Consider the following 72,089-nt stretch of genomic DNA (forward strand, 5'->3'; position numbering starts at 1 on the left):
TCGTTCCCTCTGGACCGTGGGCACCACCAACATGATCAGTGGCAGTCCGGATAATTCTCTTGCTAATTTTCTCCCGCACATCCCGGATCAGAAAACAAACCAGCCGACGAACGCTGACTAGTCAAAATTACCCGAGAACGCACTCCTCCTCCCAAATTCGGACGAGCCAATGCCGAGAAACCGGCCGGATCTAGCGACGGCGGGATCTACCAATCTACGGAGACAGCAGGCCAACGACTCAGTCCCGACGGCAAGCTAAGTAAGTAAGTTGCTCGGACTGTGAGCCGAAGAGGAGGAGGAGATCACTTACAGTTACGGTCACAGAGACGTCGGCGGCGAGGGAAGCGTCGGCTCGGCTGCTCCGAGGTGGAGAAATGGGGAACCGAGGGAGGGACGACGAGCAGCAGCGCAGCGGCTCTCCAATGAGTGGAGGTATGTTTGTTTGTTGGCTGCTGCTGCTGCGATCGGATCGGTCTCGAATTCTGAGATGCACGGAAGAAATAGACTACACGTAGCTCCGTGTGGGGGCCCGGTCGCCCTGGATTTCGGCCATTGCTATCGTAGGCTGCCGGGCCGGCCGTGCAAGTTGCTACTCGGCCGGTCACCGGAGAAAAGGACATTTTTCTTCCTGTGGATTCTTTTCTTTCGAATCTCCTGTAGTTATTTTTCTTTCCTTGTTACTTCTCTGCTGAAAATATCATTTTTTTCTGTTCAAATGATAAGTGTAACACGTGTGGCATGAAGCACTCCAGTCCTGGCGTTATTAGGGCACCATACACTTCATTCCTGACGTTTTTGTCATCGTGACTCCTGGCACTTCAATAGATGATGTAAAACCGGAGGCCAATTCTTTTTTTACCTTCTTCTCTTGCTCTATAATCGCATACAATCCATGATCAAACAAAACATATAATGAAACAATATATCAACTTCAAGTTCAAATTCACTAATCAACTTCAAATTCAAACCACAAGCATACTGCATCACAACTACAAACAAAAGTGCATATATGAATACATAGCACTCTCAAATATCATTGCCTCCATCGCTTGATTTCTCTTCGTCATCGTTTGCTTCCACTCCAGTGCCATCATTGGCCCATTGTTTTCATTCTCATCCATGGCACCATTCACACACGGCTAATGGACAAGACTCGGCGGCCTCCGCTTAAGCGGTGGAATTTTTGGGGATCATCCACTCTTCTATGGATCATATGGTTTGGAAGGATTGGGCTCCTCCAAAGGTCAAGATTTTTTGCTGCCTCTCGAAATAGGCTTTCGCCCCTCTATATTAATATAGCAACCACCCGATACAACTGTTCGATCATCGCTGGGGCAAATAGTACAATCACGCCCAAAAGAAAAACAAGAGAAAAAAATGCCAACAACATCCTATCGATGAAAGCGACGGTATTCCGCAACCGCGGCGTGCTCCGAAGAATGCCACCACGCTCCTATGCTTCTGAATTGCTGCTTACCAAGCAATACCTTCAAGAAGGACTGCGACGACGACGCTGCCGCCCGAACGGATCCTAGGATTTCTCCTGGTACACACACGGAGGGGAGTGGGGGAGAGGTACACCCGACGCCCTTCAAGAAGGATGGCGGCGCCCCAGTCGTCATCGCGTCGGTGCCGGCAAAACCCGACAAAGATTTCTCCCGGCCCCTCACACCCACCACCCAGGACCAACCGTCGGCTCCACCATGCTTGCCGCCCACCAACATGCGCCAGTATAGTCTTGAGGACACCACCGATGCCTCACCATGGCAAACGCTGGGAGGCCGACCGGACCTAAACGAAGCAACCGTAGACAGGGGCCGACAGTACCGCAGTCGCGTGGGAGGGAACAACCTCCACGGGCTCAGGCGATAGCAGACCAAATGTAGCAGCAGGAGCACACCAGGCCAACTACCCCGCCAGGCCCAGATCGGGCCCGTGAAGCTCCCGCCGCCGCGGTGCAGCCGACACATCACAGTAGCCGCCCCCCCCTCGCAAGGAGCTCGCCAGGCTAGCCGGAAGCGACCCGGTGGAATCCAAACCGGCCCGCACTAACCCAGATTGGGCCCAAAGGGTCCAGATGTGAGCCTGTAGGGGGCCGCCGGCCAGCTCCCGCATTCAGCCGCCAAGGGGCCACACCACCGCTTCGCCGCCACCCGACCAGGACTGGAACGCCGTCGCCGAGCCGCACCGTCGTCGGAGCAGATCCACCCAAGCCGGGCGTCCGCGACAGGGAAAGGAAAAGGCCGCCACCGCCGGCCACGCAAGGGGGAGGCGCGGGGAGCTTTGGACGGAGCGGGGAGAGGAGGCCGCCCCGGTCGCCTCGCTCGGGGAGGCGACGCGGGGGGGTACGGGGCAGGTCTTGCTGAAGGTTTGGGGAATGTTTCCTGTTTTTGCTGGCTAGCCATTCAAGATAGGATTTGGATCAATGGATTGACCAAGCGTGGGTGATCAAATTGTGATCTTTGCCCTCTATGCAAGAGGGGAAAGGAATCTGGGATGCACTTTTTCTTGAAGTGCCGCTTCACTATTAGGCTATGGAATTTGGCAAATGAGTGGTTTCACCTTGGGTCCATTGGTACCGCCTCTTGGCATTTGGAGCGATCCCTCATGGAGTGGTGGGTCAATTTGTCTGCCAAGTGCATCCCCAATAGAAAGGCTAGCTATGGCCTCCCTCACAATGTTTATTTCCCGGACCGTTTGGAATGAACGGAATGCCCATGTCTTCTGACATAAAAGCGCCCCTCCAATCCTTCTCAACAACATCAAACATGATGCGGAACTTTGGGTCACCGCGGGAGCCAAGAAACTAGGGAACATAATACCAGGAGAATGATGATTTTTGTACTAAGGGGCATATGTCGTCATGTGCATGTTTAAACCAAATTCTATTCCTTTCTTAATTAATGGACGAGGCAAATCTTATGCATCTGTTTTGAAAAGAAAATCATTTACATGTGGCTATTATCTGAGAAAGACAAATTTAGATTGCCAAAATGTCATAAGCTGAATTGGCTATGGCACATACGTAGTTACCCTCTTTCGACTGCCATAAAATTAACTTCCATGTACATGCTCGATATGAACTCTGTACCGACTACCTGTGTATGGTAAGTGGTTCAAAAAAACTTTTCAACTAATGGGGTGACCTTTACAGTGATTCATAATGATTTAATTTACTTTTGAGGAGATAACTTTAAGCCTTGACCGTTAAAAAAGATTAGCATGTGCACCTGTCATTTCTTGAACGCTAGCTCAATTTAATCAATACATGTCCAGCTGATCAATGCAAAATTTACCAAGCATCTCTAAAAGGGACATCAACATTTTTTAAGACAGACTCATCCACGGAAAGGATCAGCCCTCATATCAGAACATTCCCATGTTTGAGGAAATTATGCATTATGTTATGCTTCCTACATAAACTCTCCTTGAACTCATTTTGGGTCATAGGTAGATTTCACCTGATCCCAAATTTAACCGTCATCGGTGTGTAGGAAGCTGTTTACCAAGAAGGAATGTGTCGATCAGCGCTATCCCTTCTGTGGGCTTGTTGAGGGGTACCAAGTGGCCAGCCCCTCTTATTGTCACCATGGTCATACCATGGTACTCCACAAATCTTCCAGCAACCTACAGTGCAAATGTCTCTCTCGTCAGGGCCAGTGGAGTCTAGATTCCGTTCATAAACTAACTTAACTAGCAGTATCATTGTAGCCCCAGAGAATGTTCACTTGATTGTTCAGAATTTCTGACCTGTTTGTTCAGGTACCATGGTTGCCACTGTGACTTGATAGGCAAGCCAAGTGCTTCCACACAATATCGTGACCCGATCACTGGGACCCTGCCATCCGCATCTCCACTGCATCCACAAAATTATATAGGTCACTGCCGATTCCGAAACACCAACATAGCACCTATTCTAACATGCCAATGAAAAGAACATCTATTGTAAGATTTTTAAGCCATCAGAGAACAGCAAAATTGTGTTTTAAGGTCACCGTCTTACCGAAAGTAATTTGGGAGGATAATATCAGTATATGGAAGTAACAAATAATGTCTACTTTGAATGCATATGAGAACTGACACATGGTGGTAGGGTACAAGGTGCAGAAATACACCTGTAGAGCCAGACTCTCAGTCCTGCTTTGATGAGCTTGGAGTATATTGGTAGAATGGAAAGTACCGAAAAGTTGTACGACTTCAGAATGGAGTCACTGCATGGTAAATGAAAATGTAAATAAGTCAAATTCATATTAACATGCTCAATTTCTTCTCCACGTGTAAAATGATCTCTTTTGAGCATTTCCCGAATTTGAGTCGGTAGTGTCCATTTGACATTTGTTTGGAGTCCCTGGATAGAATGTTAATGACACAAAGTAGAATCACATCAAAACTATATAACCATTGCAACGCTTATTTTAAACTATGTCCCATGATATAATTCAACTCAGAGTTGTAACTACTAGATTAAAACTTCATAGATAAAAAAAGAAAAGGTCTGCAGAAATCACCTGCAAACTTGCCATTTCCCAGGCAACATCCCATTGACATTTGCATGAAGTGCCCTTTGCACATCTGCCTTATTGAAGTACTCTTGAGCATAAGATGAGTAGCACTCATCATATCCCGAGAACAACCTAATTCTCCTCCTGAAAGGTTCCTACCATGCCAAAGAAATTAACATACTTAGAAATTCAGAAGCAGAAGTTCTAATTTAAACTGTCTGTCCCTTACATGGTCACTATATTCGAGTGCTTTATCAACAACGGATGCTGCTGATGTTTGTCCAAGATTGCACTTGGGCGCATAAATGTTGTATATGTCGATCAACTGGTACTGTCCATAGATGGTGTTCATGGCTTTGTTGCAATCATCGGTCCAGTTTGAGGCTCTAAAATCACAATCCTTTTTTATGCGATCGTAAACTTCATCTGATACAACTGCATGGCTCCAAGCATATTCGGCCAGTCCCTTCGAGTCATAGTAATCATCAGTTAATGGATTGCCAACCTACATTGGGCCAATATAAATGTTATGATGTTATAAAATTTCAAACTATCCACAGGAAACCTAGGCAATATATACATTTATAAAAAAAAAGGGAAGTTCATCAGAAGGTTAACAAATCCCAGGATTGTTTTAATTTTCACAGAAATAAGTATGCAATGTTTTTCATGTAAATCATCCCAGGAAATACATGAATTATTTCAAAGTTATCAACTCTAAAAAAGAATAAACTATGTCATCCCATTTTCAAACAAGAATGAACAAGGCCACTGGCCAAACCAGCAATATAAACAACTGAAGCTATCAAATTATATACTCACAATGAACCCTTTAAAGTTGATGTATGTGTTGGCCTTCTTATCTTTGTTCCTCTCATAGACAAGGTCAGCTAGTTGTGGCACATAATGACCTGTATAAAATTTAAAATTCTTCGTCAGTGGTATACAAAAAGGAATTGCAGAAATATCACAAAGGTCTGATATGACCATTTGATATGTCAGGAATACCAGAACCAATCTAAAGGGCCATGCCACCAAAATATTATTCACTTTGCTTTGTTTCCATGGTATGGTACTTCCAACAAAACCTCTGTTTTTCCCAGGTTACAAGACACATAGGGCCCAATCTGAGGTTGCTGAACCGTGTTGTGCTGTGTGCTTATTTGATAATATGTTGTTGAAAATGAGTCACAAAATTAGACAAAAGCGGGTCAAACGAACACTAAAATGGCCAAAAAGAAGGTAGGCAGGAATTGGTGGGGAAAATGAGATGATCATAGTATCCACCATTAAGTTTCCTCTGAACTACAGAAGCATCATGACTTGCCAGGATTAATATTTTAAAATGTTCTCACCAACATTTCCCATCTACTCCCTCCGTCCCAAAATATAAGAGCGTTTTTAACACTAGTGTAGTGTCAAAAACGCTCAAAAAGTGTCAAAACCGCTATTATAGTTGGGACGGAGGGAGTATGCTTTAACATCAGTTATTGCCCAATTAATTTAAATTTAATGATTTATGGATTACACAAAAATAAATAGGAATTGGTAAAGAACCTAATTTGAAAGGCCAGGTCGACTTATTAATTTTTATGACTTTGTCAGATATGTAGGACAACTATATTGAAAATTTAAGTTTGCAGGTTACTAAGATCAACTCTGGAAATCAAGGCCTGAAGAAAAGTGTCTTGTTGATGTAAACATTTACCTGCATAGCTCTCTCCTGAGATATAGAACTCCTGGTCCTTGTACTGCGGAAACCTCTTGAACCAATTAATCAGGAAATTATATGTATCCTCAGCTATACAAAAGAGAAAATAGAAATTGATGAACATTTCAAAACGCCTCAAACAGTTATGAAAAGCAAGCACACTTCCCGAAAAGAATACTCAGTTACCTACAAAATCATCATTGAGGTTGGTGAGGTCAGAGGATGTGTTGGTGTAGGAGAAGCCAACCCCAACAGGAGACTCCACGAAGAGCAAGTTGGCTTCTGGCAAGAGTCAATCGAGAACAATACCAATATTCAGATTTTTTTTTACGTAGGTAGTACCGTTGGGATAATCATAAATTCATAATAAGTTAGCACAAGTGCAATGCTTGCAAGCTGCAACACCTTTGTTCCATGCAAACTTGTTGAACTCGAGCCCTGCTGCAAATCTGCTCACCGTGAGAGGTCCTAGCTCAGAAGCAGCTCCGTATCCAACTGATGAGCAGCCTGGTCCTGCATGCATGTGCAGGGAACAAAAAAGTTGTTTATTTTTCACCCCAAGTAGCAACCGAATTATTACTGAACCGCGAGGAACACAAGATAATCTCTACAAAACATTTCCTGAAAGTGAGGTAAAATAAAAGAGAGAGAACAGACAAGTGAATAAGTGCAAAGTAAGAAACCTCCATTGAGCCAGAGCAGGAGAGGCTTGTGCGAGGGCTGTGACTGAGCCTGGAAGAACCAGTAGAAGAGCGCCCTCCCATTCCGCTTGTTCACGGTGACATGCCCGGCGAACTGAGAGACCTGCGGGCTCCTTGGCTGACCGGGGAGGAAGACCACCCTATCAGCTTCCTGCCCACTACCGTAACCTGCAGAGCAGCAGCGCCAACTCTGGGAGGCCAAGACGAGGAGAAAGATAGCAAGGATGAGCTGCCGCCGCTGCTTGTCTTGGTTCGCCGCTGCCGCCATGAGAATGTGCAAATGTGAGAGTGAGTGGCTTGGCTGGGACAGCAAGAGCAGAGAGGCAGGGGCTGGGCGCAACTCAATGTGTGTGAGAGTGAGATCACACTAGAAGATCATGTGAAGTTGGAGGGAGCTCAGAGCTGGGGGTGGGGGTGGGGGTGAGAGTGAGAGGAGGCCATTGGCCGGCTTGGCTGCATGTGAACCAGGGATAACGAATTCTATTTGCTGCGCGGCACCGGCACCGGCACCGCAGCCTTGCCGAGGGCATCTCCGACTCGTGTCTGTTCGTTGTTGGCGTATGCGTCTGATGCTTTTGGCGGCTTGCCTTGTGACTGACTAAACGCTGACACGGTCACACGTACCGATTCATCAAGTTGGACGAGCATACAGTAGAAACCTTCGTGCATGAGACAAGTGAGATTGGCGTTTGCAGTTTCTGTTTTCTCTCTTTCTTTTTCATTTTTACCGAAAACAGTCCCCACCAGTTCAAACTCTGAGGTTTGGGTCCTTTGGGACGCCGAACTCCGCACCGCCTCCACTGTGGAGTGATCGTGTCGATAGTGATGATGCTGCTGAGCACGATTTGCCACCCATTCCGACGGAGCCACTTGTCTTGTCGCCGAAGTGTGGACCGGCCTTGCCAGGAGTGGCGCGTGCCTCGACTCCGACTAGCAAGACAGCAGCTGGGCAGGAACACATGGCGGCGTCACTACCGGTGACGGATCAGCAGGTGGACGGCTGTGCGTCGGGGGCCCGTGCTTGCTTGACTCCAACGCGGGTTGCTGACGAGTCGCCCCGCGCGCGTGGACTTGTGGCACAGGCGTGTCCCGAGCCCTAGTTTGCGCCCGCATACCGCAGGGGGGGGGGTGCCTGAGGGGTCTTCGCTGTTGGCAGTTCCAGGGCAGGTGGCTCTGGACTCGGCCGCGAGATCACCTCAGGTGCGATCTTCACCGGCCTCGTCAGGAGGGCGCCGGCCGACCATGGGTCCTGCCGGGGGGGAGGGGGTCCTGGAGGCGTCAGGTCACCGACTCCCCATTCGTGTGGTCACGGCACGGCGGACGGCCCTGCGGAGGCGCTGCAGGGCTCGCGGTCCACCGAGGAGGTGTTGCAGGGCTCGCGGTCCACCGAGGAGGTGACCGCGTTGGCGGCCACCCGGACCCGGCACTTTCTGGCAGGCGTGTCAGTGCTCGGGTTCAGGGTCAGCCGGACGCCGATGACTTTCAGCTTGGGCGCGTGATGAGAGCCGCCAAGCTTAGGGACGTCGAGGCCCAGACAGGTATGTCGGTTAATAAGCATTGCTCTATTCTGCATTTTTCTGAACATGAGATTATGAGTAGAGCCCATGACATAGGAATCTCGCTAGGGGCAAATGGGGTCGAAATTGTTAATTCAGTTAATGACATCTTAGACCTAGAGGCTGAGAGAGCCTCTGAGTTGATACATCAGTTAGCAGCAGTTAAACCCATGTATGATGCCGATATTCATAACTTGAGTGTCCCCACACTTGTGAATTTTTGTGATGAGATGATGCCTGCATCGGAGGTCGATGAGGAGGCAGGAGAGGTAGAGACTACGCTGTCAAGCGAGGCATTATCTAGTGTGGAGGGGTCACCGGAAGTAATGGCTCCTGATGCGGACATGCCGGTATTGAACAAACCTAAACGACCCTGGAAGAGGAAGGTCTATCCAGCGTCGGCGGTCCGTAGGAGTGCGAGAGTGAAACTCAAGAAAAAATTCTATGATGAAATATGAAAGGGATCTTTTGGAATAGCAGAGGTCTGGCAGACTTGGCTAAGCAACGGTTCCTTGCAGAAATAACTTTAGAGGATAAATTAGAGTTTATCGCTCTTCTGGAGACGGGTAGAGATAACTTCACGCCACAATTCTTAGGCTCACTTACAGCAGGAGTTGCCTTTGATTGGCACTGCCTTCCGCCAAGAGGGCGATCCGGTGGGATTCTCTTGGGAGTGAAGTGTGAAACCCTTGAGGTTATAAATATAGTAAGAGGAGAATATACGGTGAAGTTCAGGGTTAGGTCCAAATTGGATGGGTTCCGTTGGGCCTTAGTGGCAGTATATGGGGCTGCTCAACCAGAGTTTAAGCCGGAGTTCTTAGCAGATCTGGTACGGATTTGTGGAGATGAAAGATTGCCAATTTTGGCAGGAGGTGATTTTAATATCATTAGGAGGAAGGAAGAAAAGAACAATGATCATTTTGATGGACGATGGTCTTTTATGTTCAATATGATCATTGAGAGTCTTAACCTTAGGGAGATTGAACTCTCAGGAAGACAATTTACCTGGGCAAATTCTCTTCCTACTCCTACGTACGAGAAGCTCGATAGGGTTCTGGTGAGTGTGGAATGGGAACAGAACTACCCCTTAGTATCGGTGCACGCGATGCAACGGGCGATCTCGGACCACACACCCCTGTTAGTTGATTCAGGGAGCGCCACGCATATTGGTAATAAAAATATTTTCTCGTTTGAATTAAGTTGGTTCGAAAAAGAGAATTTCATCGAGATGGTGGCAAGAGAGTGGGCTAAACCAGTGCATGGCACATCTAGCGTGGAACGTTGGCAGAACAAAATCAGACACCTGAGACAATTCCTGAGGGGTTGGGCTAAAAATGAGAGTGGGATCTATAAAAAGAGAAGGAGAGGCTGCTCCAGTTAATTCAGACGCTAGATATACGGGTGGAAACGAATTTGCTGGACCCGACTGAGCAAGCTTGCAAGTCGGAAGCCGAGGCCAAATTACGTTCGTTACTTAGAGAAGAAGAAATGAAGTGGGCATTGCGTGCCAAAGTTCTTAAGGTGGTAAAAGGGGATGACAATACACAATTTTTCCATATGATTGCAAATGGCAAGCATAGGAGGAAAAAAATCATTCAGCTAGAACAGGATGAGGAAACAGTTGTTGGACACGAGAATTTGAAGCTTTATATCTCCAACTATTACAAGCAGTTGTTTGGTCCTCCGAAAGATAACACCGTGACTCTAGATGAGAGTGTACGGGCAGATATCCCTCAGCTGCAGCAGAGGAGAATGAGATCCTGTCTGCTCCTTTTACTGAGAAGGAGGTGTTCGAGGCGATAGATCAAATGAAACCAAACAAGGCACCGGGACCAGATGGGTTCCCGGCAGAATTTTATAAGAAATGTTGGCATATTGTGAAAGATGATCTTATGCCTATGTTTCATGATCTTTTTTAATGGGCATCTTCAACTGTTTCATTTGAATTTTGGCACGATCACTCTTCTACCTAAAAAGGAGGAGGCTATCCGCATCGAACAATTCAGACCCATATGCTTATTGAATGTCAGTTTCAAAATCTTTACGAAAGTGGCCACCAACAGGCTGACAAAGGTGGCACACTCGGTGGTGCAACCAAGTCAAACTGCCTTTATGCCTGGAAGACACATACTAGAAGGGTAGTTGTCTTACATGAAACCTTACATGAAATCCACTCGAAGAAACTCGATGGAGTGATATTCAAAGTGGATTTTGAGAAGGCGTACGATAAGGTCAAGTGGCCTTTTTTACAGCAAGCTATGCGCATGAAAGGTTTCAATGAGTCCTGGACGAATCAGGTGGATTCTTTTGTCCAGAAAGGCAGTGTTGGAATAAAGGTTAATGATGATATTGGCCATTATTTTCAAACACATAAAGGCCTGAGGCAGGGTGACCCAATGTCCCCAATACTGTTTAATATTGTGGCGGACATGTTGACAGTACTCATAGGCCGGGCCAAGGAAAAGGGGCTGATTGGTGGAATTGCCCCCCATCTCGTGGACGGGGGGGGGGGGGGTATCCATCTTACGATATGCGGATGACACAATATTATTTATGGAACATGACCTTGCTCAAGCTCGTAACATGAAACTCATCCTATGTCTCTTCGAGCAATTATCGGGGTTGAAGATCAATTTCCACAAAAGTGAGCTTTTCTGTTTTGGAAGGGCCAAAGAGGACCAAGAAGAATACAAGCAACTGTTCGGTTGTGAACTGGGATTGCTGCCCTTTAGTTATCTTGGCATTCCAATACATCATAGGAAATTGACTAATAAAGAATGGAAATGTATCGAGGATCGATTCGGAAGAAACTTAGCTGCTGGAAGGGTAAGCTTATGTCATATGGAGGACGGCTAGTATTAATTAATTCGGTACTAACGAGTATGCCGATGTTCCTCTTGTCTTTTTTCGAAGTACCCAAAGGGGTACGCAAGAGATTAGACTTCTATCGATCTTGATTCTTTTGGCAATCAGACGAGGTTAAGACAAAATATCGTCTGGCAAGATGGGATATTATTTGTCGACCAAAGGAACAGGGGGGTCTTGGGATTGAAAACCTCGAGGTGAAAAATAAATGCTTGTTGAGTAAGTGGTTATACCGATTATCGCTGCATTCCGAAGGAATGTGGGCCCAGATTCTACGCAACAAGTATTTACACTCCAAAACTCTAGCCTAGGTTACTGTAAGACCTAATGATTCACCCTTTTGGAAGGGACTCATGCGAGTGAAGGATACTTTCTTCCATAGGGTGAAGTTTAGTGTTGGGGACGGCTCAACAATAAGGTTCTGGGAGGATACGTGGTTAGGTGATAGGCCGCTAGCTCTCCAGTATCCTTCTCTGTATCATATTGCTCAACGTAAGGAAGAGTACGTGGCAACGGTGATGCAGACAGTACCCTTGAATATCCAGTTCAGGAGATCTCTAGTTGGGGAACGCTGGACTTCTTGGCTGCACTTAGTGAGGAGGCTAATGGAGGTGCACCTTTCCGATGGGGAGGATTCTTTTAGATGGAAGCTCACGAATAATGGCTTGTTCACAGTCAAGTCTATGTACTTAGATCTCATCAACTCTGGCCCAATCCCGCGATCGCTTCATATTTGGCGAGTTAAAGTACCCCTACGAATTAAGATATTTATGTGGTTTGTCCAAGAACAAGTGATCCTAACCAAAGATAACTTACTCAGGCGGAGATGGGTAGGTAGTTCGAGGTGTTGCTATTGTGATCAGGATGAAACAATACAACACCTATTTCTTGATTGCCCGCTTGCGAAGTTATTTTGGAGATCGGTGCATGTAGCCTTTAATATTTCACCTCCTAATAGCATAGAGATGTTGTTTGGGACATGGCTTGATGGAGTGAATGTACATCTCGCGCGTAATATTCGGATTGGAATATGCGCACTTATTTGGGCTATATGGAACTGTAGGAATGATAAAAAATTTAACAGAAAACCTATGACTAATTCGTTACAGGTTATATTCCAGGCTACGGCATGGATCCGTACTTGGTCATTACTCACTCCTACGGCCTCCAGGGAGCAGTTGGCTACTGGGTGCAACCGATGGGAGATGGCAGCTCGGGTTTTCTTCAACCGGTTTGGATGGCGATCACTGCATAGGATTGGTCCTTAGTGGATCCTCGTTAAGCCGGATGCGGCTTTGAGACTTGTAATTTTTATTTTTACTTGGCTCCTTTTGTGAGCAGTACTTTGCACTCCAGACTTTGTTTTATCGGCTTTTTAATAAAGTGGCTGCATGCATCTATCCGATGCAGAGGCCGGGGGATGACCTTCTTTTCTAAAAAAGTACAATTGTACTACATGTTCTTTTTCTCTAAAGCCTCGATGCATGTAGCCATATATTATTAAAAATGAAAAATCAGCAGCCGAACACCAGACTCGGAAAAAGGCAAAAATAAAATTCGAGGCCGAATGCCTCGCGACAGTAGCTCCACCCGATAGACATTAACCCTAGAGGCGGAGCTAGCTTCCGGCAACCCAGGCGACTGCCGGGCTGCTCCGACCAGTCTCTATTAAATAATACTATGAGAACATGGTTAGTAATGCTAATTGCTGATGCTCTGATGCAAATACTGGGCAACGTCACCATGCATGCATAGACTTTGCCCGAGCTCTTTGAAAGGTTGGTTCCGCCATTGACTAACCCTATGATATAAGACAAAATTAAAATAAAAAATACACAACTTCTAGGCTACGCCTTCAAGAAGAAATCGCCACACGTGCGTCGATGTTTGTCGGATCACGGGTTCCGGCAAAATCCTTGAGGTTCGAACTCTGGGGTGCGCACGAAGATCTCTCTCCACCTAGCTTGCACTCTCACCGCGATCTCGAAGCCTAGCTCGCCGAACCCGAGGAACAAGGGACACAAGAGTTTATACTGGTTTGGGCCACCGATGTGGGTGTAATACCCTACTCCAGTGTGGTGTGGTGGATTGCCTTGTAGGCTGAGGATGGACAAGTACAAGGGAAGAACAACCTCCTGAGGAGAGGTGTTCTTGAGCTTGGTGAGCTGGTGCGTGTGAGGATGGAATGGATCCGATCCAAGATGAGTTACCTCCTATGGTGGTGGCTAGTCCTATTTATAGAGGCCCTGGTCCTCTTTCCAAATGTTTAGGCAGGAAGGGATCCCACAACGGCCAATTTGAAGGAGGACAGTTAGTACAAGCTATCCTGACAAAAGGTGGTCTTCGCCTGCCAAAGGCTCTGGTGGTGACGACATTGTGGGCTCCGCGATGACCTCCGTCCTGTCGTCCTCCTGGTCTTGGTCTCGTTGCACCGATATGGAAACCTTTGCCTGATGCCTCGGGAATCCTCGCCTGCACCTGCTCCTTTAGCACCAAAGAGGAAACCAATACTCTGCGCCTGCTGGCGCCCGCCTGGCCTTGGTCGTCACGGCTCACGTCACGGAAACCTCACGAGGTGCCCCTCACCTTGATCTCTCCACTCCTCACGAGCTAGCCTAGTGAGGCTGCCCCTAAGGAGGTCTTGTGTCGTCTGCCTCGCGAGGCTTGGCCCCTCGCGAGGGTCTTGAGTGTTTGTTGATGAAGATGGGCCATACCAGGCCGTTAGTGGAGCCACGCCGTGGGCCGCAGGCAGGCAAGTCTGGGGACCCCCATTCCCAGGACGCCGACAGTAGCCCCCGGGCCCAAGGCGCGCTCGGACTTGGCTTCGTGGCGAAGCCAAGGGGCAAGTGCGGAGCGCCGCGGGCCCCAACCGCCTGCGGCCTTGATTGACATGTGGCGACTGACGGGACGTGGGCGTCTCCGCTTCCCCACGCTGCCTCGGCAACTACCCGACTTGATGAGTCCCTGATGCATGCAGAAAAGCCATCATTACCTGCGATCGTGGGGGTCGTCGGTTGGCCTCCTCCTGCTATAAATGGGGAGGGGGGCGGAGCCCCCGTCGCCCATCTCTTCCCCCGTTCCTCTTGCTTCTTCCTCCTTGCTTCACTACTTGCAGCGACACCCATGGCGCCAACGAAGAGGTTCTCGGCCGCGGAGAAAGGGAAGGCTTGCCAAGAGGGGCCCGGCTCTTCCCCGCCCAAGAGGGGGCGGGGTCGCCCTCGCAAGCACGCCGCGACCCCCGCTGTGGTTCCTCATGGGCGAGGACGAGTCTCTTCGGGGTCCCGTGCCGCTCCGGGCGTCCGAGGCGGCGCTTCTCTGCCTGGTGGAAGCCGCTTGAGGCGTGGCGGCCCCGTCAACGAGGGGAGGCGCGCCGTGGTCGCTAGGCCTCCCCGGCCATGCTTCCACTCGGCGGAGGTGCTGCCGGAGTTCGTTGTGTGGTCGGAGAACCCAACCGGCACCTGGCTCCAGCTTCCGGGCTCCTTGGCCGGTGAGCTGGCGACTTCGGGTCCCGGCGGCCTCTGGCTGCTGGCGGATGGCTGCTGCAGCAAGGCCTCTTGGGTCGCGGTGGAGATCTTCGTCGCGGGCAACATAGCCCTGGCTCGCGGCTGGCAGACGTTTGCCCGCGCGCGCGGTCTGGGCAGGCGGTGCACCCTCCACTTCAAGTACGACAGTGCCGCGACCCTCTTCGTGAGGGTGTTCGGGGAAGATGGTCGCCGTGCTGGGTGCTGCACTGAAGACAACGACGGTGACAAAGTGCTCGGCCTTGGCGACGGCCGGGACGAGGACGAGGGCGAGCTCGCCCTTGGTGATGGCCGCGACTCGTCCAGCAGCGGCGGCTCCTCCTCTGGCGAAAGCTCTAGCAGCGACGGCTACGACCAACCGCCCCGTCGCCGCGCTCGCTTCGAGGATGGTGGTGGGTCGTCCCGTTGTCGCACTCCAGTGAAGCACGAGGAAGGCTCTGGCTGAGTTTGGGGGAGCGCCGGGAGCTGATTCTCGGGAGTAGCCGCGGGCGTAGGAGTCGCTTTTGCCTGTTTTTCTTTCTTTTCTTCCTGCATCGCAAGAAACAAGTATGGGGCCCCGCGGGGGCGTATGATGAACCGTAACGCTTTTTTGCCTTATGCTATGTTTATCGCCTCTGAGTCGTGTTGCGGTATCAGTGCTTTACGTAGGAATGTAAGGATAACTTAGCTTGATGTGTCTGAAGTAGTTTCCACCTCGTGAGGCGCGCATCTCCAAGCACCTGATGAGACTTCCCTACTGCGGACTTGGGAGGCGTCGAGATACTGCAGAAATTCGTTAAGAAACCCTTACTCTCGCTTGGTCAGGGCCCCAGGCGTGGCCGGTCATGGCCTAGTGCACCACGTCGCGGTACCCGTGGGGCACGGACTTAAAAAGGGATGCATCGGTCGTGAGCTCGAACGAGGGTGCCTCGTGGGGACCAGGAGAAGCGCTTATGCATGCACCTGTCCAGCCCCCTCGCAAGGCGTGCGAGAGAGAGCGCCGGGCAAAACAGAGAACTGAGAGAAGAAACAGAGAGAAAAGGGGAATCAAACCAAGCCATCGAGAAACACCAGAATTCAAATTTCCATTAAAGAGGGGCGAGCCAACTACAGAAAGCAAATGAACAGCTGCGTCCGGCACCTAGTCTAGTCTTCTCACTAGCGCGGAGCTAAATGCTGCCACTAGGACGTGGGAGGGAGCCCCCGAGGCCCGAGGGCGGCACTCCAGAGACTCCGGGGCATGTACAATCCCACTCATTATTACGTGAGAGTGTCACGAGCGGAGACCTTCACAGGTACTGGTCCTTGCTTCATGGGTAGAACTTCTGAAGGTGCTGGATGTTCCAGGCGTTCTGGATGGGGATCCCGTCCTGCGTCTCCAGGCGAACGGCGCCAGGCCTGGAGACGTGGGCAATCCTAAACGGGCCCTCCCACATGGGTGAGAGCTTATGCAGCCCTTTCCTGGAGAGCACCCGCCTTAGGATGAGATCGCCCACCTCGAGCGTCCTGGAGCAGACGCTGCGGCAGTGATACCGTCGCAGCCCCTGCTGGTACCTTGCTGCCCGGAGCGAGGCTTGGCGGCGGCGCTCCTCCCCCAGTACGAGGTCCATCCCCCGCATGGCGTCCTGGTGCACTTCGTCGAACGCTAGGACCCGCGCGGAGTGATGCTTGACCTCGTGGGGGAGAACTGCTTCAGCTCCGTAGAAGAGGAAGAACGGGGTCTCGCCTGTTGGTTTGGTGGCGGTGGTGCAGATGGACCACAGCACGGACTAGAGCTCGTCGTGCCATCCCCTACCACAGGCCTCGAGCTTCTTCTTGAAGGTCCTGGTCTTGAGGCCTCTCAGGACCTCCGCGTTGGCGCGCTCGGCCTGGCCATTGCTCGTGGGGTGTGCCACTGAGGCATAGCATATCTGCGTTCCAAGGTTAGCACAATATGTATTGAAGAGATTGCTAGTGAACTGCGAGTCGTTGTCGGTGATGATGCGGTTAGGGACCCCGAACTGGCTCACGAGGCCCTTGATGAACTTAACTGCGGACCCGGCTGGGATGGTGCGGGCGGCCTCCACCTCTGCCCATTTCGTGAACTTGTCGATGGCGACGTAGAGGTAGTGGTAGCCCCCAGGCGCTCGAGGGAACAGGCCTAGGATATCCAGCCCCAGACCGCGAACGGCCAAGAGAGCCGGATAGTCTTGTAACGCTCCCAATTCAATCGTACACTAATCATGCACGCAAACGTGTACGATCAAGATCAGGGACTCACGGGAAGATATCACAACACAACTCTAAAACATAAATAAGTCATACAAGCATCATAATACAAGCCAGGGGCCTCGAGGGCTCGAATACAAGTGCTTGATCATAGACAAGTCAGCGGAAACAACAATATCTGAGTACAGACATAAGTAAACAAGTTTGACTTAAGAAGGCTAGCACAAACTGGGATACAGAACGAAAGAGGCGCAGGCCTCCTGCCTGGGATCCTCCTAAACTACTCCTGGTCGTCGTCAGCGGCCTGCACGTAGCAGTAGGCATCCTCAGTCTAGTAGGGGTTGTCGTCGACGGTGGTGTCTAGCTCCGGGGCTCCAACCTCTGGTTGCGACAACCAGGTAGAAGGGAAATGGGGAAAAGAGGGAGAAAAGCAACCGTGAGTACTCATCCAAAGTACTCGCAAGCAAGGAGCTACACTACATATGCATGGGTATATGTGTAAAGGGCCATATCGGTGGACTGAACTGCAGAATGCCAGAATAAGAGGGGGATAGCTAATCCTGTCGAAGACTACGCTTCTGGACACCTCCATCTTGCAGCATGTGGAAGAGAGTAGATGGTAAGTTCACCAAGTAGCATCGTATAGCCTACTCCTACCCGGCGATCCTCTCCTCGTCGCCCTGTGTGAGAGCAATCACCGTGTTATATCTGGCACTTGGAAGGGTGTGTTTTATTAAGTATCCAGTTCTAGTTGTCATAAGGTCAAGGTACAATTCCAAGTCATCCTGTTACCGAAGATCACGGCTATTCGAATAGATAAACTTCCCTGCAGGGGTGCACCACATTACCCGACACGCTCGATCCCCTTTGATCGGACACACTTTCCTGGGTCATGCCCGGCCTTGGAAGATCCACACGTCGCAGCCCTACCTAGGCACAACAGAGAGGTCAGCACGCCAGTCTAAATCCTATGCGCGCAGGGGTCTGGGCCCATCGCCCATTGCACACCTGCACGTTGCGAACGCGGTCGGAAGCAGACGTAGCCTCCCTTATACAAGAGTAGGCGTTCCAGTCCAATCCAGCGCGCGCCGCGCAGTCGCTGACGTCACGAAGGCTTCGGCTGATACCACGACGCCGGTTGCCCATATCTTGTCCCATGTGGCGGTTAGTGCGTATAAGGTCAACGACCCAACTCAGATCAAATACCAAGATCTCGTTAAGCGTGTTACTATGAAGTAACCGCGAACGCCGACCAGGGCCAGGCCCACCTCTCACCTAGGCGGTCTCAACCTGCCCTGTCGCTCCGCCACAAAGATTCACCCAGAGGGCCGTCGGGACAAAGGTCCTTTCAGCCCCCAATCCGTGAATCACTCGCGGGTGCTCCACTAGCCGACCCGACTTTAGTCACCAGATGTATCATGTATAAAGTAATAGTATATACCCGTGATCACCTCCCGAGTGATCACAACCCGATAGTATAGCACAGCAGACAGACAAGAATGTAGGGCCACAGATGGAATACTAGCATCCTATACTAAGCATGTAGGATTGCAGGTAAAGGTAACAACAGTAGTAGCAAGGACAGGCTATGCATCAGGATAGGATTAACGGAAAGCAGTAATATGCTACACTACTCTAATGCAAGCTGTAGAGAGAAGAATAGGCGATATCTGGTGATCAAGGGGGGGGGGGGGCTTGCCTGGAAGCTCAGCCGAGAAGGAGGGGTCGTCAACACCTTAGTCGAACGGGGCAGCAGCAGCGACGTCAGTCTCGGTGTCTAACGGGAGAAGAGGGGGAAGAAACAATAAATACAATGCAAACAAATGCATGACAAGACAATGAGCGTTGCTAGGGGGTGCCCAATCGCGGTAGTAGGTGATACCGGCGAAGGGGGGAAACATCCGGGAAAGTATTCCCGGTGTTCCGTGTTTTCGGACAGATGAACCGGAGGGGGAAAATTGCGAGTTCTCTATGCTAGGGACGTGTGGCGGACGAACAGGCTGCGTATTCAGATTCATCTCATCGTTCTGAGCAACTTTCACGCAGAAAACATTTTCATCTGAGGTACGGTTTATTTTCTATGTTTTTCTAAAGTTTTAGTAATTTTCCAAATTTATTTATCTATTTAATTCTAACATTATCCAGAATAGTGTCTGCTGACATCATCATGACGTCAACATGACGTCAGCAGTCAACAGGGTGTTGACTCGGTCAATCTGACGTGTGGGTCCCGCATGTCATACTCTATTTAGGTTAATCAGGATTTAGCTAATCTAATTACTGTTTAATTAAACTAACTAGTTAATTAGATTATTTAAACATGATTAATTAACTTAATTAATTCACTAATTAATTAATTATTAATTTTATTTCCTTTTATTTTATAAAAAAACATTCTGGGGCTGGGCCCCATTTGTCATAGGCCCATAGGGAGGCCTAGCGGGTTCGGGCGCTAATGAGCACAGGCATGCAGCGGGGCGGGGCGCTGGGACGGGCGCTTGCCCGAGCGGCGCTGGGCGCGCATGGCACACGCTGGCGCCGGCGGCCAGGGGAGGCGGCGGAGGGATGGCCGCGATGGCGAGCAGAGCGCGGCGCATGGGGGAACGACAGTGGATGCGAGCGACGCACGGGGCTGCGAAGCCGCGGACGCGGATGGCAAGGGCAGTTGCGGGCAGGAACGGCAGGGCGCCGGCGAGCTAGGGAGAGGCCACGACGGGGGGGGGGGGGGGGGCTAGCGGCGACGGGGAGAAACGGGGCGGTGCGGCCAGAAGCTGGCGTCGCGGGCGACGACGGGTGCGGCGTGGCTGGCAAAGGAGCAGGACGGGCGGGGCTTGCGGCCCAGGCGCGGCGCGAGGAAGGGTGTCGCGGCAACGTGTGCGCGCGTGGCGAGGCGGGGCAGTGGCTTACGCGAGCGAGACGGCGGCCGGGCGTGCGAGCGCGCGGTGTGTTCATGGGGACGGGGAAAGAAGGAGGAGATCGTGGCTCACGGCAGGGGTAGGGTTCGGGGCAACGGGGCTCGAGGAGGAAGGCGGAGACGACGCGTCGTGGAGGAGGCAGACCGGCGAGGAGGAGGAGGAAGGCCGGCGAGGAGGTCCGGCGAGGTCCTCGGGCGACGGCGGGCGCGGTCGATCCAGGCGGCGGGGTCGTCGGGGGCGGGGGCGTGGTCGCCCCGATCCCGATCTGGATCGGGGGAGGCGAGTGGGGGGAAGTGGGGTGACCGGGGGGGTTAGGGTTTGACCGTGGGTGGGGGTTATGGGGAGTGGGGGTGGCCGGTTGGGCCTTTGCCCAGTTGGGCCAGCCAGTTGGGCCATCTGGCCCAGTGAGGGGGGGTTCCTTTTCCTCTCTTCGGTTTCTTTTACTTTTATTTATTTTTCTAATTTTGTTTTCTTTTAGTTTCCATTTATCTTAGTTTTAGTAAAATACCAAAGTGGCACCTAACTAGATGCTACAAATTAAGCCATTGCCACAATAGTTTAATACTTATAACAATTTAGTTTTGAAATTGTTTATTATTTTAAAGCATTTAACTAATTGTATTTGCTACCGTTTTATTCATTTTAGAGTATTTAAACATGTTATAAAAGTGTGGTTTCTCCACCAGTATTATCCATGATTTATTTGTCACATTGAGAACATTTTAGTTTTGACTTTTGAAAACTTTAATTGTTTGACTTGATTTTGAATTTGAATTTTGAATCGGTTTTTGAACTAACTCGAGATTAACTACAGTGACAGAGGTGACGTGGCATCATTAACGGGGGATTACTATAGCCTAATTATCCGGGCGTCACAATTCTCCTCCACTACAAGAAATCTCGTCCCGAGATTTAAGAGGTAGTGAAAGGGGGAAAGGATTTGGTTACGAATCTAGCGGGTCTTCTCATCCTGGCTTTCTCTTCGTGAAGAAGTTGATCCATGTCGTTGATGTCTTCATTTTCCTACTTCAGGTCATCTTGACGAAGTCGCATCCTTTCTTCGGGGTCTGTCTCGTACTTACGAATAGGTAAGGGGCAGTTTGACAATGATAGAATGCTATAAGGGTTAACCATTGGGGGTTATCCCATGAATGAACACAGGGGTATCTCTCGAGTTGGTCAAATGAAACACATCGAGAGCCAAGCAAGAAGGTATAGTAAGAAGTATCACGCGGAAAAGCAATCGTTCGATGCCCAATTAGAAGGTGAAAGGGTTTCAGGGCATGATAATAAGTACTGCGTCTGATACCAGAATTGATGATCTCTCTGACGGTGGCTCATGAATCCCATACGAGGCCACACGCGAGGAATAACTTTGGGAACAGGGGGTATACGTGAGAGTCAGGTTTCGATCCTGTGGAACTGTGGGTTATGGGCCCACCATGTGGGTTAAGAGTAGGAAGTGTGGTGACATCTTGCACGATCATGTAAGTAAGGCATGCCAGAGGATAGCCTGTCAGTTATGTCGGCAACAACATCGGTACCAAGGGTGAGGGATGAAGAGAACCATTTTCCTGCTCGTTGAACGAGGCAGACCAATAGGCAAAGTTCTCGTCCATTGGCGGTTACCGGAAAGTCATCAACAGTAGAAACAGGGTCTCACTGACATAGTTGTACCCCGAGGTGTTTACATAAGCAGTGAATTATTACTGCTTAGATCATATAGATCACCAGAAAGGTTAAACAAAACAATGCAAAGGAAAAGGTGATCATCAGATTAAATAGAACAATGGAAAGGAAAATGTGTTTAAACACATTATTCAGGGGTATATCCTTCCCAAGGACAAACAGAGCATGATATCCACGACAGGATATAATGCAGAAAACCCTTTAGGAAAAGGGGGAGAAATCTCATGACATTACCATACAATGGTGTTTGGATAATTTGATAAAGAAAATTTAGCATTGTGCTGCAGATGTTCTTATTGAAAATCGGAGTACCACATACATGCTTCGAGATAGCATTGGCATGGTCTTCAAGCAAAGGTCAGACTTTGGATACAAAGGATCCATCGGAAACAACTTATAAATTAAGTCTTACAATTTCCTCATGGAAGAATGGATAACCTTGCTGAAAAGGAATCTATAACAACAGGGCCTCCGGCCAGGTGTGCTAGGCACGACATCACCTTACCGGGTCACATAAAGACCAGGGTTATATTTCTTGGAAAATATGTTCCAACCATCGTACCAGACCGAGATTCAGTTCTGGTTGGTGGTAGGATACCTAGGAAGAAAAGGTGCAACACAAATTGACGAGATGACAATGTAAGATTCTCGGGAAATGAACTATGGAGCGAGTTCCGACACACGAGTTCATCATTTAAACCAAGGAGAGGATGAGGGGGTAGCTGATGGAGTCAGCGACAATCCTCGAGATTTCCAAAAAGATGGATTTCCACAATCATGTGAACAAAGAGATAACATTTGTCAGATCAAATGATATAAGGGGATATGCTCAAGGAAAACATACCCAATTTAAACCTTGGTTGAAAGGTGCACCCGAAATATGGGCTTAGGTAGCAGGACCGATGTTATAATGTTGATTCGATAACCAATGGTCTAAGAATGAAATGTCGACCATTAACTTCAAAGCAATAGGGTTGCTAGAAGGGAAGAATCCAAACAACACCGTTCACTTGTTGGAATCAACACGGGAACCAAGAAAGAATGGTGATGGTGAGAAGTATCACTATACCAAGAATTCTTAAGAGGTGGAGTAATCCTCATGACAATCTTGACATAAAATATGGCAATACTCCAAGGTAAAGAAGAACAAATGCTGGATAGCACGGAACTCAAGGTATAACACAGAACACGAACAAGTTTGTGTTGGAGGGAAGGCAATAAAGTGGTCGATGACAACACAAATCATCGAGGGCAAGGATGGTATTTCTCATCATGAATTCAATTGATATCCTGGAAGAGCTCAGAATGCTGATGATGATCACAACACATTTGTCGAGAGATTACCTGAAGATGTAATCGATCGGCGATGACATCAAGTCAAAGGAATGATGAAGCGAAAGGTTATTGGAACCACGGGTACGACACAAACTCTAAACCAAGCTTGCGGTTCAAGGCGAAATGATACGACGAGGAAGATCGGCATAAGGTTATCTCATCGTCGAAAATTGTGCTCCGAGAAGAAGGACCAGGCAGCACAGTTAAAATTTAGCACAAAATGATATAGCCGATCAGGCTAGGAATGACGTGATGGAGTATTAAACTTCTCAACAACAAAGTACTAGGAATACTGAATCACAGGGGTGATTCGATTCACTAATCGGTGTTCTCGGTTGACGACAACCCATGTAACGCCCACGATGCAGCTATATCTCCCACGTGTCGAGGCACGACTTAGAGGCATAACCGCATTGTGGTTTTGTCGCAAGAAGGGTCATCTTCACACAATCCATGTAATGAACAAGAATGGGATAAAGAGTTGGCTTACAATCGCCACTTCACACAATACATAAATATAATTCATACATCATCCAAAATACACACATAGACCGACTACGGTCAAGATCCAAATGAAAATAAGATAACCCCAAATGCTAGATCCCCGATCGTCCCAACTGGGCTCCACTACTGATCATCAGGAAAAGACACATAGTAACGACCACGTTCCTCATCGAACTCCCACTTGAGATCGATCCCATCATCTGCACTGGCATCGTCGGCACCTGCAACTGTTTTGGTAGAATCTGTGAGTCACGAGGACTCAGCAATCTCACACCCGCGAGATCAAGACTATTTAAGCTTATAGGAAAGGATGGTGTAATGAGGTGGAGCTGCAGCAGGCACTAAGCATATATGGTGGCTAACATACGCAAATGGGAGCGAGAAGAGAAGCAACGGAACGGTCGTCATCAGAAATGACCAAGAAGTGATCTTGAACTCCTACTTACGTCATACATAACTCAAACCGTGTTCACTTCCCGGGCTCCGCCGAGAAGAGACCATCACGGCTACACACGCGGTTGATGTATTTTAATTGGGTCAAGTGACAAGTTCTCTACAACCGAACATTAACAAATTCCCATCTGCCTCATAACCGCGGGCATGGCTTTCGAAAGATATTACCCTGCAGGGGTGTCCCAACTTAGCCCATCATAAGCTCTCACGGTCAACGAAGGATAAACCTTCTCCCGGAAAGACCCGATCAGTCTCGGAATCCCGGTTTACAAGACATTTCGACAATGGTAAAACAAGACCAGCAAAGCCGCCCGAATGTGCCCACAAATCCCGATAAGAGCTGCACATATCTCGTTCTCAGGGCACACCGGATGAACACTACGTACAACTAAAACCAATCCTCGAGTTTCCCCAAGGTGGCGCTGCAAGTGGCTCTAGTTTGGACCAGCACTCAGAGGAACACTGGCCCGGGGGTTTAAATAAAGATGACCCTCGGGCACGCGAAAACCCGGGGGAAAAGGCTTAGGTGGCAAATGGTAAAACCAAGGTTGGGCCTTACTGGAGGAGTTTTATTCAAGGCGAACTGTCAAGGGGGTCCCATAAATCACCCAACCGCGTAAGGAACGCAAACTCAAGGAACATAATACCGGTATGACAGAAACTAGGGCGGCAAGAGTGGACCAAAACACCAGGCATAAGGCCGAGCCTTCCACCCTTTACCAAATATATGGATGCATTAATTAAATAAGAGATATTGTGATATCGCAACATGTACATGTTCCAACATGGAACAAACTTCAACTTCACCTGCAACTAGCAACGCTTTAAGAAGGGCTGAGCAAAAGCGGTAACATAGCCAAACAACGGTTTTCTAGGAAAGGATGGTTAGAGGCTGACATGGCAATATGGGAGGCATGATATAGCAAGTGGTAGGTAGCGCAGCATGGCAATAGAACGAACAACTAGCAAAGCAAAGATAGAAGTGATTTCGAGGGGTGGTCATCTTGCCTGCAAGGTTCTCAGAGTTGTCGAAAGCTTGATCCTCGTAAGCGTACTCAACAGGTTCCTCATTCACGAACTTGTCTCCCAGCTCTACCCAAGACAAGAACACAATCAATGGAACCACAATCAATCACGGGAAATGCACAAGCAACATGATGCAAAACATGTATGATATGCGAGATATGATATGCGATGTATATGCGTGCTCCGAAGGAAAATGATGAACAAGGCAGTAACTTGGCAAACCAAGCATGCCACTGGAAAGATGAGATGATTTCGGTTGAAATTGATATAAAGATCACCGGAAACGGATGCACGGTTTGCAAATGGCAAGCAAAACAAGAATGACACGAATATGCGATTAACAGCAAGATAGCACTTAAAATGCAACAAGTAACAATGCTACAGCACTCCAACGTAGCAACAAAGCATATGGCAGTAATCTACAGGAGATGCTTGACAAAATATGAACACTGAGCTACGGATAGATAACAACATAACAAGCTCAAACAAGCATGGCAAAAGTGCAAAAGATAACAGGTTCACAGACTTGGTGAAATTACTGGACATGGCAGAAAACAGCATCAGGTAGCAATGTTCAGAACACGAAATCAACATGCTACAGGAACTTAACATAGCAAAACAAGGCATGGAAGTATTCTACTAAATGCATATGACAAAAGTCCCTTACTGACCATAAGCCAAAAAGGACCATAAGATATGATGGAAACCTTGTAAACATAGCAAGTTTCGTTAACAGGTTTCAGACTTAGCAGAAAACAGAGCATGGCAGAAACAATAATATGAAGGCATCTTGGTGAGCTTAATGCACTCACCACAAAGCAATGCATGACAAAACAAGCATAATTACAGAAAGATGGCATTTTTATGAATCTATCCATGGCAAGAGCAAATACATAGCATGTATGAGACAACTAGAACAAGCTTGGCAAAATTGCATATCATGTTAAGAATCTGCCAGAAATATTTTATAGCAAAAGTAGAGCAAGATTGAGTCATTCTATGGCACTCCATAATTGCAAACAAGGCCAGTAATGGATCAATTACAAAAATATCTACAAAACATCCTTACTGAACATCTCCAAAATAGGTATGGATCTCTCTGTAGCATCAAGTTTACATGGCAACAAAATAACAGCAGACAAGGACTTGGAGAAATTACTGTCCCTGAAATCAGAAACATTACGGAGCCTAGTTTGCATGCTTGTGCTAGTCACCACAGAGATCAAAAAAATACATGGCATACACCCTTGGAAAGATGGCATAGCATACAACAAAACACATGTAGAGCTCATGCCCATAAGATGCACAGATTAAATGATACAAAAATAACAAATCTCCAAGTTCTGATAAGTAACAGCAGATAACAGCAACTAGCACTCTTGCACCAGAGATTTGGGCATCAAGATGGCCTCTAATGAACATGGTGCAATGGAACAAAATTTAGAGCATCACGAGGCGAACATTTCGATAAATTACACGCGCGAAACGGAGCTATATGCAAAGAGTTATGCCACGATGAACAGGGGTATATAATGTGAAAATGCAAAAGACTTGGGGAAATTTCGGGATGCGGGGAAAAGTCAACCGTCGGTGCTCTCCAGATCCGATCGGGGCTCAGCTAGGGTTCGGCTCGCCGGAGATGGAGGTGAGGCGGTGCCCGGCGCACTGCAGAGAGGAAGAGATACCTGAGAGAGAGGAAGGAGGAGAAGGGGCGCGGGGCGGCGACGGGCGAGCTCGCTGGCGACGGTGGTGCGGCTCCTGCCAGCGACGATGGCGGCGGGGCGACGACGCTGGAGAAGACGGGCGGCGGCGTCGGCTCGGGAGGAAGGAGGCGGGGCGCGGGCGGAGACGGGCCCGGAGGGCCCCACGCGGGCTCGCGGGCCGGCGTTGGCGGCGGGCGGTGGCGCGCCACGTGGCGGCGGCGGAAGCGTCCGGCCGGCGGCGGACGTGTCCGGCGGCGCGGAGGGATAGGGTTAGGGTTTTATCTGCGAAAGTTTTCGGGAGGGGATGCATATATATAGCTAGAGGGAGCTAGGAGAGTCCAAATGAGGTGCGGTTTTCGCCGACACGATCGTGATAGAACGACCTAGAGCATGGAAGAGAGTTTGGTGGGTTTTGGTCTGGTTTTAAGGGGGGTTTTACTGCAACACACAAACGGACTTTGCGGTTACCCGGTTAACCGTTGGAGTACCAAACGACCTCCAAATGGAACGAAACTTGACGGGTGGTCTACCGGTGGTATACCAAGGCCACTTGACAAGCCTCGGTCCATTCCGAGAACGTTTGACACCCGCTCACGAAAGAAAACAAGAGGGGTGCGCCGGAGGAGATGGGAGCGCCGGATTGCAAAACGGACAACGGGGAAAATGCTCGGATGCATGAGACGAACATGTATGCAAATGCAATGCACATGATGACATGGTATGAAATGCATGACTTGGACAAAATGCAAAACGAAAGACAAACCCGGCCACGGAGGGAATATCATAACACATAGCCGAAAATGGCAAGAGTTGGAGTTACAAATATGGAAAGTTACATCCGGGGTCTTAGAACCCAGAACCCGTGGAGTGACTATGACGGGGAAAGTCACTACTTCATCAGAAATGCATAAGATGTAGTGCAATCGGTTGATATCCTCAGGATACCAGGGGGTAATACTCGAAGGTAGATCAAAATAGAGGTTGGACTAGGGTCTTGCTCTGCAGAAGACAAGTGCTTAAACTTGCACGAGAAAAGGTATTTAAAGGAGAACATGGTCGGAACCACAATTGCAAAAGGCCGGATCCCAAATATAAGAACTTATACCAAGGGAATAATTAATTTAAGAGAAGCTTTAATGATAAGATCTACATCGTGTCCATGGGCATGAACACAAGTTCAAGGTCGACTCCCACTCCTTCAATGCATAACCTTTCATTCACTGCTCTAGATAAAATGATTTCAGTGTCAAAACCTACTTGGTGAATTACCAGAGGAGTATGACCCACGTAAACTTTCGAGTTCACACAGATTAAGGAAGTCATAGGTTCAACCCATCGGGGCTTCTTAGAACATATACCATGAACTTCAGGAGTAAATAACACAAGCTCAAAAGTAGAGCATGGTTGACAAAAGTAGAGGATACAATTTACCAAAGGCATTATGTATTAGGTAAAGAACTCACAAGAATTTTGCTTGTGAAGGACACTGTTGGATAATAACCCGGCAATGGGTATGGCGGTCCACAACGGGGCTGATGTGAGTATCGGTACTCAATCAGAGGAAGAAGGAATGCCAAGGCATCAGATTATAGAAACAACTGACTAATTCAAGGCTTAATGCAAAGAATTTTATGATTTCCAAATTAAGGGATCATAAGCAATCGTTCTGATCGAAAATGAATAAGTTCAATAGACTTAGAAGCACAACCGATCAAGGCATTGATTGGTCAAGAACCAACTCATATCCAAATGACTCCTGAGCCGGAAGGATAATCCTAGGATTTGACTGATGATTGTGAACATTCACAACTTATTGAATCAATGGACACAAAATGATATTGACAAAGGATGCCAATAAGATTACCAGACTTATGGGATTAATCATAATGCTAGTAAGCAGGAATTTCAAGAGCATTAGGATGTCAAGGATTTTTAGAAGAATGGTATTTTGAAGACTTTTGTGAAATGCAGGAATCAACTGTGGATGAACGGATACTCGACAAGTGTGAGGAATTATCCGAAGGGGTATTCATGTGGTAAAGAAATGGAAGGCAGTGAGCTCAAAGGATTCTCGGGACAACAGAGAGTATTTCAGGACATCTTGTAATAACAAGATCAATGGGGAATGATTGTATGAATGGCAAGTGTATGCAGTTTTCATAGGGGTTGACGGTGGAGGAAATCGCAAATGCGATGGCACAAAGACTCGAGAGAACATCATAGAGTAACTTCGGAATCTTCTAGTGCAGCAGGCGATCATCTGAAGTGAGGGGCTCTTCGGGAGAAAGTACTTTCGAGAACCTAAAGTTAGTTTTGTTTTTAGCAAAATCATTTAACCCGAATAGAAGAGAGCTGTTCCCAGAGTAAAGATCAAGGAGTAAAAGATCCTAATACCACCCAATGGTGACGTGAGCCCGTAGGACACACAACCATGTTAGTAAAAGTTTTGCAATGTCTAGACTCGACTTTGGCCAAGGAGTGTGGAAGGGGGATTCCTACATGCAGTCGGCTCTAATACCAACTTGTGAGGCCCCCGATTCAATCGTACACTAATGATGCACACAAACGTGTACGATCAAGATCAGGGACTCATGGGAAGATATCACAACACAACTCTAAAACATAAATAAGTCATACAAGCATCATAATACAAGCCAGGGGCCTCGAGGGCTCGAATACAAGTGCTTGATCATAGACAAGTTAGCGGAAACAACAATATCTGAGTACAGACATAAGTAAACAAGTTTGCCTTAAGAAGGCTAGCACAAACTGGGATACAGAACGAAAGAGGCGCAGGCCTCCTGCCTAGGATCCTCCTAAACTACTTCTGGTCGTCGTCAGCGGCCTGCACGTAGCAGTAGGCACCCTCGGTGTAGTAGGGGTCGTCGTCGACGGTGGCGTCTAGCTCCGGGGCTCCAACCTCTGGTTGCGACAACCAGGTAGAAGGGAAAGGGGGAAAAGAGGGAGAAAAGCAACCGTGAGTACTCATCCAAAGTACTCGCAAGCAAGGAGCTACACTACATATGCATGGGTATATGTGTAAAGGGCCATATCGGTGGACTGAACTGCAGAATGCCAGAATAAGAGGGGATAGCTAATCCTGTCGAAGACTACACTTCTGGACACCTCCATCTTGCAGCATGTAGAAGAGAGTAGATGGTAAGTTCACCAAGTAGCATCGTATTGCATACTCCTACCCGGTGATCCCCTCCTCGTCGCCCTGTGTGAGAGCGATCACCGGGTTATATCTGGCACTTGGAAGGGTGTGTTTTATTAAGTATCCAGTTCTAGTTGTCATAAGGTCAAGGTACAACTCCAAGTCGTCCTGTTACCGAAGATCACGACTATTCGAATAGATAAACTTCCCTGCAGGGGTGCACCACATTACCCAACACGCTCGATCCCCTTTGGCCGGACACACTTTCCTGGGTCATGCCCGACCTTGGAAGTTCAACACGTCGCAGCCCTACCTAGGCACAACAGAGAGGTCAGCACGCCGGTCTAAATCCTATGCGCGCAGGGGTCTGGGCCCATCGCCCATTGCACACCTGCACGTTGCGAACACGGCCAGAAGCAGACCTAGCCTCCCTTATACAAGAGTAGGCGTTCCAGTCCAATCCGGCGCGCGCCGCTCAGTCGCTGACGTCACGAAGGCTTCGGCTGATACCACGACGCCGGTTGCCCATATCTTGTCCCACGTGGCGGTTAGTGCATATAAGGTCAACGACCCAACTCAGATCAAATACCAAGATCTCGTTAAGCGTGTTATTATGAAGTAACCGCGAACACCGACTAGGGCCAGCCCCACCTCTCACCTAGGCGGTCTCAACCTGCCCTGTCGCTCCGCCACAAAGATTCACCCAGAGGGCCGTCGGGACAAAGGTCCTTTCAACCCCCAATCCGTGAATCACTCGCGGGTGCTCCACGAGCCGACCCAACTTTAGTCACCAGATGTATCATGTATAAAGTAATAGTATATACCCTTGATCACCTCCCGAGTGATTACAGCCCGATAGTATAGCACAGCAGACGGACAAGAATGTACCACCACAGATGGAATACTAGCATCCTATACTAAGCATGTAGGATTGCAGGTAAAGGTAACAACAGTAGTAGCAAGGACAGGCTATGCATCAGGATAGGATTAACGGAAAGCAGTAACATGCTACACTACTCTAATGCAAGCAGTAGAGAGAAGAATAGGCGATATCTGGTGATCAAGGGGGGGGCTTGCCTGGAAGCTCAGCCGAGAAGGAGGGGTCGTCAACACTGTAGTCGAACGGGGCAGCAGCAGCGCTGTCAGTCTCGGTGTCTAACGGGAGAAGAGGGTGAAGAAACAATAAATACAATGCAAACAAATGCATGACGATGCATGACAAGACAATGAGCGTTGCTAGGGGGGGTGCCCAATCGCGGTAGTAGGTGATACCGGCGAAGGGGGGAAACATCCGGGAAAGTATTTCCGGTATTTCACGTTTTTCGACAGATGAATCGGAGGGGGAAAGTTGCGAGTTCTCTATGCTAGGGACGTGTGGCGGACGAACATGCTGTGTATTCAGATTCGTCTCGTCATTCTGAGCAACTTTCATGCAGAAAACATTTTCATGTGAGCTACGATTTATTATCTATGTTTTTCTAAAGTTTTAATTATTTTCTAAATTTATTTATCTATTTAATTCTAACGTTATCCAGAATAGTGTCTGCTGACATCATCATGACGTCAGCATGACGCCAGGAGTCAACAGGGTGTTGACTGGGTCAATCTGACGTGTGGGTCCCGCATGTCATACTCTATTTAGGTTAATCAGGATTTAGCTAATCTAATTACTGTTTAATTAAACTAACTAGTTAATTAGATTAATTAAACATGATTAATTAACTTAATTAATTCACTAATTAATTAATTAATTAATTAATTTTATTAATTCATTATTAATTTTATTTTCTTTTATTTTATAAAAAACGTTCTGGGCTGGGCCCCGTTTGTCATAGGCCCATAGGGAGGCCTAGCGGGTTCAGGCGCTAACGGGCACAGGCATACAGCGGGGCGGGGCGCCGGGACGGGCGCTTGCCCGAGCGGCGCTGGGCGCGCACGGTGCACGCCGGCGCCGGCGGCCAGGGGAGGCGGCGGAGGGATGGCCGCGGTGGCGGGCAGAGCGCGGCGCAGAGGGGAACGATAGTGGATGCGAGCGACGCACGGGGCTGCAAAAGCCGCGGACGCGGATGGCAAGGGCGGTTGCGGGCAGGAACGGCAGGGCGCCGGCGAGCTAGGGCGATGCCACGGCGGGGGGGGGGGGGGGGGGGCTAGCGACGACGGGGAGGAACGGGGCGGCGCGGGCGACGACGGGTGCGGCGCGGCTGGCAAAGGAGCAGGACGGGCGGGGCTTGCGGCCCAGGCGCGGCGCGGGGAAGGGTGTCGCGGCGACATGTGCGCGCATGGCGAGGCGGGTGTCGGTGTCAAAACCGGCGGATCTCGGGTAGGGGGTCCCGAACTGTGCGTCTAAGGCGGATGGTAACAGGAGGCGGGGGACACAATGTTTACCCAGGTTCGGGCCCTCTCGACGGAGGTAATACCCTACTTCCTGCTTGATTGATCTTGATGATATGAGTATTACAAGAGTTGAGCTACCACGAGATCGTAGAGGCTAAACCCTAGAAGCTAGCCTATGATTATGATTGTTGTTCTAGTCCTACGGATAAACCCTCTGGTTTATATAGACACCAGAGGGGGCTAGGGTTACACAGAGTCGGTTACAAGGGAGGAGATCTACATATCCGAATTGCCAAGCTTGTCTTCCACGCAAAGGAGAGCCCATCCGGACACGGGACGAAGTCTTCAATCTTGTATCTTCATAGTCCAACAGTCCGACCAAAGTATATAGTCCGACAGTCCGAGGACCCCCTAATCCAGGACTCCCTCAGTAGCCCCTGAACCAGGCTTCAATGACGATGAGTCCGGCGCGCAGATTGTCTTCTGCATTGCAAGGCGGGTTCCTCCTCCGAATACTCCATAGAAGATTTTGAACACAAGGATCGTGTCCGGCTCTGCAAAATAAATTCCACATACCACCGTAGAGAGTATAATATTCCACAAATCTAATCTGCTGACAAGTTTCATAGCGTAACATCACGCCACGACCCGGTCATTATTCGAACCGTTTTTCTCAACCAGCCTGCCACTGCACGTGTTGCGAGGCAGTTTTATTGGCACGTCTTGTCGAAGCAGAGATCGTGTCCCCTTATCACGGGATTCTCATCAATACGGGTGTGGGTAACCCAACCGTGCCATCAATCACGGCGCTTGGGGAATAAGCGAGTTTACCAGGCAAGTGGGGAGGCGCAGAATCCCTGCTGCCTTTATAAAGTGATAAGGACTCCCTTTCGCACCCACACTTTCGTCTTCCCGATCCATTCCCCTTCGCTCGAGCTCTAACGCCCAAGCGTTCATCTTCTCCGCCCACAAAGGCCTTCCGAAAATGTCCGGATCCGGAGCAGGAGGCAAGTGGATGGCCTCTACCGTCCGGGAGAAGGATATCAAAAAGCTTCAGGAGGCCGGGTACCTGGCCAAGAAAATCAGCCACCGTCTCCCGACGGTGGGGCAGATCGTCCCTACTCCGGAACCCCACGAGAGGGTTGTATTCCTCCCTCACTTTGTCCGCAGGCTAGGGTTTCCCCTCCATCCGTTCGTTCGCGGCATCATGTATTATTACGGGATCGATCTTCACGATTTATCCCCCAATTCCTTCCTCAACATCTCGACATTCATCGTCGTGTGCGAGGCTTTTCTCCGCATCTCACCACATTTCGGCTTATGGCTGAAGATTTTTAATGTGAAGCCCAAGGTAGTGGGCGGCGGGCACGCCGAGTGCGGGGGTGCTATGGCGAGCAAGATGCCCAACGTCACATGGCCAACAGGCACCTTTAACGATTCCGTCAAGGAGTGGCAACAACAGTGGTTTTACATCACCGAGCCGCGCGGTACGGAATGGGCCGCTACTCCCGAGTTTCGATCCGGAGCCCCTCTGCGGCTTACATCCTGGGTCAAGAAGGGCTTGAACTGGTCTTCGTTCGACGAACTGTCGGTGCTCCAGAGGCGCGTTAAAGATATGGAAGACAAGAACATCGAACTTGTCAATGTAGTCTAGTTGATGTTAGTTCGCCGGATCCTGCCTTGTCAACACCGGACTTGCAATCTATGGGAATTCGATCCGGCCAAGCACCAAACCCTGCGAGAGCTCTTTGGCTCCTCGCACAAAGACATCCGGAAGGTGCTTTTCAAGTCCGGCAAATCATGGCCGGACTCAGCCGAGGACCGTGGGTACCAACTGTCCCACCCTGCAAGCTCGGTAAGTCATCATACATTTTAGCAGCATAACCCAAAGGAAATGCTTAATGTGTTTTCCACAACTCTCCTAGGGCCGGACGAAGAAGGCGGAGCGGATCCACTGTCCGGCCCCGCTGCCCGAAGAACCGGCCGTCCCACTTCTGACGAAGATGCTGGTCCCGGCGCCTTACAAGGTGCCGAAGAAGATGGCCGAGAAGGAGGCCAAAAAGACCCGGGGCGGCCTTCGTCGCCGCGGCACTTCGGACACAATATCCGAAGGCTCCAATGCCCGTTCCGCCTCCGAAGAGGACGAGGAGGAGGAGGAAGATGAATCCCCCGCGGGGGGAAGAAAGAAGAGGACGGCCTCCGCAGACTTGGAGGCCGAGTCGCCTAAAAGGGGAAAAGCTCCTCTTCCGGAAGAGTCCACTGCCGCCGCCGACAGCGGCCCGGCGTGGGATCCCAGGGCCCAGCCCCTGGTGAACTCGTGAGTATGTAAAGTCCGAATACGTTTATGCGTCCAGACTCATCATGGCATAATATTTTAACCTGAGCCATATTTTCTGTAGTCCGGTGAGGTCCCGCACCAAACAATCCTCATCAGAGGATTTGCTGAGCTCGGATGCTATGGAGAGCGGGACGCCCCCCGAAGGCCCCTTCCCCCAAACAGGTGGATAACACCGAGGCTTCGGCCCAGAAGGACCCCGGCCAAGGAGGGGAGGAAAAGATCGTGAAGGCGGCGCCTGGAGGTCAAACTTCAGGGGTCGGACACATGGGGGAGAGGATTCCCATGGGAGTTGACGGCGGAGGCCATCTTGAATTTGGCTCCCAGCCGGATGCAATTCCGGAGACCAATATGGCTCCAGAATCAAGCAGGCGGCCTCCCTCGGCTGGAGGGGGCGTTCCTGTTCCACCGGCAACCTCTGTCCAACCAGAGGTGTCAGATGCTTTATTGGCGGCGCTGAAGAGCGCCTCCATCGTCGATGAACACCGTGCCCTTATGGGTGCGGAGATTGAGAAGATTCAGTCTGCTGAAAGTGGACTGAATGAAGCCTGTATCAGCCTTATAAAAGGTTTTGAGGTATGTTTTATGAGGTTGCGAAGAGTGTCATGGTATGGATAGTAGCCCCTGATACACTGTTCGGTGAAAGAAAGAACCAGACATAGGATCAAATTTATGTTCGCAGGAAGACTCACTTGATGACATCTATCTCTCTTATATGCAGGCGTATGTAGCAGCTGCTGCCTCTCATACCGCAGAGGTCTCCGGACTGAATCAAAGTCTGGAGCGGGCCGAAGAAGAACTTGGCCGGTTGAAAATGCAGGTGGGAGATAAACAAGGTATGTGCAAGGATTGTTCGCGTTTATTGCGAACGAATTTTCAGTATGATAAAATATGTTTCATAATTTGCGCTAGGGATGATGACCGAAGTCGAGGCTCTTAAGAAGGCTGTGGCCGAGGCCGAGAAAAAGGCAGCCACAGAGAAGGCTCTTCGTGAGAAGCACGAGGCCAGGGTTGTTGAAGCTGAGCAGGAGCTTCAAGAGGCCGTGAAGAAATGCGAGACCTTGGAGCAGAGTTTGACGGAGAAGGAATCCGAACTCACCAAGGCTCATCAGGCCACGAGCAATGCCCGGGGGGAAACCCGAAGCGCCCTGCAGGAGATCCAAGAGGCGAGGAAGATCGCGGCAGGTAAGGCTTTTTCCATATAAAGCAAGTATTTGAGTTGAAAATTATGTTTCTAATTTTGAATTCGGATTTCTCCAGGGGTATTTGCGGAGTTGCCCCGCAGCATATCGGATGCTGCCCAATTCTACCGAGCCGAAGAAAGGAACACTGTGGATAAGCTCTTCTGGTCGCAGTATTTGGCACCGAATTATCCGGTACCCTTTGCCGATCAACTGAAACAGCTGATCGAACTTCATAAGGCGGCGGAACTAGCCATGAAGGATTTGATTATCCGGCTATGGCCCGCCGAGCCGATCCCAATCAGCTCCTTTGGGCTCGTGAAGCGGCTTGTGAGTGCCTGCCCTCGACTTGACGTCATCAAGCGGTCGGTCTGTATAGAGGGTGCGCGAATGGCCTTCGCCCGCGCAAAGGTGCACTGGGGGAAGATGGATGCTGAAAAGCTGATGACCGAAGGACCGCCAGAGGGGAAGGAGCACCGCAAGCCCGAGTTATATTATGAGAGTGTCCTGAAAGGATCCTACCTTGCAGCGGAGCTATGCACCAAGGACATTATATTTCCATGAATGCAAATCATGTTGTCCTTTGTAATGTTTGAACAAGGTCATTTATATTATTTATTGCCTGTTATATAAAAGTTTATCCTCCTGCGCGGCCGTTTTATATATTAATCCTGAGAGTTGGCCAGTTGTCGGCTTCTGCCCCCACGTAAGAAGTACGGGGGTGTTCGGGATAAACCTGATCACTCTTTATCCCAGTTTTGGGTCCTTCGAAGGAGGTGTTCAGCACAACGAACCAGGCAATCGGACTATAGGGCTTTATCACTCTCACTTAGCCATAGGAGCTTTAGGAAGGTAGGCGCAGCCCCTGGTGTTCGGAAGACCGCACGAGGGGCTCTATAAGCACCTGATCGGAAGAAAAACCGATCCATCGCACGCTGCATTGGTTATGGCATTATGCGGGAGAAATCCTTAAAGATTTTACAACCTCTCGAACAGCTGACCAGCTCTCGCCGTATCATGACAGTCCGTTTTCGGCTTTCTCTACTGAGGTGCTCGTTCGGAAGAACCGGGACACAATCGCAGTAGTTCTCCCAGTGCTACCTTAGCCGATATAGCGGAACGTAAGGTACCAAAACATGGGAGCCGGGCAAACCCAACTATTGACCCAAGACATGATTCGGAGCTGATGCATATAATGCTATAGGTTCGGGGTGCCGAACTTCCGTGAAGGTGTTCGGACTTTATTGCCGTATTATGAGTAAAAAGAAGCCCCTGGCATGTTAAAAGGCATATTGCGGTGTACGGATGCCACTTGACAAAAGAATTTTAATAAGAAATAACAGCAGAAAAGCGTCATATAAATCCACATGTTGTATTTGAATAGTACGTCGATGCGTATGAGTACAGGTAATGTGATAAAAAAGAAATATGACTGTGGAACCTGCTGAGACCAGGGGAGAAGAAGTTGTGTGCGGATCCGGAGTATATTCGGATGGTCATCGCGGGGAATATCTAAGGATTACCTTGCGCGTTCGAGCTGCCTCCATATCGCCCGTCCTGGTCGGCGCAAAGGTGAACCTGCAAAGGAAATATAAGAAATGTTTGTGTGCCGGAGAGCGGTTGAGCCGCTGTGTGCGGCCTGTCCTGGCCTTCGCCGGAGTGTTTAATTGAGCTCTGGACGAGCCAGGCTATCCTGCCGCAAAGTAATTCGGAGTCCTTTGGCGGTGTCCGGAAGCCTGGCCGTCGAATCGAGGTTCGGCTGCAAGGTGCTGCTCGTTGCTTCTGCTGTTAAGGCAGTGGTGTACTCGTTGGTGCCGAATGAAAGTTCGGCCTTGCCCTTAACCGTGATGACGCTGCGTGGACCGGGCATCTTGAGCTTACGGTAGGCATAATGTGGCACCGCGTTGAATCGAGCGAACGCGGTTCGTCCAAGCAGTGCCTGATAATCACCGCGGAAAGGAACGATTTCGAAGATTAACTCTTCGGTACGGTAATTGTCTGGTGATCCGAAGACTACCTCAAGGGCAATGGAGCCTATAGAGCTGGCTTCCACACCTGGTATAATGCATCTGAAAGTGGCTTTAGTGGGTTTGATCACCTAATGATCAATGCCCATTTTGCGCACTGTGTCCTAGTAAAGCAGGTTTAGACTGCTGCCTCCGTCCATAAGGACTCGTGTGAGGTGGAACCCGTCAATTATTGGGTCGAGGACTAGTGCGGCTGGATTGCCCTGGTTGGCGTTAACCAGACGATCTGTGCGGTTGAAGGTGACCGGCCCTAGTTTATATTGTGGGACGACCAGTTCCGTTAAGTCGGCATCCCTAAGGGTGTGCATCCGGTCCGGATTGGGAATGTGGGTGTTGTTTACCACGTTCACTGTTTGGATTTGCGGGGGAAATTTCTTTTGCCCTCCTGTATTTGGTGATCTGGGCTCTTCGTCGCCATCATCGCCTTGGGACCCCCCCATCTTTGTTTTTGGCGCCTGCCCTGCCGGCTTGTTTGAAGACCCAGCATTCTCTGTTGGTATGGGTGGCTGGCGTTCCTGGGGTGCCATGAATTTGGCATTGGCGGTCGAGTATCCGGTCCAGATTGGACGGACCCGAATTATTATTTTTAAGTGGCCCTTTCCGCTGACCGGACTTAGAGCCACTAAATCCGGCATTAACTGCCGTATCTCCGGCGTTTTCACCATATTTGCGGCGCTTGTTTTTGTTGCGTCGGGGTTTGCCGTTGCTATCTCTGGCCTCTGATGTGCCATGGTTGCTTGCTGTGTCGTTGCTACGGGCCAACCAGCTATCCTCACCCGCGCAAAAGCGGGTCATGAGTGTCGTGAGGGCTGCCATGGATTTTGGCTTCTCCTGGCCGAGATGTCGGGCGAGCCACTCGTCACAGATGTTATGTTTAAAGGCCGCTAGGGCTTCGACATCCGGACAATCGACAATTTGGTTCTTTTTAGTTAGGAACCGAGTCCAGAATTTCCTGGCTGACTCTATGGGCTGTTGTATTATGTGACTTAAATCATCAGCATCCAGTGGTCGCACATAAGTGCCCTGGAAGTTGTCCAAGAATGCGTCTGCCAGGTTCTCCCAACTTCTGATGGAGTTTGTCGGCAGGCTATTCAGCCAATGCCGAGCTGACCCTTTGAGTTTTAGTGGGAGATACTTGATGGCGTGTAGATCGTCCCCACGGGCCATGTTAATGTGGAGGAAGAAGTCTTCAATCCATACCGCGGGGTCTGTAGTACCATCATATGATTCAATGTTCACGGGTTTAAACCCTTATGGGAATTCATGATCCATCACTTCATCAGTGAAGCATAGGGGGTGTGCGGCGCCTCTGTGCTGGGCTATGTCACGACGCAGTTCATACGAGTCTTGTCTGCTGTATTCGGCCCGGCCGGATTTGCTTTTAGTGTATCCGGCGTGACGATCATCGTCACGCGTTGGGGCGCGCCCCCGTGATCTGTAGATCGATCTTGTATGTCCTGCTTTGTTTTCCAATACGTCTCGCAGGTCCCGCGTGTTGCCCCGGGCCTTGGTGTTTTTGTTTGAATGGCGGCGGGGTGCGGGCTGAACTTCGGGCTGATATGCCACTCTGTCCCGGCCACGAGGTGGCCGATCAGCCGCATCATACGCTGGTAATGTAGGTTTTAATGCTTCCTCCTCGAGTTGGGGTAGCAACCTGCGCTTTGGGTAACTCTTGGTTGGGCGTTCGAGTTCGTATTCCTCGGCCGCCAGGACCTCAGTCCATCTATCTGCTAGCAGATCTTGGTCAGCTTGAAGCTGCTGCTACTTTTTCTCCAGGCTTTTTGCTGTTGCTATAAGCCGGTGCTTAAAGCGCTCCTGTTCGACGGGATCCTCGGGCACGATAAATTCTTCGTCACCGAGGCTCACCTCGTCTTCGGAGAGGGGCATGTAATTGTCATCCTCAGATTCTCCGTCAGCTGCCTGTTCCTTAGGGCTAGCTTGCCCGTCCTCCTGCTCGAAGCCTGGCTGGAGGGGATTGTCTTTGTCTTCGGCATTATCTGCAGCGTTATTGCCTCTTGTGCCGGTATCGCTGCTTTTGCTATGGCGGGGCTGTTGGAAATATGCCCTAGAGGCAATAATAAATGGTTATTATTATATTTCTTTGTTCATGATAATTGTCTATTGTTCATGCTATAATTGTATTGTCCGGAAATCGTAATACATGTGTGAATACATAGACCACAATGTGTCCCTAGTAAGCCTCTAGTTGACTAGCTCGTTGATCAACAGATAGTCATGGTTTCCTGACTATGGACATTGGATGTCATTGATAACGGGATCACATCATTAGGAGAATGATGTGATGGACAACACCCAATCCTAAGCATAGCATAAAAGATCGTGTAGTTTCGTTTGCTAGAGCTTTTCCAATGTCAAGTATCTTTTCCTTAGACCATGAGATCGTGCAACTCCCGGATACCGTAGGAGTGCTTTGGGTGTGCCAAACGTCACAACGTAACTGGGTGACTATAAAGGTGCATTACGGGTATCTCCGAAAGTGTCTGTTGGGTTGGCACGGATCAAGACTGGGATTTGTCACTCCGTGTGACGGAGAGGTATCTCTGGGCCCACTCGGTAATGCATCATCATAATGAGCTCAATGTGACTAAGGCGTTAGTCACGGGATCATGCATTGCGGTACGAGTAAAGAGACTTGCCGGTAACGAGATTGAACAAGGTATTGGGATACCGACGATCGAATCTCGGGCAAGTAACATACCGATTGACAAAGGGAATTGCATACGGATTGATTGAATCCTCGACACCGTGGTTCATCCGATGAGATCATCGTGGAACATGTGGGAGCCAACATGGGTATCCAGATCCCGCTGTTGGTTATTGACCGGAGAGGCGTCTCGGTCATGTCTGCATGTCTCCCGAACCCGTAGGGTCTACACACTTAAGGTCCGGTGACGCTAGGGTCGTAGAGATATATGTATGCGGAAACCCGAAAGTTGTTTGGAGTCCCGGATGAGATCCCGGACGTCACGAGAGGTTCCGGAATGGTCCGGAGGTGAAGAATTATATATAGGAAGTCAAGTTTCGGCAACCGGGAAAGTTTCGGGGGTTACCGGTATTGTACCGGGACCACCGAAAGGGTCCCGGGGGTCCACCGGGTGGGGCCACCTATCCCGGAGGGCCCCGTGGGCTGAAAGTGGAAGGGAACCAGCCCTTAGTGGGCTGGGGTGCCCCCCTTGGGCCTCCCCCCATGCGCCTAGGGTTGGGAACCCTAGGGGGGAGCTTCCCCCTTGCCTTGGGGGGCAAGGCAACCCCTTCCCCCCTTGGCTGCCGCCCCCCCCTTGGAGATCCCAACTCCCAGGGCTGGCGCACCCCCCAGGGGCCTATATAAAGGGGGGGAGGGAGGGAAGCGACAGACAGCCTTGGGCGCCTCCCTCCTCCCCTGCAACACCTCTCTCTCTCGCAGAAGCTCGGTGAAGCCCTGCCGGAGACCCGCTACATCCACCACCACGCCGTCGTGCTGCTGGATCTCCATCAACCTCTCCTTCCCCCTTGCTGGATCAAGAAGGAGGAGACGTCGCTGCACCGTACGTGTGTTGAACGCGGAGGTGCCGTCCGTTCGGCACTCGGTCATCGGTGATTTGGATCACGGCGAGTACGACTCCGTCATCCACGTTCATTGGAACGCTTCCGCTCGCGATCTACAAGGGTATGTAGATGCACTCCTTTCCCCTCGTTGCTAGTAGACTCCATAGATGCATCTTGGTGAGCGTAGGAAAATTTTAAATTATGCTACGATTTCCAACAGTGGCATCATGAGCCAGGCCTATGCGTAGTTACTATGCACGAGTAGAACACAAAGCAGTTGTGGGCGTTGAGTTTGCCAATTCTTCTTGCCGCTACTAGTCGTTTCTTGTTTCGGCGGCATTGTAGGATGAAGCGGCCCGGACCGACCTTACACGTACGCTTACGTGAGACAGGTTCCACCGACTGACATGCACTAGTTGCATAAGGTGGCTAGCGGGTGTCTGTCTCTCCTACTTTAGTCGAAACGGATTCGATGAAAAGGGTCCTTATGAAGGGTTAATAGAAATTGGCAAATCACGTTGTGGTCATACGTAGGTAAGAAAACGTTCTTGCTAGAAACCTACAAACCACGTAAAAACTTGCAACAACAATTAGAGGACGTCTAACTTGTTTTTGCAGCAAGTGCTATGTGATGTGATATGGCCAGAAGATGTGATGAATGATATATGTGATGTATGAGATTGATCATATTCTTGTAATAGGAATCACGACTTGCATGTCGATGAGTATGACAACCGGCAGGAGCCATAGGAGTTGTCTTTATTATTTTGTATGACCTGCGTGTCATTGAATAACGCCATGTAAATTACTTTACTTTATTGCTAAACGCGTTAGCCATAGAAGTAGAAGTAATCGTTGGCGTGACGACTTCATGAAGACACAATGATGGAGATCATGATGATGGAGATCATGGTGTCATGCCGGTGACGAAGATGATCATGGTGCCCCGAAGATGGAGATCAAAGGTCGAGCATGATGATATTGGCCATATCATGTCACTATTTGATTGCATGTGATGTTTATCATGTTTTTGCATCTTATTTGCTTAGAACGACGGTAGCAAGTAGGATGATCCCTTATAATAATTTCAAGAAAGTGTTCACCCTAACTGTGCACCGTTGCGAAGGTTCGTTGTTTCGAAGCACCACGTGATGATCGGGTGTGATAGATTCTAACGTTTGAATACAACGGGTGTTGACGAGCCTAGCATGTACAGACATGGCCTCGGAACACACGCAATACACTTAGGTTGACTTGACGAGCCTAGCATGTACAGACATGGCCTCGGAACACGGAGGACCGAAAGGTCGAGCATGAGTCGTATAGAAGATACGATCAACATGGAGATGTTCACCGATCTTGACTAGTCCGTCTCACGTGATGATCGGACACGGCCTAGTTAAACTCGGATCATGTTTCACTTAGATGACTAGAGGGATGTCTATCTGAGTGGGAGTTCATTATATAATTTGATTAGATGAACTTAATTATCATGAACTTAGTCTAAAATCTTTACACTATGTCTTGTAGATCAAATGGCCAACGTTGTCCTCAATTTCAACGCGTTCCTAGAGAAAACCAAGCTGAAAGATGATGGCAGCAACTATACGGACTGGGTCCGGAACCTGAGGATCATCCTCATAGTAGCCAAGAAAGATTATGTCTTAGAAGCACCGCTAGGTGAAGCACCAATCCCAGAAAACCAAGACGTTATGAATGCTTGGCAGCAGCGTGCTGATGATTACTCCCTCATTCAGTGCGGCATGCTTTACAGCTTAGAACCGGGTCTCCAAAAACGTTTTGAGAAACATGGAGCATATGAGATGTTCGAGGAGCTGAAACTGGTTTTTCAAGCTCATGCCCGGGTCGAGAGATATGATGTCTCCGACAAGTTCTTCAGCTGTAAAATGGAGGAAAATAGTTCTGTTAGTGAGCACATACTCAGAATGTCTGGGTTGCATAACCGCTTGTCTCAGCTGGGAGTCAATCTCCCGGATGACGCGGTCATTGACAGAATCCTCCAGTCGCTTCCACCAAGCTACAAGAGCTTTGTGATGAACTTCAATATGCAGGGGATGGAAAAGACCATTCCTGAGGTATATTCAATGCTGAAATCAGCTGAGGTAGAGATCAGAAAAGAACATCAAGTGTTGATGGTGAATAAAACCACTAAGTTCAAGAAGGGCAAGGGTAAGAAGAACTTCAAGAAGGACGGCAAGGTAGTTGCCGCGCCCGGTAAACCAGTTACTGGGAAGAAGTCGAAGAACAGACCCAAGCCCGAGACTGAGTGCTTTTATTGCAAGGGAAGTGGTCACTGGAAGCGGAACTGCCCCAAATACTTAGCGGACAAGAAGAAGGCCGGCAACACCAAAGGTATATGTGATATACATGTAATTGATGTGTACCTTACCAGTACTCGTAGTAGCTCCTGGGTATTTGATACCGGTGCGGTTGCTCATATTTGTAACTCAAAAAAGGAACTACGGAATAAACGGAGACTGGCGAAGGACGAGGTGGCGATGCACGTCGGGAATGGTTCCAAGGTCGATGTGATCGCCGTCGGCACGCTACCTCTGCATCTACCCACGGGATTAGTTTTAAACCTCAATAATTGTTATTTAGTGCCAGCTTTGAGCATGAACATTGTATCTGGATCTCGTTTAATTCGAGATGGCTACTCATTTAAATCCGAGAATAATGGTTGTTCTATTTATTTGAGAGATATGTTTTATGGTCATGCCCCGCTGGTCAATGGTTTATTTTTGATGAATCTCGAACGTGATGTTACACATGTTCATAGTGTGAATACCAAAAGATGTAAAGTTGATAACGATAGTCCCACATACTTGTGGCACTGCCGCCTTGGTCACATTGGTGTCAAGCGCATGAAGAAGCTCCATGCAGATGGACTTTTGGAGTCTCTTGATTACGAATCATTTGACACGTGCGAACCATGCCTCATGGGTAAGATGACCAAGACTCCGTTCTCCGGAACAATGGAGCGAGCAACCAACTTATTGGAAATCATACATACCGATGTGTGTGGTCCAATGAGTGTTGAGGCTCGAGGAGGGTATCGTTATGTTCTCACTCTCACTGATGATTTAAGTAGATATGGGTATGTCTACCTAATGAAACACAAGTCTGAAACCTTTGAAAAGTTCAAGGAATTTCAGAGTGAAGTTGAGAATCAACGTGACAGAAAAATAAAATTCTTACGATCAGATCGTGGTGGAGAATATTTAAGTCACGAGTTTGGTGCACACTTAAGGAAATGTGGAATAGTTTCACAACTCACGCCGCCTGGAACACCTCAGAGAAATGGTGTGTCCGAACGTCGTAATCGCACTCTATTGGATATGGTGCGATCTATGATGTCTCTTACTGATTTACCGCTCTCATTTTGGGGCTATTCTTTAGAGACTGCCGCATTCACTTTAATAGGGCTCCGTCGAAATCCGTTGAGACGACACCGTACGAATTATGGTTTGCGAAGAAACCTAAGCTGTCGTTTCTAAAAGTTTGGGGATGCGATGCTTATGTCAAGAAACTTCAACCTGAAAAGCTCGAACCCAAATCGGAAAAATGCGTCTTCATAGGATACCCTAAGGAAACTATTGGGTATACCTTCTACCTCAGATCCGAAGGCAAGATCTTCGTTGCCAAGAACGGGTCCTTTCTGGAGAAGGAGTTTCTCTCGAAAGAATTGAGTGGGAGGAAAGTGGAACTTGATGAGGTGATAGTCACCCCTTCCGAACCGGAAAGTAGCGCAGCGCGGGAAAATGTTCCTGTGGGGCCTACACCGACTGGGGAGGAAGTTAATGATGATGATCATGAAGCTTCGGATCAAGTTACTGAACTTCGTAGGTCCACAAGGACACGTTTCGCACCAGAGTGGTACGGCAACCCTGTCCTGGAAATCATGTTGTTAGACAACGGTGAACCTTCGAACTATGAAGAAGCGATGGCGGGCCCGGATTCCGACAAATGGCTAGAAGCCATGAAATCTGAGATAGAATCCATGTATGAAAACAAAGTATGGACTTTGACTGACTTGCCCGATGAGCGGCGAGCCATAGAAAACAAATGGATCTTTAAGAAGAAGACGGACGCAGATGGTAATGTGACCATCTACAAAGCTCTACTTGTCGCTAAGGGTTATCGACAAGTTCAAGGGGTTGACTACGATGAGACTTTCTCACCCGTAGCGAAGCTGAAGTCCGTCCGAATCATGTTAGCAATTGCCGCATACTATGATTATGAGATATGGCAGATGGACGTCAAAACGGCATTCCTTAATGGCTTCCTTAAGGAAGAGTTGTATATGATGCAGCCGGAAGGTTTTGTCGATCCTAAGAATGCTAACAAAGTATGCAAGCTCCAGCGCTCAATCTATGGGCTGGTGCAAGCATCTCGGAGTTGGAACATTCGCTTTGATGAGATGATCAAAGTGTTTGGGTTTACACAGACTTATGGAGAAGCCTGTGTTTACAAGAAAGTGAGTGGGAGCTCTGTAGCATTTCTCATATTATATGTGGATGACATACTATTGATGGGAAATGATATAGAATTCTTGGAAAGTATAAAGGCCTATTTGAATAAGTGTTTTTCAATGAAGGACCTTGGAGAAGCTGCTTATATATTAGGCATCAAGATCTATAGAGATAGATCAAGACGCCTCATTGGTCTTTCACAAAGTACATACCTTGACAAGATATTGAAGAAGTTCAGTATGGATCAGTCCAAGAAGGGGTTCTTACCTGTATTGCAAGGTGTGCAGTTGAGCACGGCTCAATGCCCGACCACGGCAGAAGATATAGAAGAGATGAGTGTCATCCCCTATGCCTCGGCCATAGGGTCTATTATGTATGCCATGCTGTGTACCAGACCTGATGTAAACCTTGCCGTAAGTTTGGTAGGAAGGTACCAAAGTAATCCCGGCAAGGAACACTGGACAGCGGTCAAGAATATCCTGAAGTACCTGAAGAGGACTAAGGATATGTTTCTCGTTTATGGAGGTGACGAAGAGCTCGTCGTAAAGGGTTACGTCGACGCTAGCTTCAACACAGATCTGGATGACTCGAAGTCACAGACCGGATACGTGTATATATTGAATGGAGGAGCAGTAAGCTGGTGCAGATGCAAGCAAAGCGTCGTGGCGGGATCTACATGTGAAGCGGAGTACATGGCAGCCTCGGAGGCAGCACAGGAAGCAGTCTGGATTTAGGAGTTCATTACCGACCTAGGGGTGATTCCCAATGCGTCGGGCCCGATGAATCTCTTCTGTGACAACACTGGAGCTATTGCCCTTGCGAAGGAGCCTAGGTTTCACAGGAAGACCAGGCATATCAAGCGTCGCTTCAACTCCATTCGTGAAAGTGTTCAAAATGGAGACATAGATATTTGTAAAGTACACACGGACCTGAATGTAGCAGATCCGTTGACTAAACCTCTCCCTAGGGCAAAACATGATCAACACCAGGACGCAATGGGTGTTCGATTCATCACAATGTAACTAGATTATTGACTCTAGTGCAAGTGGGAGACTGTTGGAAATATGCCCTAGAGGCAATAATAAATGGTTATTATTATATTTCTTTGTTCATGATAATTGTCTATTGTTCATGCTATAATTGTATTGTCCGGAAATCGTAATACATGTGTGAATACATAGACCACAACGTGTCCCTAGTAAGCCTCTAGTTGACTAGCTCGTTGATCAACAGATAGTCATGGTTTCCTGACTATGGACATTGGATGTCATTGATAACGGGATCACATCATTAGGAGAATGATGTGATGGACAACACCCAATCCTAAGCATAGCATAAAAGATCGTGTAGTTTCGTTTGCTAGAGCTTTTCCAATGTCAAGTATCTTTTCCTTAGACCATGAGATCGTGCAACTCCCGGATACCGTAGGAGTGCTTTGGGTGTGCCAAACGTCACAACGTAACTGGGTGACTATAAAGGTGCATTACGGGTATCTCCGAAAGTGTCTGTTGGGTTGGCACGGATCGAGACTGGGATTTGTCACTCCGTGTGACGGAGAGGTATCTCTGGGCCCACTCGGTAATGCATCATCATAATGAGCTCAATGTGACTAAGGCGTTAGTCACGGGATCATGCATTGCGGTACGAGTAAAGAGACTTGCCGGTAACGAGATTGAACAAGGTATTGGGATACCGACGATCGAATCTCGGGCAAGTAACATACCGATTGACAAAGGGAATTGCATACAGATTGATTGAATCCTCGACACCGTGGTTCATCCGATGAGATCATCGTGGAACATGTGGGAGCCAACATGGGTATCCAGATCCCGCTGTTGGTTATTGACCGGAGAGGCGTCTCGGTCATGTCTGCATGTCTCCCGAACCCGTAGGGTCTACACACTTAAGGTCCGGTGACGCTAGGGTTGTAGAGATATATGTATGCGGAAACCCGAAAGTTGTTCGGAGTCCCGGATGAGATCCCGGACGTCACGAGAGGTTCCGGAATGGTCCGGAGGTGAAGAATTATATATAGGAAGTCAAGTTTCGGCCACCGGGAAAGTTTCGGGGGTTACCGGTATTGTACCGGGACCACCGGAAGGGTCCCGGGGGTCCACCGGGTGGGGCCACCTATCCCGGAGGGCCCCGTGGGCTGAAAGTGGAAGGGAACCAGCCCTTAGTGGGCTGGGGCGCCCCCCTTGGGCCTCCCCCCATGCGCCTAGGGTTGGGAACCCTAGGGGGGGAGCTTCCCCCTTGCCTTGGGGGGCAAGGCAACCCCTTCCCCCCTTGGCCGCCGCCCCCCCTTGGAGATCCCATCTCCCAGGGCTGGCGCACCCCCCCAGGGGCCTATATAAAGGGGGGGGGAGGGAGGGCAGCGACAGACAGCCTTGGGCGCCTCCCTCCTCCCCTGCAACACCTCTCTCTCTCTCTCGCAGAAGCTCGGCGAAGCCCTGCCGGAGACCCGCTACATCCACCACCACGCCGTCGTGCTGCTGGATCTCCATCAACCTCTCCTTCCCCCTTGCTGGATCAAGAAGGAGGAGACGTCGCTGCACCGTACGTGTGTTGAACGCGGAGGTGCCGTCCGTTCGGCACTCGATCATCGGTGATTTGGATCACGGCGAGTACGACTCTGTCATCCACGTTCATTGGAACGCTTCCGCTCGCGATCTACAAGGGTATGTAGATGCACTCCTTTCCCCTCGTTGCTAGTAGACTCCATAGATGCATCTTGGTGAGCGTAGGAAAATTTTAAATTATGCTACGATTCCCAACAGGGGCTTGGAGCGGCGCCGCTGACGCCGGTGCCTGGGTTGCTTCTCGGAGGGATTATCCCCCGTTGCCTTATCTCCATCGCCTTCTTTGGGGGTGTCCGCCATGTATATATCATATGATGAGGTGGCAGTCTAGCGCCCTGTGGGCGGTGGTTCCTGTTCGTCTCCTGCATCGTCGTCCATACCGTCGATGTCTTCGGAGCCGAAATCGAGCATGTCGGTTAAGTCGTCGACAGTGGCTATTAAGTGGGTGGTGGGTGGGGAACGAATTTCTTCGTCGTCCGCTTCCCACTCCAGCCGGACATAGTTCGACCAAGGGTCTCCTGACACGGAGAGAGACCTTAATGAATTTAGCACGTCGCCCAAGGGTGAGTGCTGAAAGATATCCGCGGAAGAAAACTCCATGATCGGTGCCCAATCAGATTCGATAGGCACGGGCGCATGCGGTTCGGAGCCCGTGGCCGGGGACGAATCCAAGTATCCGACAGCATAGGTCTCATAGGGGGTGAAGTCAGCATTCGGCTCTATCGCCGCCGAGTGCGCGGCCTCCGTGGCGGGGTCTATCCACCCTTCCTCGGACGGCACGATCTTCTCCGGGTCAAGGGCCGGAGTAGCCGCAGGTGTGATCTCCCGAACACTGTCCGACGGCAGAGCTAAGTCATGCTCGTCGTGACTGTGCGGCGCACCTGACATGGGCTCGAATCCGTCGAAGGTCAAGTCTCCGCGAATGTCGGCAGTATAGTTCAAGCTTCCAAACTTGACCTGATGGCCAGGGGCGTAGCTTTCGATCTGCTCCAGATGGCCAAGCGAGTTGGCCCGTAGTACGAAGCCGCCGAATACGAAGATATGTCCGGGGAGGAAAGTCTCACCCTGAATCGCATCGTTGTCGATGATCGAAGGAGCCATCAAGCCTTTATTGCGACGGCACAGTGGAACTCTCAATGAAAGCACCAATGTCGGTGTTAAAACCGGCGGATCTCAGGTAAGGGGTCCCGAACTGTGCGTCTAAGGCGGATGGTAACAGGAGGTGGGGGACACAATGTTTACCCAAGTTCGGGCCCTCTCGACGGAGGTAATACCCTACTTCCTGCTTGATTGATCTTGATGATATGAGTATTACAAGAAATGATCTACCACGAGATCGTAGAGGCTAAACCCTAGAAGCTAGCCTATAATTATGATTGTTGTTCTAGTCCTACGGACTAAACCCTCTGGTTTATATAGACACTGGAGGGGGCTAGTGTTACACAGAGTCGGTTACAAGGGAGGAGATCTACATATCTGAATTGCCAAGCTTGCCTTCCACGCAAAGGAGAGTCCCATCCGGACACGAGACAAAGTCTTCAATCTTGTATCTTCATAGTCCAACAGTCCGGCCAAAGTATATAGTCCGACAGTCCGAGGACCCCCTAATCCAGGACTCCCTCAGCGGGGCAGTGGCTTACGCGAGCGAGACGGCGGCCGGGGGCGCGAGCGCGCGGTGTGTTCATGAGGACGGGGAAAGAAGGAGACCGTGGCTCACGGCGGGGGTAGGGTTCGGGGCAACGGGGCTCGAGGAGGAAGGCGGAGACGACGCGTCGTGGAGGAGGCAGGCCGGCGAGGAGGTCCGGCGAGGTCCTCGGGCGGCGGCGGGTGCGGTCGATCCAGGCGGCGGGGTCATCGGGGGCGGGGGCGTGGTCGCCCCGATCCCGATCTGGATCGGGGGAGGCGAGTGGGGGAAGTGGGGTGACCGGGGGGTTAGGGTTTAACCGTGGGTGGGGGTTATGGGGGAGTGGGGGTGGCCGGTTGGGCCTTTGCCCAGTTAGGCCGGCCAGCTGGGCCATCTGGCCCAGTGAGGGTGGGGGTCCTTTTCCTCTCTTCGGTTTCTTTTACTTTTATGAGTAAAGTATCGTTTTCCAATTGAAATTCTTTCTGATGGACCGATTTCCCCCTTAACTTTAATACCGAATCAATCAGCCCCTCAAATCTTTAAAATCGGGTCAAATTCCCCCCAAGGTGGTTTTGGACTTGATGTTGAGTGGTTTAGACCTAGACCATGCTCTTCTCGCTGACTGGACTCGCTGACTAGGCTGACCGTGCTCCAAGGCACCGGCATGGCGGACGCCTACTCCTGGTCCTCCAAGCAGAGTTACAAGACCGACTACGTCTGGCACGACCTCACCACCGAGGACCCCGTGCACCCCGCCAGCGGCGTCGAGTACGTGCTCAAGGGCCCCGAGCTGCTCCACCTCCTCCCTGTACTTGATTTTGCGCGACGCCTCCGCCGACACATCCTCGTCCTCCTCCACCTCCAGCTGCCAGGCCGGGAACAAGAAGAAGATGCCTACAGGGCCATTAGCAGGGCCCACGACCGGCGCAAGAAATGGAGCTCCTTCGACCTCGGCCAGTACGGGGTGGCAGCCGCGCGCATCGGCACCGGGGCGGACGCGGCCATGCAGACCGGCGAGAAACACGGCCGGCACCGGGGCCTCGAGCCGTCTCCACCGCAACAGCCTACGACGAGCTCGGAGCCGACGAGATCTCGCCGCCGTCGTCGTCCAGCAGGCCCGACACGCTGGAGACGCTCATCGAGAACGACGCCCGCGTGGCCGCCGCCTCGAACACCGTCGCCACTCGGCGGGAGGAAGAGGATGCGGGCTTGGCATAGCAGGGCGTGATCGCGGGCGGGCAGATGCGCGCGTCGGCGGTGTTGATGGGGCTCATCTCCTGCGGCAGCCAAGCGGGACGCCGGTCCGGGCCGTGCGAGGCGCACAAAGCGTTTCCCGCGCGGGCGGTCAGACCTGAGCAGCAGCACGGCAGCGAACGGCTTCACGGGCGGGAGTACTTCAGCTGCAGCCCGGTGGAGACCAAGAAGACGACGAGCGGCGAGCGTGCCGGCCACAGAGGCGAGCTGGGCGCGTGTACTGAAGCGGTCATCTCCATCCAACTGTTGTGACGTGAAGTGCACGGTCAACCCAAGAAAAATGCACGGTATGGTTCAAAACCACTCAAAATCAAGTATGAAACCACTTTAGGTGGTGATTGATCTGGTTTTAGAGATTTGAGGGTGTGATTGATCCGGTATTAGAGATGAGGGGGAAATTGGTCCATTAGAGAGAATTTCAGGGGGAAAACGATACTTTCCTCTACTTTTATTTATTTTTCTAATTTTGTTTTCTTTTATTTTCCATTTATCTTAGTTTTAGTAAAATACCAAAGTGGCATCTAAATAGATGCTACAAATTAAGTCACTGCCACAATAGTTTAATACTTATAACAATTTAGTTTTGAAATTGTTTATTATTTTAAAGCATTTAACTAATTGTATTTGTTACCATTTTATTCATTTTAGAGTATTTAAATATTTTATAAAAGTGTGGTTTCTCCACCAGTATTATCCACGATTTATTTGTCACATTGAGAACATTTTAGTTTTGACTTTTGAAAACTTTAATTGTTTGACTTGATTTTGAATTTGAATTTTGAATCGGTTTTTGAACTAACTCGAGATTAACTACAGTGACAGAGGTGACGTGGCATCATTAACGGGGGATTACTGTAGGCTAATTATCCGGACGTCACAAGTCTGGAGGCCCTGAGCCGGCTGATAGATCTGCTTGGCGTGGAACTGGCAGGCCTCGCAGGATTTCACTAGCTCGGCTGCGTCGTTGAGTGCCGTGGGCCAGTAGAACCCGCTGCGGAACGCCTTGCCGACCAGGGTGCGCGATGATGAGTGGTGCCCGCAATCTCCGCCGTGTATGTCAGCTAGCAGCTCGCCCCCTTGCTTCCTGGAGATGCATCGCAAGGAAACATCATTCGGCCGTTTTATGTAAAGCTCGCCATCTTGGATGCAGTATGCCGTGGCTTGTTGGGCCACACGTTCCGCATCCTCCTCTTTCTCCAGCAGCGTCCCCTGCACCAGGTACGCCTTGAACTCCTTGGTCCAGCACCCCTCCTAAGGCTCGAGCGCCAGGAGCAGACGTGCTCTTGAGGTCGGACCGCAAGCGGGGGCTCCCGAGGTCGGTGACTGGGGGAGTTCCTCTCGAGAGGGCGTGGTATCCGCGGCCACGAGGGACGCTGAAGGCTTGAAGAGTCGCTCCACGAAGACGCCGGGTTCTTGGGGCTGGCGCCTTGATGCCCTCTTAGCGATCTCATCGGCCTCCGTGTTGGTGCCGCATGGTACATGCTGCAGTTCCAGGCCCAAGAATTGCTTCTCCATCTTGCGCACCTCCGCAAGGTACGCCTCCATGTGCTCGTCCCTTGGTTCGTACACCTTGTTAGAGAAGTTGACGAGGAGCTGGGAGTCGCCCTTGATGGTGAGACGCTTCACTCCCAAGCTGCCGCTGCCTTGAGGCCGGCGATCAACCCCTCGTACTCCGCAATGTTGTTGGAGACCTTCTCGCCCCGCTGGAAGCAGAGTTGCACGGCGTAGTAGAGCTTGTCTTGGGTGGGCGAGATGAGCACGGCTCCAGCCCCCGCACCTTGGAGTGCGAAGGCGCCATCGAAGTACATGGCCCAACCATCTGGTGCCTCACTTCCTGGCGAGAGTGACCAGCTCTGGCCAACTTCAGGTTCCGGGGCGTCGGTCCATTCGGCCATGAAGTCGGCGAGGGCGGCCCCTTTGATGACCCTAGTTGTGCTGAACTTGAGCTGAAATTCCTGAAGTTTGATGTTCCACTCGACGACCCTTCCCGCGGCATTAGGGCTCCGGAGCACCCTCTCCAGTGGGTAAGCTGAGACGACCTTGATCGGGTGGCCTTGGAAGTAATGGCACAGCTTGCGTGAGGCCACCAAGAGCGCGAGCAGGAGCTTCTGCGGCATGGGATACCGCGCTCTCGCGTCCTGCAGCACTATGCTGACGAAGTATACTGGGTGCTCGACGAAGGCGGGAGTGTCGGTGGAGCCTGTGCCCTCCGGAGGTTGTGGTGCCTCCTGAGGTGAGGGGACCTCAGGAGCCTGGCCGCTCGTCTGGGCCTCCGTGAGCCCGGGAGCGCCGTCTTGCAAGGCCTGATCATCTGCCGATGCCATCGTGGCTTCGGTGGTGCCGTCTTGGTTCTGCGCCGTCCCTGACGAGGGCGTGGTGTTACGCGGCGGGCTCTTGGTCAGGCGCTCTTCCTGGACCGACACTAAGGTCGCGCTAGCAGAGTGGGGTGTGGCGGCCAGGTAAAGCACCAGGGGCTCGAGGGGACGAGGCGCGACCATCACCGGAGGGCTGGTCAGGTATCTCTTGAGGTCTTGAAACGCCAGGTCGGTCTCTGGGGTCCACCAGGCGAATACCTCCTTGTTCGCACGCAAGAACTTCACCAATGCCTCCTCTTGATCTGGGTCGAGGTTGGCGCCTATGGTGAAGGTGGCTCCTGAGGGTCCACCTTCCTCGACCGGCACTTGCTTCATTTCAGCCCGATCTTGAGTGAACAACTGCTTCTTCTTTGCCGGCGCAGCAAGCCGAAAGCCTCCACGGAGAGCACATTAAGGCCAGCCCCGCCGTCGATGAGGGTCTTAGTGATGACTACGTTGCAGATGGTGGGCGTGCAAAGCATTGGGAGCACGCCCGAGCTGGCAGTGGTGACGGGGTGATCCCCTGAGTTGAAGGTGAGGTCGGCCTTGGGCGCCGCCCATCCCGGAGGAGCTCCTTGCTGCACAGAGGCGGCACTGATCTGGCGAAAAAACTGCTTGGTGTGGCGGTCCGAGGGTGGTGCTTGCGAGCTGCCGAGAAGGGCCGCGACGGCGAGAGGCGCCGGTGCCGCGAAGCGTGCGATGAAAAGGCCGCGCAGCACTTCCCAAGAAGCCACAGAGGATCCTGGCAGGTTGAGCAGCCAGGCGCACGGCGCGCCAGCGAGGGCCATGGGGAACCAGTTCGCCATGACCTTGTTGTCGCCTCCATCTTCTAGGATGGCCTCCTCGTATGCTAGCAGGAAGGCCGACGGATCCGCTGCACTGTCATAGCGTGGTGGCATCTCCGGATTGAACTTGGGCGGTCACTACACCCGCCGCAAGGCGGGGGTAAAGGCTCTGAGCCCCCTGGCGCCGTCATGGGCGTCCGTTGACCCAGTTGGAGGAGCAACGCCTGCCATGGGGACTGAACGGGGAGGCGGTGCTGGCGGAGAGGCGAACTTCGGCGCACCCCTACCTGGCGCGCCAAATGTCGGATCACGCGTTCCGGCAAAACCCTTGAGGTTCGAACTCTGGGGTGCGCACGAAGATCTCTCTCCCCCTAGCTCGCACTCTCACCGCGATCTCAAAGCCTAGCTCGCCGAACCCGAGGAACAAGGGACACAAGAGTTTATACTGGTTCGGGCCACCGATGTGGTGTAATACCCTACTCCAGTGTGGTGTGGTGGATTGCCTTGTAGGCCGAGGATGAACAAGTACAAGGGAAGAACAGCCTCCTGAGGAGAGGTGTTCTTGAGCTTGGTGAGCTGGTGCGTGTGAGGATGGAATGGATCCGATCCAAGATGAGTTACCTCCTATGGTGATGGCTAGTCCTATTTATAGAGGCCCTGGTCCTCTTCCCAAATTTTTAGGCGGGGTGGTATCCCACAACGGCCAATTTGAAGGGGGACAGCTAGTACAAGCTATCCTGACAAAAGGTGGTCTTCGCCTGCCAAAGGCTCCGGTGGTGACGATGTCGTGGGCTCCACGATGACCTCTGTCCCGTCGTCCTGCTGGTGTTGGTCTCGTTGCACCGATATGGAAACCTTTGCCTGATGCCTCGGGACTCCTCGCCTGCGCCTGCTCCTTTAGCACCAAAGAGGAAACCAGTACTCTGCGCCCGCTGGCGCCCGCCTGGCCTTGGTCGTCACGGCTCACGTCACGGAAACCTCACGAGGTGCCCCTCGCCTTGATCTCTCCGCTCCTCGCGAGCCAGCCTAGTGAGGCTGCCCCTGAGGAGGTCTTGTGTCGTCCGCCTCGTAAGGCTTGGCCCCTCGCGAGGGCCTTGAGTGTTTGCTGAATAAGATGGGCCATACCAGGCCGTTAGTGGAGCCACGCCGTGGGGCGCAGGCAGGCAAGTCTGGGGACCCCCGTTCCCAGGATGCCGACAATGTTGGTGAGTCCAACCCAAGGTTGAACTCCGTATTCCCATCCCCAAAGTGAAGCTTCAATCCACCATCTTCAGTAAGGACACAACGCAGGCACACATCGACATAGCCAGGTCATAGATCTTGTGTTTCCACCGGAGTGCACAAACTCGTCATTGAAGCCTTACATCCCATATCTGGCTACCGACTCCTCGATAACCGGATACCTCTGGAGAAGATACCGGAAGACAAAGAAATCCCATACCGCCTGCCTCCCACCACTGTCGCACCACCTTCGATCCAGCAGCAACAGGCTAAACATGACACCTCCGCCAGAGCCACCGTGCTTGCCGGCCGGTAGCAGGCATGACTTGACCCCTCTGCATGAGACGCCGTGCGTAGCATCCACCGGCACGCATCACCGACGGCTTCACTTGAGGGCGACAGTCATTGCTCGACGTCTCCGAAAAAACACATGTGTCACCTGCTGAGCCGTATCGGACCCGATCTGTTGATGGAGGGGACTTCCCATACCGTCCCATACAATTGTACTACATGTGTTTTTTTGTCTGTCTTTGCTTGCACCTCTACAAAGGAAGTTATACAAAAAGCAAGAAAAATGAGAGAAGTATGCAAATCTTTCTATCCAAGATTGCAAGTAGGAATATGCCTTTCTCTTAGTAGTATGGCCGAGCAAAAATAATTCAGGCTTGAAATCCTTTTGGCACTTTGTCACACCGGCAGTGCTCGACACCACCGTGTGATTGACAAGTGGGTCCCAGGGACCAGAGATTCGTGCGTGCGTGCCCAGCTGGTCGTGGGTGTTGCATCTATACTTAAGCCCATTAGGGCGTGTGTGTGTGTGGACAGACTATATTGGTGAATTCTAAAATCCCATCTCGCTTCACTCCTGTGCTCACCACCTTCTCCAAGTCTCGCTCATCCACTTCCTGATTTACCTAGCCTACTCTGGTCGCCCACGATCCAGATTGGGGCGTGACAATTCGTAATCAGAGCCAATGATTCTTGCCCCCCCAAAAAAAATCTCCGCTGCTCTGCAATCCTCTTGATCTAGAACGGTAACATCCACCATCGCAGGTGTGACTTGCTTTGGCGAGATCACCCAAAATCCCCGTCTGTGTTCGATCGGTTCAGAGAGTAAGCAACGGCGCTGTCAAAACCCTCTGCGCAGGCGCAACAGCTGCTGGCGGCCATGGATGAAAACACCACCAGCCTCAAGTCCATGCTCGAGGCTCTCATTACCCGCTCTGACAACCAAAAGATCGACAACGACAAGCGGCTTGAAGCACAAACTACCTTCAACAACTAGGTCTCCCACGAGCTGTGCAACCTCGCCAAGAAAATCAATCTCACGCAAGGCGATGTGGATGATGCATGCAAGACCATGGAGCAATCCCCTTCGCCGCCATCCACCGGATATGGCGCTGTGTTCAACCCTCCGCCGCCACCACCACTCCGCTAGCTACTCAGACCAGCACATGGGTTTCCACCATTGCTAAGGCTCTTCAATGAACGACCACCACTATTGGCGCAACTGGCTGCACTGGGACCATAGTACTGCCCGTGGCAGTCCATCATCAGCTGTTGCAAGAGATCCAGGATCAACAAGGGAAACACGTGACGACTACATCAAGCCGCCCAAGCATGACTTCTCGCGTTTCAACGACAGCGCACCCTACCTGTGGCTCGACCCATGCCGAGCCTACTTCGATCTCTATAGAATGCCGATGCAGAGTTAGGTGACCACGGCCACCCTGCACATTGAAGGGCAAGTAACACACTGGCTCCAAGCATTTCGCTGAACGCATGGCGTCCTGGCGTGGGAGGCGTTCTGTGCCGAGATCCCCAGGGAGTTTGGCGTCGACGAGTTCGAGCTAGAAATGCACAAGCTACTCCATCTATGACAAAGAGGCTCCATGAGCGAGTACTGCCAGGTATTTGAGACCCACATGTACCACCTCCTGGCACTCGATCCGACACTCAACACCAAATTCTTCATCCAGAGCAAGATAATTCGCAGCAAGTAACAAGTAACATAGTAACACGGTGCCGCAAGGTGTCCCAATCCTTTTTATTCAAAAGGACAAGCCGGAAGTACTTCTTATAGTGATTAAATCATTCTCGAGGACACACGGGAATTTCGTCTAGTTATCTTCATCATGATTCATTGACTCGCTTTCACTGCTTTGATAAGATGCTATGTGGGTGGACCGGTGCTAAGGTGTTGTTCTTACTTGAACAAGCAACCTACCTATGATTACCCCCTCTCGCAAGCATCCACAACTATGAAAGAAGAAATAAGATAAATCAAACCATAGCATGAAACATATGGCTCCAAATCAGCCCCTTACGGAATAGCAAATTAACTAGGGTAGAAGCTTCTATCACTCTCGCAACCCATCATCTACTTACTAATCCCACAATGCCTTCCCCTAGGCCCAAGCATGGTAATGTGTCATGTAGTCAGCGTTCACACGACACCACTAGATGAAGAACAAATAACACATCATCGAAACTTTGAATGAAAACCAACTTCACATGATCACTTATAACGAGATTTCTCCCATGTCCTCAAGAACAAATGAAACTACTCATAAATCATCTTCATGTTCATGATCAGAGGACAATAATATATGATTAACAATCTGTATATATGATCTTCCACCAAATAAACCAACTAGCATCAACTAGAAGATGTAATCAACACTACTAGTAACCCACATGTACCAATCTGAGGTTTGAGACAAAGATTGTATACAAGAGATGAACTAGGGTTTAGAGATGAGATGGTGCTAGTAAAGATGTTGATGGAGATGAGTCCTCCCATGATGAGAGGAGCGTTGGTGATGATGATGGCTTCGATTTCCCCCTCTCGGAGGGAAGTATCCCTGGCGGAATCATTCTGCCGGAGAGCAAAACTTCTCCTGCATAGGTTCCACCTCGAGATGGCGGCGCTTCGTCCCGAAAGTCTTCTTCTGATTTGTTTTCTTGGGCAATGGCTTAGCGGAAGATGGGCCTCGGGGCCCCTCTGTTGAACCCACAAGATTGCATGGCATGCCTCGGGGGGCCACCCAAGCTTGTGGCTCCCTGGTGACACTACAAAAAAAGACACATCCGTGACATTTTGGCCCGAACGAAATTTTTTTATGTCATGGTTATGACACTTCTATGACGATAATTGTGACAAAACCACGTATCATCATAGATGTGGTGGGCTCCTACTTCTATGCCAAAAAATCATGACAGAAAATGGGTTTTTCATCCTGGGCGGGCCGGGGACGCACCTGCATGACATTCTTTGGGCCGTCCATAACATAAAAAATCATGGTAGAAGTGAGGGCGAGGAAATTTTCAAGGAGGTCTCGGTTATGGTGGGTGGTCGAGCCGAGCGATGCAGTGTTGTTTGCGCGTTTCTCTCTCGTACGCGCACGTGGTGTGCGAGCCGTGTTTGCTATAAATGAACCCGAGCGAGGCGCTCACTTACTGAACTCGAGCGATCGATCTGTCGATCCCACTAGCTACATACATATTGAAGCCGATCAATCCCTTGGCTACTAACTGAACCCGAGCGATTCCTTGGCTGCATGGTGCTGCTAACTGAACCCAGGTGATTATTGAAGCCGATCGAGCCCCCGTGCGACACGTAGCCACCCGGTGTGTTGGGTTGCCTCTGGATGAACAGTGCATGTTGCTGCCGCGCGCGCGATACGTAAAACGAGTCGAGACGTGGTGAGTCGACCTAGCCGGTTGGTTGGCTATGTATGAACAGTTCCCGGTGGGGGTTGGATATGAATACAGGACCCCAACCATGTGTAGGCAGTTGCCGCTGGATGAACAGGACCCCGTGATAGTAGGCGGTTGTCGCTGGATGAACATGACCCTAAGGAGGCCGCCACATCCCAGCCGGTTGGGGGTGGACGAACAGGACCCCGTGGAGGCTCTATGAACAGTAGCCGATGGAGTATGGACGACAACTGTGGATGAACAGTAGCCCGTGGAATCCCGTATTGTGGTACTCCACACCCGTCCCGATGAACAGGACCCCATTTCGACCCTAGGCGCTCCAACAAAAGTTCGGTTCCTCCGTTTTGCGGTACGCCAGACCCTTCCTGATGAACAGGATCCTGTTTCAACCGTGGCCGGTAGAAGAGAAGGCCATTTCCTCCGTTCTGCGGTACACCAGACCCCGTTTCGGCTGTTCCGTCCAAGCCGGTTGGCTCCCGTTGCACAGGACGCATTCCGACCCAGTCTGTTGCCTCCAGATGAACAGGACAATGTTTCTCCGTTCCAACCCAGCCAGTTGGCTGGCCGATGAACGGGACGCCGTTGCTGCCGTCTGTTGCCTCTCCATGTACACGAGCCCTGGCCATCCGTATGCGCGAGTACGCATTCGAGACCCCGCATGTATGTACGTACGTGGCTGTATTTTTTGCCATGTGGATGTACGTATATGTACAGGATTTAGACGGGACTGCGTGAACTACTACGTCGGGTGCTCTACTACGACACGTGCCGCTAATTACTCGGCCACGGTTCATACTTGCAGAGAGACCGATCGACCAGTACGTACGTACACGTTCGCGACCAGACAGACAACGCAAGTACGCTTCGACCGGATGGGTCCCAGCTATCAGGGAGGATAAGGACACTTTCCTTGCGTGCGAAGATATAGCTGTTGGGTCCCAGATGTGAGGGGAGGAATCATTTTTTATTTTGCGAGTAATAAGGAAGCACTTTCTTGTGTTCAAAGATGTAGCTGGTGGGTCCAGCTGTCAGCCTCACCGACTAAAGTCCTCTCCCGATGACTGTCGTTCGTTGACCCCGTTGACCACGCCGCGCCGAGAGCGTCAAGGCGGTGGACGACAGCAAGTGTTGGGGAACGTAGCATGCAATTTCAAAAAAATTCCTACGCACATGCAAGATCTATCTTGGAGATGCATAGCAACGAGAAGGGGAGAGTGTGTCCACGTACCCTCGTAGACCAAAAGCAGAAGCATTAGTTTAACACGGTTGATGTAGTCGAACGTCTTTGCGATCCAACTGATCAAGTACTGAACGTACGGCACCTCCGAGTTCAGCACACGTTCAGCTCGATGACGTCACTCAAACTCTTGATCCAACAAAGTGTTGAGGGAGAGTTTCATCAGCACGACGGTGTGGTGATGTGATCTGTGCAGGGCTTCGCCTAAGCACTATGACAATATGACTGGAGGAGTAAACCGTGGAGGGAGACGCCGCACACGGCTTGGAACAATTGGTGCGTTTCCAAGGGGTGCCCTACCCACGTATATAAAGGAGGAGAGGGAGAAGGCCGGCCCTAGGGGGCGCGCCATGGGGGGGGGGAACCGACTTGGACTCCTAGTCCTAGTCGGCCCCCCTTCCTTCTAACGGAGGGGGAAGGGGGAAGGAGAGGAGAGGGAGAAGGAAATGGGGCCGCACCCCCTCCCCTTGTCCTATTCGGACTCCCCTTGGGGGAGGGGGGAGGGCGCGCGCCACCCCCTTGTGGGCTGCCCTCTCTCTCCCCTATGGCCTATGAGGCCCAATACTTTCCCTGGGGGGTTCCGGTAACCTCCCAGTACTCCGAAAAATACCCGAAACATTCCGGAACTATTCCGGCGTCCTTTATTTCTTTACCTCTCGACCATTTCAAGACTCCTCGTCATGTCCGTGATCTCATCCGGGACTCCGAACAATCTTCGGTCACCAAAACACATAACTCATAATACAAATCGTCATCGAATGTTAAGCGTGCGGACCCTACGGGTTTGAGAACTATGTAGACATGACCGAGACACATCTCCGGTCAATAACCAACAGCGGAACCTGGATGCTCATATTGGTTCCCACATATTCTACGAAGATCTTAATCGGTCAAACCGCAATGACAACTTACGTTATTCCCTTTGTCATCGGTATGTTTACTTGCCCGAGATTCGATTGTCGGTATCTTCATACCTAGTTCAATCTCGTTACCGGCAAGTCTCTTTACTCATTCCGTAATGCAACATCCTATAACTAACTCATTAGTCACATTGCTTGCAAGGCTTATCATGATGTGCATTACCGAGAGGGCCCAGAGATACCTCTCCGATACTCGGAGTGACAAATCCTAATCTTGATCTATGCCAACCCAACAAACACCTTCGGAGACACCTGTAGAGCATCTTTATAATCACACAATTACGTTGAGACGTTTGATAGCACACAAGGTGTTCCTTCAGTATTCGGGAGTTGCATAACCTCATAGTCAACGGAATATGTACAAGTCATGAAGAAAGCAATAGCAATAAAACTTAACGATCATTATGCTAAGCTAACGGATGGGTCTTGTCCATCACATCATTCTCCTAATGATGTGATCCCGTTCATCAAATGACAACACATGTCTATGGTCAGGAAACTTAACCATCTTTGATTAATGAGCTAGTCAAGTAGAGGCATACTAGGGACACTTTGTTTTGTCTATGTATTCACATATGTATCAAGTTTCCGGTTAATACAATTCTAGCATGAATAATAAACATTTATCATGATATAAGGAAATATAAATAACAACTTTATTATTGCCTCTAGGGCATATTTCCTTCAGTCCCACTTGCACTAGAGTCAATAATCTAGATTACATTGTAATGATTCTAACACCCATGGAGTCTTGGTGCTGATCATGTTTTGCTCGTGGAAGAGGCTTAGTCAACGGGTCTGCAACATTCAGATCCGTATGTATTTTGCAAATCTGTGTGTCTCCCTCATTGACTTGATCACGGATGGAGTTGAAGCGTCTCTTAATGTGTTTGGTTCTCTTGTGAAATCTGGATTCCTTTGCTAAGGCAATTGCTCTAGTATTGTGACAAAAGATTTTCATTGGACCCGATGCACTAGGTATTACACCTAGATCGGATATGAACTCCTTCATCCAAACTCCTTCATTTGCTGCTTCCGAAGCAGCTATGTACTCCGCTTCACACGTAGATCCCGCTATGACGCTTTGCTTGGAACTGCACCAACTGACACCTCCACCGTTCAATATAAATACGTATCTGGTTTGTGACTTAGAGTCATCCGGATCAGTGTCAAAGCTAGCATTGACGTAACCATTTACGATGAGTTCTTTGTCACCCCCATAAACGAGAAACATATCCTTAGTCCTTTTAAGGTATTTCAGGATGTTCCTGACCGCTGTCCAGTGATCCACTCCTGGATTACTTTGGTACCTCCCTGCTAAACTTATAGCAAGGCACACATCAGGTCTAGTACACAACATTGCATACATGATAGAACCTATGGCTGAGGCATAGGGAATGACTTTCATTTTCTCTCTATCTTCTGTGGCCCGGCATTGAGTCTGACTCAATTTCACACCTTGTAACACATGCAAGAACCCTTTCTTTGGCTGATCCATTTTGAACTTCTTCAAAACTTTATCAAGGTATGTGCTTTATGAAAGTCCAATTAAGCGTCTTGATCTATCTCTGTAGATCTTGATGCCCAATATATAAGCAGCTTCACCGAGGACTTTCATTGAAAAATTCTTATTCAAGTATCCTTTTATGCTATCCAGAAATTCTATATCATTTCCAATCAACAATATGTCATCCACATATAAAATTAGAAATGCTACAGAGCTCTCACTCACTTTCTTGTAAATACAGGCTTCTCCGAAAGTCCATATAAAACCATATGCTTTGATCACACTATCAAAGCGTATATTCCAACTCCGAGAGGTTTGCACCCGTCCATAAATGGATCGCTGGAGCTTGCACACTTTGTTAGCACCTTTAGGATCGACAAAACTTTCTAGTTGCATCATATACAACTCTTCTTTTAGAAATCCATTAAGGAATGCAGTTTTGATGTCCATTTGCCAGATTTCATAATCATAAAATGCGGCAATTGCTAACATGATTCAGACAGACTTAAGCATCGCTACGGGTGAGAATGTCTCATCGTAGTCAACTCCTTGAACTTGTCGAAAACCTTTCACAACAAGTCGAGCTTTGTAGACAGTAACATTACCATCAGCATCAGTCTTCTTCTTGAAGATCCATTTATTCTCTATGGCTTGCCGATCATCGGGCAAGTCAACCAAAGTCCATACTTTGTTCTCATACATGGATCCCACCTCAGATTTCATGGCCTCAAGCCATTTTGCGGAATTTGGGCTCATCATCGCTTCCTCATAGTTCGTAGGTTCGTCATGGTCTAGTAACATGACTTCCAGAACATGATTACCGTACCACTCCAGCGCGGAACATACTCTGGTTGACCTATGAGGTTCGGTAGTAACTTGATCTGAAGTTTTATGATCATCATCATTAGCTTCCTCACTAATTGGTGTAGGCATCACTGGAACTGATTTCTGTGATGAACTACTTTCCAATTCAAGAGAAGGTACAATTACCTCATCAAGTTCTACTTTCCTCCCACCCACTTCTTTCGAGAGAAACTCCTTCTCTAGAAAGGATCCATTCTTAGCAACAAAGATCTTGCCTTCGGATATGTGATAGAAGGTGTACCCAATAGTTTCTTTTGGGTATGCTATGAAGACGCACTTCTCCGATTTGGGTTTGAGCTTATCAGGCTGAAGCTTTTCACAAAAGCATTGCAACTCCAACCTTTAAGAAACGACATCTTAGGTTTCTTGCCAAACCATAGTTCATACGGTGTCGTCTCAATGAATTTAGATGGTGCCCTATTTAACGTGAATGAGCTATCTCTAATGCATAACCCAAAAACGATAGTGGTAAATCGGTAAGAGACATCATAGATCGCACCATATCTAATAAAGTACGGTTACGATGTTCAGACACACCATTACGCTGTGGTGTTCTAGGTGGCGTGAGTTGCGAAACTATTGCACATTGTTTTAAATGAAGGCCAAAGTCGTAACTAAATATTCGCCCCCACGATCAGATCGTAGAAACTTTATTTTCTTGTTACGATGATTCTCCACTTCACTCTGAAATTCTTTGAACTTTTCAAATGTTTCAGACTTGTGTTTCATTAAGTAGATATACCCATATCTGCTCAAATCATCTGTGAAGGTCAGAAAATAACGATACCTGCCGCGAGCCTCAACACTCGTCGGACCGCATACATCAGTATGTATTATTTCCAATAAGACAGTAGCTCGCTCCATTGTTCCGGAGAACAGAGTCTTAGTCATCTTGCCCATGAGGCATGGTTCGCAAGCATCAAATGATTCATAATCAAGTGATTCCGAAAGCCATCTGTATGGAGTTTCTTCATGCGCTTTACACCAATATGACCTAAACGGCAATGCCACAAATATGTTGCACTATCATTATCAACTTTGCATCTTTTGGCATCAATGTTATGAATATGTGTATCACTAGATCGAGATTCAACAAAAATAGACCACTCGTCAAGGCTACATGACCATAAAAGATATTACTCATATAAATAGAACAACCATTATTCTCTGATTTAAATGAATAATCATCTCGCATCAAACAAGATCCAGATATAATGTTCATGCTCAACACTGGCACTAAATAACAATTATTCAGCTCTAAAACTAATCCCAGAGGTAGGTGTAGAGGTAGCGTGCCGACGGCGATCACATCGACCTTGGAACCATTCCCGACGCGCATCGTCACCTCGTCCTTAGCCAATCTTCATTTAGTCCGTAGCCCCTGTTTCGAGTTGCAAATATGAGCAACAGAACCAGTATCAAATACCCAGGCACTACTACAAGCATTAGTAAGGTACACATCAATAACATGTATATCAAATATACCTTTTTTCACTTTGCCATCCTTCTTATCCACCAAATACTTTGGGCAGTTCTGCTTCCAGTGTCCAGTCCCTTTGTAGTAGAAGCACTCAGTTTCAGGCTTAGGTCCAGACTTGGGCTTCTTCCCGGGAGTGGCTGTCGGATTTCGGGTTCCACAGACCCTTGAGAGGTTCGAACTCTGGGGTGCGCACGAAGAACACTAACTCCCCAGCATGCACACTCAGCGATTCCACGACCTAGCTCGACGAATCCAAAGAACAAGAGACACTGGGGTTTATACTGGTTCGGGCCACCGTGTGGTGTAATACCCTACTCTAGTGTTGTGGTGGATTGCCTCGGAGGGCTGAGGATGAACTAGTACAGTGGATGAACAACCTCAGGAGGAGAGGTGTTCTTGAGCTCGAAGAGCTGGTGAGGGGGTAGGGTGATCTAAATGATCCGCCCCCTCTACGGTGGTGGCTAAGTCCTATTTATAGTGGCCTTGGCCCTCTTCCCAAATGTAGGCGGGAAGGGATCCCACAACGGCCAAGTTTGAAGGGAGACAACTAGTACAAGCTATCCTGACAAAAGTAGTCTTCGCCTGCCAAAGGCTCTGGTGGTGACGCCGTCGTGGGCTCCGCAATGACCTCCGTCCTGGCATCCTGCTGGTCTTTGTCTCGTTGCATCAATAAGGAAACCTTTGCTTGATTCCTCGAGACTCCGCGCCCGCGCCTTGCCTCCTTGGCGCCAAAGGGGAAACTGGTACACTGCGCCCGTTGGCGCCCGCCTGGCCTTGATCGTCATGGCTCACATCACGCAAACCTCGCGAGGTGCTCCTTGCATAGATATCTCCGCTCCTCAGGAGCTTGCCTGGTGTGGCCGCCCCCAGGGAGGTCTTGGTGCCGTTCGCCACGTGAGGCTTGGTTCCTCGCGAGGGTCTTGAGCTGTTGCTGCTGAAGCTGGGCCGTACCGGGCCGTTGATGAAGCCACGCCTTGGGCCGCAGGCAGGCAAGTCTGGGTACCCCCATTCCCAGGACGCCGACAGTAGCCCCTGGGCCCAAGGCGTGCTCGGACTTGGCTTCGAGGCGAAGCCAAAGAGCAAGTGCGGAGCGCCACGGGCCCCAACAGCCTGTGGCCTCGGTCGATGCGTGGTGATTGATGGGACGTGGGTGCCTCCGCTTCCCCACGCTGCCTCTGCAACCGCCCTCGACTTGACGAGACCCCGCTGCATGTAGAGAAAAACCATCATTATGCGCGATCATGGAGGCCAGCGGTTGGCCTCCTTCTGGCTATAAATGAGGGGGGGGGTGAAGCCCCCGTTGCTCATCTCCTTCTCCTCGCCGCCTGCTCCTTCTTCTTCTTCCTCGCTTTCGCCGTATTGCCACAGCCCCGATGGCACCAACGAAGAGGTTCTCAGCCACGCAGAAGGGGAAGGCTCGCCAGGAGGGGCCCGGCTCGCCACCTCCCAAGAGGGGGCGGGGTCGCCCCCGCAAGCACGCCGCAACCCCCGCTGTGGCTCCCCGGGGGAACGGGCGTACTCCATCGGGGACCGGCGTCGTCCTCGGCGGCCGCAGCGGCGTCTCCTCCCACGGCGGGAGCCGCTCGAGGCGAATCAGCCCTTGCGCCGAAGGGAGGCGCGCCGTGGTCGCCCAGCCTCCTCGGCCACACTTCCACTCAGCAGAGGTGCTGCCAGAGTTCGTCATGTGGTCAGAGAGTCCCACTGGCACTTGGCTTCAGCTTCCGTGCTCCTTTGCCGGCGAGCTGCCGGTCGCGGGTCCTGGCGGCCTCTGGCTGCAGGCTGATGGTTGCTGCAGCAAGGCCTCTTGGGTCACGGTGGAGGTCTCCGCCGCATGCAATGTGGCCCTGGCCCGTGGCTGGCAGGCGTTCGCCCATGCGCGCGGCCTGAGCAGGAGGTGCACCCTCCACTTCAAGTACGACGGCGTAGCGATCCTCTTCGTGAGGGTGTTTGGGGAAGATGGCCGTCGCGCAGGCTGCTGCCCCGAAGACAGCGACAGTGAGATCGGCCTTGGCGACGGTCGTGGTGGTGCCGAGGGCGAGATTGCCCTTGGTGACGGCTGTGACTCGTCAAACGGCGGCAGCTCCTCCGCCAGCGAGAGCACCAGCAGCGGCGGTTACGACCAGCCGCCTCACCGCCGCACTCGCTTCAAGGACGGCGACGGGTCGTCCCGCCGTCACGCGGCAGTGAAGCACGAGGAGGGCTCGGACTGAGCTGGGCTCGGGAGCTGCTGCGGTCGTGCGAGCTGCTTTTGTTTAACCTTCCTTTTCTTCCTGCATTTGAAAAAAGTAGATGGCCCTGCTGGGGCATGTAATGAATTGTGGTACTTATGCCGCTATGCTATGTTTATTGCTCTTGTGTTATGCTATTATATGCGTGCTCCACATAGATGTAGAAGGATAACTTAGCTTGATGCGCTTGGGGTAGCTTCCCGTCTTGCGAGGGCGCACCTCGTGGCATCTGGTGAGGCCTCTTTGCTGCCGGCTCGGGAGGCATCATGAAGCTGCAGATTTTGTTTAGGAAATCCTTGTGCGAGCCCTCTCGCATGGGCTAATCATGGCTTAACGCACCACGTCGCGGTACCCGGGGGGCACGGACTTAAGAGGGTGCGCCAATCACGAGCTCATTCGAGGGCGCCTCGCGAAGATCAAGGGAGTTGAAGCTCTAGGGCAATAGGGCTTTGGCGAGGTGTGTCAGTCCGCGGTCCAGGTTAGCCCAGCGCACGCACACACCTGCCCAGCCCCCGCGCGAGGCGCACAAGGGAGAGCGTTGGGCAACTGCCGCCCTCCCTTACGCAAGACAAAGAAGCAAGCAAGGAAAAAGAGGGACACTCAACCAAGCAATCGAGAAACGCCAGAACTCCAAACTTCATTAATAGGTTGCAAACTAGCTACAGAAAGCAAATGAACAGCCGCGTCCAGCACCTAATCTAGTCTTCTCACCAGCGCGGAGCTAAGTGCTGCCACTAGGACGTGGGAGGGAGCCCCCGAGGCCCGAGGGCGGCACTCCAGAGACTCCGGGGTGTGTACAACCCCACTCATTATTACGTGAGAGTGTCATGAGCGGGGACCTTCACAGGCATGAGGCCTTGCTTCATGGGTAGAGCTTCCGGAGGTGCTGGATGTTCCAGGTGTTCTGGATGGGGACCCCGTCCTGCGTCTCCAGGTGCACGGCGCCAGGCCTGGAGACACGGGCAATCCTGAACGGGCCCTCCCACATGGGCGAGAGCTTATGCAGCCCCTCCCGGGAGAGCACCCTGAAAGCACAAGTGCTCCCTGGATGGTTTTGGTAATTAATGTCAACATATCTCTTGTTGGACTAATGTTTTTATCTAGAATATTTCAGACAAGTTCAACAGATGGAGTGGCGTGGACAAGAGAATGTGGAACCCCTTCAAGATGCTAAGGACAAAGGATTGACTCAAGCTCAAAAGCTAAGACTCTACATTTTACTTTTAGTGATCCAAGATCACATTGAGTCCATAGGAAAAGCCAATACTATTAAAAGGGAATGAGGTGTTGCTTAATGGCTTGCTTGCTCAAAATGCTTAGTGATATGCTCCAAAAACCCTCAACCACTTTCTCATATCCACATATGTCCCAAACCAAAAGTCAAACTCGGCGCCATCGAGTTAACTTGACATAGCCACTGCCACAAACCCTAGTCAATTTGGTCTCACCGATGGGATCCCGGTCTCACCAAGATGGGCTTGCAAACTCTCTGGTTCCTGTTGCAATAATTTCGACCCAACCGAGATTTGTAATCGGTCTCACCGAGTTTGCTTGACCAACTCTCTGGTTAGCTCATTACCAAAATCGGTCCCACCGAGTTTGTGTAATCGGTCAAACCGAGATGAGGTTTTACCCTAACCCTAGCACATAGGTCCCACCAAGTTGATCACATCGGTCCCACTGAAATGCCTAACGGTCACATTATGAACAAAATCGGTCCGACCAAGTTTTCTGATTCGGTCTCACCGAGTTTGGTGAATTGTGTGTAATGGTTAGATTTTGTGTGGAGGCTATATATACCCCTCCACCCACTCTTCACTCGTGAGGAGAGCCATCAGAACATGCCTACACTTCCAACATACATTTTCCGAGAGAGAACCACCTACTCATGTGTTGTGGTCAAGATATTCCATTCCAACCACATAAATCTTGATCTCTAGCCTTCTCGAACTTGGTTTCCACTCAAATCATCTTTCCACCAAATCCAAATCTATGTGAGAGAGAGTTGAGTGTTGGGGAGACTATCATTTGAAGCACAAGAGCAAGGAGTTCATCATCAACACACCATCTATTACCTTTTGGAGAGTGGTGTCTCCTAGATTGGTTAGGTGTCACTTGGGAGCCTCCGTCAAGATTGTGGAGTTGAACCAAGGAGTTTGTACGGGCAAGGAGATCACCTACTTCGTGAAGATCTACCCTAGTGAGGCAAGTCCTTCATGGGCGATTACCATGGTAGGATAGACAAGGTTGCTTCTTCATGGACCCTTCGTGGGTGGAGCCCTCCGTGGACTCGCGCAACCGTTACCCTTCGTGGGTTGAAGTCTCCATCAATGTGGATGTACGATAGCACCACCTATCGGAACCACGCCAAAAATCTCCGTGTCTTCAATTGCGTTTGCACACTCCAATCCTATCCCTTTACATTCTCGCAAATTGCATGCTTTACTTTCCACTGCTCATATACTCTTGGCATGCTTGCTTGATATGTATTGTGAATGTTTAAACATGTGCTAAAACTCCACCTTAACTTGAAGAAACGAAAAACTGCTACTTTTCTTTGCTAAGAGTCTATTCACCCCCCTATAGACACCTCTTCTCGATCCTTTCAATTGGTATCAGAACATTGGTCTCCATTGCTTTGGTTTAATCACCTTTGGAGGAAGATGGATGAGTCTACGTTGGGGAGTCTTAGACGTAGAGTGCCTATGCTTGATGGATAGTACTTTCATGAGTGAAAAAATGAGATGCTTGTGATTTTCAGTGAATATCATTTGAGCAAGTATATTACTAGCCCTTGTGCACCTCATGTTGATCCTATGCATCCTACCCTTGATGAGTCCATTGACATGATCCGCAACCTTAGAACTGTTAATCTTATCACTAGAGGTTTGCCTAGAAACTTGATTGGTTGCTTGCCTACTCTTGATTGTGCCTACACTATATGGAGATTTCTTGAGGAACGATTTCCAAGCTATTCCTTGAAAAACTTAGATGAGATTCTTCACAAGTCTATTGCTTTGACTAAGATGAGTCCAAATGATCCCAAGTATGGTGATTGCTTGTTTGAGCTTTGTGACCTTATGCATGCCAAAGGAGATGTTGGAATCATTAGCAATATCATCTCCGAAGTCATTAGAATCCATAAAGATGCACATTGTCATGGTCATAAAACTAATGAATCACTCTCTCTAGGAATCGATCCATCACAAGACGATGTTGAACACGGATACTATGATGAGGATGATGATAGTGACTTTGATCTCGATGAGTCTATGAGACACTTTGGTCTTATGGCTAATCTTCGCGGCTACATGGCTAGAGGAAAGGAATGGGTCCTTGATAGTGGATGTACCGATTATATGACCGGAGATAAGGACATGTTTCGTGAGCTTGCTGAAAACGACGGCCCTCAAAAGTATGTCACCTTTGGTGATAACTCAAAGGGTAAGGTGGTTGGCCTTGGTAAGGTGGCCATCTCACATGATAGCTCCATACAAAATGTTATGCTCGTTGAATCTCTTGGCTATAATCTACTTTCTGTATCTAGACTTGCTGATTTTGGCTTCAATGTCCTATTCACTGAAGTAGATTGCCAAGTGTTTCGTAGAGATAACCATAATATGGTCTTTACCGGTATATGTAGAGGTGATCTATACATTGTTGATTTCACTAAAAAGGCTCAACCTAAAACTTGCTTTATTGCTAAATCTTCTAAAGGTTGGTTGTGACATAGAAGGTTAGGCCATGTGGGCATGCGAAATCTTGATAAGCTTATTAAAGGTAATCATATCCTTGGAGTGAAAGATGTTATATTTGACAAGGATAGATTATGTAGTGCTTTTCAAGCAGAAAAACAAGTTGGAGGAAGTCACCCCATGAAGAACATCATGACCACGAGAAGACCGCTCGAGCTACTTCATATGGATCTCTTCGGTCCCTATGCCTACAAGAGTCTCGGTGGAAACTCATTTGGTCTAGTCATAGTCGATGATTATTCAAGATTTACGTGAGTCTTCTTTCTTGATGATAAATCGCAGGTCCAAAAGATCTTCAAGAACTTCACTAGGAAGGCCCCAAATTAATTTGAAGTGAAGATCAATAAGGTTCGCAGAGACAACGGAACGGAGTTCAAGGACGCAAATGTGGATACCTTTCTTGAGGAAGAAGGGATTTCACACGAGTTCTCGGCTACGTACACACCTCAACAGAATGGAGTTGTTGAGAGGAAGAACCGAACTCTTATTGAGATGGCAAGAACGATGCTTGATGAGTACAAGACGCCAAAACACTTTTGGGCAGAAGCGGTTGAGACGGCTTGTCATGCAACAAATCGCTTGTATCTTCACAAGCTACTCGGCAAGACGGCATACGAGCTTCTCACCAGTAACAAACCCCAAATTGGATACTTTCGAGTATTTGGCTCAAAGTGTTACATTCTTGATAAGCATCGTTGTTCCAAATTTGCTCCCAAATATCATGAGGGTTTCCTACTTGGTTATGGCTCAAACTCTCACTCCTATCGTGTCTACAATAATTTCACCCGAAAGGTTGAAGAGACGGTAGATGTGAAGTTTG

At 50.0% G+C, this 72,089-nt stretch overlaps 2 protein-coding genes and 1 pseudogene across 3 annotated transcripts in view; 1 reads left to right on the forward strand and 2 right to left on the reverse strand.

Moving 5' to 3' along the window:
• The window catches only part of LOC109776654 (uncharacterized), a 3,391-nt gene extending 2,793 nt beyond the window's left edge, over window positions 1-598 (reverse strand). The window contains exon 1 of one of the 2 annotated variants that reach the window (XM_020335312.4): window positions 311-598. The gene's annotated coding sequence lies outside the window, so the exon portion shown is untranslated. Of the gene's footprint in view, window positions 1-131; window positions 210-310 lie in introns of those variants that run through there. The other variant, XM_040403716.2, reaches the window with a different exon arrangement.
• Window positions 599-3,207: 2,609 nt separating this feature from the next.
• Window positions 3,208-7,320, reverse strand: LOC109776653 (serine carboxypeptidase-like 26). The gene is made up of 10 exons (XM_020335311.4): window positions 6,897-7,320; window positions 6,619-6,726; window positions 6,400-6,495; window positions 6,211-6,303; window positions 5,325-5,413; window positions 4,732-5,007; window positions 4,509-4,657; window positions 4,116-4,211; window positions 3,751-3,856; window positions 3,208-3,627 (listed from the first exon to the last, which is right to left on the reverse strand). Exons 1-10 carry the CDS (start codon window positions 7,180-7,182, stop codon window positions 3,481-3,483), a joined length of 1,446 nt encoding a protein of 481 aa, XP_020190900.1. The 5' UTR covers window positions 7,183-7,320; the 3' UTR covers window positions 3,208-3,480.
• Window positions 7,321-28,175: 20,855 nt separating this feature from the next.
• LOC109768741 (protein SOSEKI 5-like) lies at window positions 28,176-52,228 on the forward strand (annotated as a pseudogene).
• The last annotated feature ends 19,861 nt before the right edge of the window (window positions 52,229-72,089 follow it).

Source organism: Aegilops tauschii, chromosome 3 (genome assembly GCF_002575655.3).
Source record: "Aegilops tauschii subsp. strangulata cultivar AL8/78 chromosome 3, Aet v6.0, whole genome shotgun sequence".
NCBI classification, from domain to species: domain Eukaryota; kingdom Viridiplantae; phylum Streptophyta; class Magnoliopsida; order Poales; family Poaceae; genus Aegilops; species Aegilops tauschii.

Excerpts from the sequence above, each read along its gene's own strand:
- LOC109776653 (XM_020335311.4), bottom strand. The coding sequence starts at position 7,182 with ATGGCGGCAGCGGCGAACCAAGACAAGCAGCGGCGGCAGCTCATCCTT. Across the intron at positions 5,414-6,210 it reads CTCAGGAGAGAGCTATGCAG|GTCATTATGTGCCACAACTA; the intron begins GTAAATGTTTAC and ends AATTTTATACAG. Across the intron at positions 3,628-3,750 it reads CATGGTACCTGAACAAACAG|GTTGCTGGAAGATTTGTGGA; the intron begins GTCAGAAATTCT and ends TTTGCACTGTAG.